The sequence below is a fragment of the Lontra canadensis genome, unplaced genomic scaffold (assembly GCF_010015895.1).
Source record: "Lontra canadensis isolate GAN:19392208 unplaced genomic scaffold, GSC_riverotter_1.0 scaffold4, whole genome shotgun sequence".
NCBI lineage: Eukaryota > Metazoa > Chordata > Mammalia > Carnivora > Mustelidae > Lontra > Lontra canadensis.
Window position 1 is genome coordinate 30932347 of NW_022630998.1, and position 72089 is coordinate 31004435.

At 39.0% G+C, this 72089-nt stretch overlaps 3 protein-coding genes across 9 annotated transcripts in view; 1 reads left to right on the plus strand and 2 right to left on the minus strand.

Annotated features, from left to right (window-relative positions):
• Positions 1-8927: 8927 nt before the first annotated feature.
• Positions 8928-31909, minus strand: ATP6AP1L (ATPase H+ transporting accessory protein 1 like). The gene is made up of 7 exons (XM_032847261.1): positions 31744-31909; positions 25013-25056; positions 24695-24756; positions 22912-23147; positions 16454-16504; positions 13823-14063; positions 8928-9317 (listed from the first exon to the last, which is right to left on the minus strand). Exons 1-7 carry the CDS (start codon positions 31836-31838, stop codon positions 9015-9017), a joined length of 1032 nt encoding a protein of 343 aa, XP_032703152.1. The 5' UTR covers positions 31839-31909; the 3' UTR covers positions 8928-9014.
• Positions 31910-50548: 18639 nt separating this feature from the next.
• RPS23 (ribosomal protein S23) lies at positions 50549-52293 on the plus strand. Its single transcript, XM_032847265.1, has 4 exons — positions 50549-50634; positions 51084-51243; positions 51870-51990; positions 52106-52293. The coding sequence occupies exons 1-4, from the start codon at positions 50631-50633 to the stop codon at positions 52250-52252; spliced, it is 432 nt and encodes a 143-aa protein (XP_032703156.1). The 5' UTR covers positions 50549-50630; the 3' UTR covers positions 52253-52293.
• Positions 52294-65395: 13102 nt separating this feature from the next.
• Positions 65396-72089, minus strand: part of ATG10 (autophagy related 10) — a 306219-nt gene continuing 299525 nt past the window's right edge. For 4 of the 7 annotated variants that reach the window (XM_032847317.1, XM_032847308.1, XM_032847299.1 and 1 more), the window contains 2 exons: positions 67056-67153; positions 65719-66427 (listed from right to left, as the gene is read on the minus strand). In XM_032847317.1, the coding sequence (XP_032703208.1) occupies positions 66328-66427; positions 67056-67153 (198 nt within the window). In that variant the 3' untranslated portion in view covers positions 65719-66327. Of the gene's footprint in view, positions 65517-65718; positions 66428-67055; positions 67154-72089 lie in introns of those variants that run through there. The other 3 variants (XM_032847333.1, XM_032847342.1, XM_032847326.1) reach the window with 3 other exon arrangements.

The following is a 72089-nucleotide window of genomic DNA, read 5'->3' on the forward strand; positions in this document are numbered from 1 at the left end:
CTAATCCCTGCCCTAGCCCATCAGGAAAGGAAACTGCTGATCATTCTCATTCATATTCCTCAATAGAAGGATGCAGAAGGGGTTCTTCCACTGGAAGGCAAAGGTAAAAAATGTGCCAGTGACTTGTAGAAAAGGAATTCCAGAAACTCAGGGTGGGGACTCCTGCCAACAGGAGACATTAAGAAGAGCAATCGAATCCTCTGTTTCTTACAAAAGATGCTTGCCCAATGTCAACAAAAGGGTATTTTTATTGGCCCTGCCAATGACCACTCAAGCATACCTAAGGGACCACAGAAGACCAACTAGATTCTCTCTGACTGGGAATTTAAATTTATGGAAAATGAGCTAGTAGGTCATGAAGACTTGAAGCCGAGGCTGTTTTGGAATAGGCATGCTGAAGCTGTGGGCACTGAGAGAACTGAGAAAAGAAAAAGTGAAGCAAGCAGGCAGAAGTGATACGAGATCTTACACCAAAGCAAAAGGCATGGAAAGACAACCAAGCAGAGAATGTCATTCCTTTGGTTCCGCATTATATGCCAGTTCCAGGTTTAGTCACTCAGGAAGACCCAGCTAGGTCTTAGGATCCAGACTCTTGGGAACCCATGAGATTCCCCTGAGACGAATTTTTTACTTAAGCCAGTGTGGGGAGTTTCTGAGTCTTGAAAACAAAAGATTCCTGCTGAACTGTAAGTGATTTAGTGGGAGAAGAAATTGGATTATAACCAGAATTGGCTGAGAATAATAGCATCCTGACTCTATATTTCTTCTTTTATATCTCTTCTCTTCCATATATGCTTCATCCTCTGCTCTTTCTCTCCTTTTATGTAGAAAATATGATAATTCAGATGTGGATATAACTCCTAACTTGAAAATGCTTCTAACCTTGATGACAAATAAGTAAGCTCTGGCTGCATAACAAACCACTCCAAGACCCAGTGACTGAAACAACCATTTTTAGCTCAAAATTCTGCAGGTGGGCAATTAGGCTGACTTCAGCTTGGCAGTTCTTCAGGTCTCAGCTGGGCTCACTTAGACAGCCATGGTCAGCTGCTGGGTCAGCTGGAGGCTTGCTAGTCTAGCATGGCCTCAGCTCAGATGGTTCATCTCTCTTCCAGGTGGTCTCTCATCCTCTAGCAGGCTCTGCCTCATAATTGTTTACTTGGCAGCTGAAGAGGATTCCAGAAGAACAAGTGGATGCTTAGGCTCAGAATCAGCCCTTTATCACTTCTGCTGCATTCTACTCGTCAAGGCAAATCATCAGGCCAGGCCAGATTCAAATGCCGGGGAAATACAGTCCATTTTTTAAGGAAGTGATATCACACAAGGGATAAAGATGGAGAGAGGGGAATACTAGTGGCCCCCTCTGCAAACAATCTACCACAGACTGTCTTCCCAGCCCCAGGGTAGGGCCTGTTAACAAAAGAGAGAGATGGAGCAGCAGCTTAGTCCTCTCTGCTCTAAGACCAGAGGAGGAGAGCTATTTTCCATTTCCCTACTGGCTCCCTTCTGCCATAGAGAGAGTCATAGGACGCAGAGAACCAAATCCAGGGCATAGATTTACAAGGCAGAACTGTGGACAGAGAAGGTTGCAAGATGGGAGGCTAGAAGCTAGAAAAACAGACACAGTTGGTTTTAACAGTTTAAGAGAAGACTTCATCCAAAGAACAGCAATGCAAACACTGTCAGGGTATGAGATGGTGCATTTTGACCCTGGCAACTGAAAATTATCTCTTTTAACTATAGACTTCTGGTTATAAGATGCATAAGATCTGGGGATCTAATGTACATACTTATTAAAGCTAATAATACTGTGTTATATACTGGAAAGTTCCTAAGTGATTACATTTTATTTGTTCTCACCACATAAAGAATGGTAATTATGTGACATGATGGAGGTGTCAGCTAATACTATGGTGATAATCATTTTATAGTATGAAAGAGTATCAAATCAACACAGTATATACTTTAAACTCAAGAAATGATGGGGTGCCTGGGTGGCTCAGTGGGTAAAGTGTCTGCCTTCAGCTCAGATCATGATCCTAGGGTCCTGAGATCGAGCCCCGCATCAGGCTCCCTGCTCACTGGAGAGCCTGCTTCTTCCTCTGTCTGCTGCTCCCCCTGTTTGTGTTCTGTCTTTGACAAATAAATAAAAATCTTTAAAAAAATATACAAACTCATGAAATGGTATATGTCAATTACATCTCCATAAAACGGGTGTAAAAAAAAAATCAAAGTACAAAATAAAAGTATCTCTTCTGTATGCTATTTTAACTAAAATTCCTTGGCTAGAAAGATGGACATGCATCTTCCATAAGTACCTCTCCCATTCCTGCACAGACTCACTGTCCCTATAGAGCCACTAACACAAATGACTTACTTTAGCTATGCAGTTCCGAGGACACCAGCAACACTGCTTTGAGTGATATAGAGGATGGAGAAGCAGGAAATGGGTCACTCTCACATCTGCAGACCTTCAGAGCAAAACAAACTAGACAAGAGAACTTAGTTATTTCAGTGGGTGGTCGATCCTAAATACAAGTTTGTATTTGAATGACATAAATCTTCGAGGATTTTATGATTTGCCAAACCCAACAACAGGACACATTCATTGATGGACATCAGGGATAAGCAGTAAGGAGTCAGAAAATGCCCTGCACATAGACTGGCATTTACCCAATGCAATTTGAGAGGCTCCAAAATTCCTAGGATTAGCCTGCCACAATACTGAAATTTCTACCAGTAATTTTTTATGTGTCTAAGACAGTCTGCAAAAAACTCTATGAAAATATAAGCGTTTCAAATATGTTTGAAAATGTAAGTTACCGCTTCATTAACAGCTTATCATTTTTCCACTAGAGCTCAAATCGTAAGCAAAAAAAAAAAAGAAATTAAAAAGGAAGCTTGCTGAAAAAATAAAATTGATGGGACAGGACACAGAAGAGGGGGTAGAAGGAAAGTCTTACAATGAGGACCCACTTGCATCCTTTGTAAGCTTGCCTGTAGCTAGTCTTGAGGAGAATGATGGAGAAAGGGAGGGGAGGAGGAATGCACAGGGAAGGAGGAAACTCTGCTCAGACACTTCATTTCCTCTTGGGACCAGTTTCACATCAGGTTTCCTATTGTCATTGTGACATACTGCCACCAACTCAGTGGCTCTGAACAACACAAATTTGTTATCTTATAGTTCTGGAGGTCGACGGTCCTAAATAGCTTTTGGTTTTTTGACTTTCTACTTGACCTTAGTAGAGACAGAACATCTGACCATGGGCCACCAAGTAATCATGTGCCCTGAGGTGCCCATCATGAAGTAGATATTGTCTGACTCACCAAGCCCACGAAGTTAGGCACGCACAGTAGCAACACTCCAGCTTCAAATAAGAGTTGTATCTAGAAAGCAGGTTCAAGTAAGTCTTGGAGGCAAAGTCAGTTGCGTGAGGAAGTAGCCTAGATGTCCATGCCTCCCACTCCTACTAACTGCCTTCTCTCAGCCTGTACCTATGGCCTAATGGGTGGTCCTTGGTGAGCAGTTCCTAAGGAAAACAAAACAAAACAAAACAAAACAAAACAAAACCTCAGACTTGGTTTACAGATGGCTCTACTTAATAGATGCAAGGCACAACCTGTATATTACCATTGTAAAGGGAAATCCTCCCTGTGAACAGGACTTTGAGCAATATACCTGGCCGTTCATTGTCCCTGGAAGGAAAATACAGCTAAGCTGAACTATGTTTCCCAGAATTAATTTCCCTGTATGTTTCTGGTTAAGGTAAGCCATATTAGAAAGACCTATTTGCATGAGATTTAGAAGGTGGAAATGAAGCAGCAGCTATATAATTTTTTAACCTTCACATGGTGAGGTCAGGGTACATTTGTAGCTCAAACAAATTAACATTTATCTGCTGGCTCACCTTGTTGGTAGAGGGCAGCACCCAAGCTAGCAGATGCTCTACCTTCTCCTGGATCTTTCTTCAACATCTTCAATCCCTGAGCCATTCCTTCCACTCTGGGCCATTTTAAACAAAGGGCACGACTTTATCAAAGTTGGAGGCAGTGAACACTGACACAGGCCCCAGTTCATTCTTACAGTCCCAGCTCTTCCTGGATTCTCACTCATCCTTCCTCTTCACTACCTTATGTCCTTTTTCCCTTCCCAATTGCCTGCTGTGCTAAACTTCAAATTTTAGTATCAAAGATGAAGATAACAATCACACAGAAACTACTTAACCAGTGTCCACCATTGTGTATAAAGTCAATGCTCTGCAAACACACACACACACACACACTCTCTCTCTCTCTCACTCACTCACCTATACAGCTTCTCTTCCAGGGCCCTGGAAGGGTACCTGGACATTATATTTTAATAACTCCATGTTTTTGTAAAAGCTGTAAAAATAAGCTATTTTTCAAATGCAGCCAACTAGTCAACTTTCCCTGCTTGTCTTAGTTTGGACTTCCTGAGAAGCAGATCCTGAGACAAGGATTTAAACACAAGCAGTTTATTTTGGAGGTAATGCCAACATCATTAGGAAACATTAGGGGAGCAAGGAAGACAAGAAAGAGAGGGAGTTAATAAAGTAAACATTATCAAGCAAGATACCACAAGGGCAAAAGAACAAAGTCCTGTTGGGAAGCTCCAGGAAATGGTGTACAGCACACTACAGAAATACTCTAGTTGAGGGACAAATAAGCTGGGTTATTTATTCACAACTCCTGAGAGTCGAGGCATGAGGGCTGCTCCTGGGAAGGCATTAAATCTTCAGCACTTCCAGCTTGCCATGAACACATGGAGGGCAGCCTTAGAGGGCACTAACTGGCAATGGACAGATGGGTCAGAATGCAGTTAAGGGGCAAAGAAGTATGGGTAGGATATGGACAGCACCTGCTGCATTTCTAAATGTCTAGTCCAGCTCTCCTTATTCTGACCCAGATTCGTAAACCAAACTACTTGGACCTCCATTATAGGATCTGCCTATAGGCATCTCCCATCTCAAACTCCGACCCTTTCCTCTTTCTCCCTGATTGCAGAATTGGTATCACTATCTACCTAGCACCCCAAATAAGATAGCTAACAGACATTTGTAACTTGACAGCTGGTTCCCAAAACTTATTGAACCAACTTCCTAAATACTTCTTCTTGCTCTTTCCTCTCACCCCACTGTCTAAGTTTATACCCTATTATTTTTCATCTGAACTATTCTAATAATCTCCAAATGGAGTATCTGTCCTGATTCTACTCACACTTAGCTGCCATCTAATCCCCTTGCTTAAAATCCTCCAAAATCTTATCAGGAATGTCTCCATTCCCTCAGGTCAAGATTCTAAGTCTTAGTTGAGCACAATGACCTGTTCCCTTGATTATTACCAAGTTAATATTTCACTCCTTTAAATACATTATATGTGACTGCCCAAAGACATATATTCAGAGTTCTCCTCACAGGGTAAAGTCCAGTCTTTGCATATGTGTTTCCTTCTGCTATATCTGTCCTTCTCCATATTACATGCCCAGTCAACTCCTACTTATATCAAACATCACTTTCATTGCCATATTGTTCCAGACCTCCCAGGATGCCAGACATCTCTTAGGCTATGCTCCTGTAGCACTAACAATTATGGGGCTGCAATCACATACCTGTTGGGTTAATAATAAAGGTATCCAAGGGAATAGCATAAGTTCTTCACCTAAAGATCAGAACACACCAGAAGTGATACAAAAATATACTTAATGGATAAACATAAAATCATTCATAGTAATGCTCAACATTAAATATGAAGACCACAGACCCTTTTTTAGGATGTCTCCTTTTCAGTCAAGAGCTCTCTTATTGAGTTATCAACACACTCAGCTCTGGGAATCTATCATGATGGTTCAAATAAGGTATTTTTATATGAGGACTAGATTTTATTAAGATTATGATTATTTAGACAAATGCGATTCTTTAGTGGGTTGCCCCCATACATCTGTCATAGATCACTTTACCATTAACAAACATGATCCAATCCGGTTAACATTCCTGCCCTATAGCCCCTTAACATTGTTATGCTATCTGACCTCTGCCACTCCAGGATCTAGGCATTCCCACTGACATTAAGGAATCAAGGATAGCATTCCCTGCCTTCATCCATAGCATACAGAGGACAGCCACTAGAGCACTTTTTTAAAATGTTGAAGCTATGTTTCCAACGTATTTTTCAGCTCAGTGCTATGACAACATAAGTGTTCACTGAGACTTCAAAGAGGAAAATAGTTTGGGGGATGGAGAGCAGGACATGCTTAAGTCCATTCCTATATTCCAATTCTCTAAGTTGTTAAATTTATTTTATTCCTCTATATCATACCAGTGAATTTCTGGTCTATTTCATTTAGTGCATGTCACTGTTGAGGCCATATCTTAATCAATTGAGTAAATAGTTAGAAACACTGCCAGCTGCTCAAACCAAAATATTTAACCCAAAATCTGGTAAGAGAACCTATTAAAAAATTCAGCCCAATATAAAATTATACACTTCTCTCTCTGAGCTAGTACCTCCAGAATCCATTCCTCCACATATCCCTCCGTCTTTTGTTGCATAAATTAGCAAAACCTTCCAATTTTTATTCTCCCATATTTGACTTTGCAGTTGCTTTCCTGGGATATGCTAGAATGTGATTCTAATTATTTAGAGACATGGAGGAAAACCGGCACCCCCTGGCAGTACTATCTTTGCTGAGGTCAGAATAGCTTCATCTCACAGGGCTGCTTCTGCTAGCAAGAAAAACTTGGTGGAATTTATGGGTTCAGTATCCTTAAAGCTGTCTAAATTATGCCCAAAGTTACTATTCTTATTTCAAGTTTCTTCTATTTTGTAATCAGTGTTCTCATATCCATTAAGAGATCCAGCAAGGCTGTGAATTTCACCTACCACAAATTTTACCAATTTGCAGGGTCAGACCTGTGTGTCTGATTTGCAACTATGTCAGTCCCTTGATAAGAGGTATGAGATCCTTGTAGAACAGTCATAGAAACTCCCTGGATTTTTTTTTTAACCATGACTTGAGCTGTGAATTTTAAATCTTAATCTATTATTTTCTTTCTGTAAGCCCTCCCGCACAGTTAGAAAGAGCCAGCTTACCTTATAGGGTATCACCCTATAGGGCAATCACCATACTTCTATGGTCTTCCCATATTAGGGTGACTATATATCCCAGCTTGTCTGGCATCATTCTGCTTATGTCTGTATCTAGGAATTGTTAATGACATTTTCACTTTCAGAAGTGTCCCAGTTGGACCATAAGCTATGTTTACACTTCAAGTACTTATAGTCTACCAACAACAACCACTTATACCACCAAAGGACACTCAAAACAACTACAGTGAAAATTTCATTATAGAATGATGTGAGCTATGTGTTTCCCACTCTCTAGTGCTAAGAGTCCTTCTTGGTTTTCAGCTAAACAAGGCCAAAAAAAACAATACTAGATTCCCATATTCTTCAGTGTATGTTCCCTATAACTATCTTTGGTACAAATAAGCACATGAATCAAGATTCTTATTACAGAATACAGAATCTACTCCAGGTATTGAAACAACAACAAAAAATTCACTATAGAGTATCAGGAGCTTATGGAATTCTGAGAGGGCTGGAACCAAACCTATAGTCACAGACAAGAGTAATGCAGCCAAAAGAAATGTCCAACGTAAGACTGTTTTATCAGAAACCCCAATCACTGTCATTCACACTTGGCATCAAAGATGGTACTAGATTGTAAACTCATTACCATAGCTGCCCAGAAGATTCAATTTCTATGTGCATGATCCTCTACCCCACATTGTTCCCATCTGCTTTCTAAGTTTTGTGCAGGTTATGTGTGGAATGCTAGTTAGGGAAATACAAGGTACTTTTTACACGTAAGATCTCTTTTGCACACAGGGCATATTAGAGAAGCTTCGGTGAAAATTCAGGGGAAGCCAATCTTTAGTATCTGTCAAGAACTGGAAAGGACTATGGAGAAATCCATCTGTAAGAAGAGCAATGGTGGGGGTCACCTGGGTGGCTCAGTGGGTTAAAGCCTCTGCCTTCGGCTCAGATCATAATCCCACGGTTCTGGGATCGAGCCCCGCATCAGGCTCTCTGCTCAGCAGGGAGCCTGCTTTCCTCTCTCTCTCTCTCTCTGCCTGCCTCTCCGGCTACCTGTGATCTCTGTCTGTCAAATAAATAAATAAAATCTTAAAAAAAAAAAAAGGAAGAGCAATGGTGGCATCAAAATTTCTACTAAAGAAGGGACATGATGGCACTGGAAAAGGTTTTAGGATATCTGTCATGAAGCTGTCTGTATAGCAAGGACACTGTTCTTAGCTCAGCTGCTTATTTCAACTGGTACCTAGGAGAGTTAATGGGGGTCTAGTCAGACAAATGAGACAAGCCTTGGCACTACAACCAGATAGGAAAGAAACTGCAAGACTGTTACCTGTTTCACAAATCGAACTGGGGTGCCTCTGAACAGCAAAGTAAATGACAAGAAAGCCCTTGAACGGAGTGTTCTACCATATTGACAAGAGTCTTCCCCAAACAGCTCCGGGAAAGACTACTTCTTAAAACAAATTTAAAAAATTGGGATACAATTTCTAAAAATGCAAATTCACAAAATAAATTCTGAACTTCCAGATAACCTTGGAATTATTTCCATATTATCACATCTGAACTGGAACAAGCAAGAAGGACCAAATATGTTTTCCCCTCTCTAAGTGGCATCACTGGTTTTTTTCTGTCTTCCTAACTTGAAATATGCTTTTGCTTTCAAAGTAGTTTTTGGGCAACAATCATATTTATCTCTGTGGGGTTCCTGGGACAACTTTTTCATTGTCTCAAGTCTCTCTAAGTAGGCCAGGGGATGCTCCAAAATGTGGTTTCTGCATTTTTTTTTTTTAAATCAAGCCATGAGGCAAACACTTTATATCACAAGTCAAAGAGGATGGACAGAAATAACTCCTTTCAGAGCCCATGGTGGACTTCATGAGGAAGAGGGGCCTGTGCCGTTACACATAAATTTTGCAGATCTGTGGGCTTCTCAGTTCATAGCACTCGACGCCCTGGCTCCTCAGCAACTCCTTCTCTTCTGCTGCATCTCGAGATTTCAGCTGGGGGAAGTGGGCCGGAGAGGTGAGGAAATCATAGTGCCGCTCCAGATAGCGCAGGTAGATGAGCATGTGCAGAGCGTAGGCCAACACCAGCAGCAGGATCAGGGACATGGCCAGGCCGATCAGAATGGCTGGCGAGAAGGAGGAGGCACAGTCTCGGGGCTTGGCAAACTGCCTCCCCTTGATGGTGAAGGCTTGGATCTGTCAGGACAAAGAGCTCAAGTGACATAATCTTTCTCTCCTAAGATCTACTTTGCACCTGTGCTGAGGGTTCTGGACTCCTAATTAACCAAATTTAAGACAATGGGTAGTAAGTTCTACTTACTGACTAATTTGAGCAAATGATCTAACAAATGTGAGTGTGCTTACGGGGACAATGAAACAATTTTCAATCAAGACTGACCCAGATACTCTGAGATATATGGTTATCATAATTAAGAGGCTCATGAAGTTCAAGTCTCTGAAGTAAAACCTCTCTTAATCTGATCCTTAGAAATATTCTAGTTCATCTAAAAAATAACTTTGTGGTGTCTCTAAAATTCAAAGTACACTCAAAATTTTATAAATGTTAGCATAAATTTCACAAAGAATAATTAAGTCTCACTTCCTCTGCCTTTGATTCTATTAACAGGAAGTGGACAGGAAGAGTCTCCTAAGAGAAGCTATCATAGTCCCCAATGAGGCAAAATACAGATAATAAAGGCTAACACCTACCAAAGATTTTTTGTGTAGTAGATACTGCTTTAACTCATTAAAAAATCACAAGAGCCTATGATTATGTTACTATTGAATGGGTGAGGAAATTGAGGCACAGAAAATTTAAGTAACTTCCCCAGAGTCCCGTAGCAGTAAGTACAGTTAAGATATTTTATATTTCAATTCATTTTACTTTTTCACTTATTTAAGTGCACTGAAATTATAATTCAAACCCAGGCAGTCTGGCTTCACTTATCAGTTTACAACTCTACAAGTCCGACACCACCACCCACTCTTTATCAGTTGTACCATACATACTTGTACTGCTTTTGGAAGAGCTGCATACCAGCCCCTATTTGCATCCTGCCCAGAGAATGGAAAGAAGAGCTTTCGTACATGTGTGAACGAAGTGGCTCAAATACTTGGAACTAGTAGAGGCTGAAAGGGACAACAGGCTCTGTATCCAAATACGGTCACAATGAAAGAAACTGAGCTACAGGGGAACTACTCTAAACGAGAGCAATCATTTGTAGAAGACAGTTCCCACACCTAGTTGGCTTTTAGAACTGAATGCTATACAACATCACCTCAGTCACCTGGTTGGTTTTACAGAGGTACATCAAAAAACTGAATTATCCATGAGTGCTTAGTGAGAACTCATTTTTATGACTTAAGTGGGTGCTTTGCCATTTTTTCATGCTAAAATGCCTGTAGCCATAGACTAGAGGCCTTGTCCATCCAATTGTCTGTGCACTAGACTGAATCCAAAACCAGCTCCAAAAGGAAACTCTTGACCTGGCTTCTGGCGTCCTTGGCCCATCCCTCTATGTTGGAGGCAAAGTGGCCTTCTCTTCAGACTAGTGCCTGCAGAGTCACGCTCTTGACAGAATGACAAAAGTTGGCCTCACCTGATGCTGCAACTCCAGCCAAAGAGAATGTCCTCACATTGACTGTTATTTCATTCTTAAAACTTGGTTGAGAAAAGTATCTGTGGAGAATGCCTAAAGGGTAACTTGTCCATCCATTTTCTGGACTAGTGGTTGTAAACACCCTGTACCTAGCCCATCGGCGAGTTTTGTTAGCCCCAAGGTTTTGGACATCCTGAGAATTTCCTATTAAAATCCAGACTTCTAGCTTCCATTGAAAAACTGAAGACCCAACAACACAGCCAACATTCTTAAGAAGTAAAAATTAAATAATTAGAGTCGAATAAACATACTCTTTGTGATGCTGGTTACACTTTACCAGTCCTCAGATGGCCCACCAAAGGCATCTCAGTTTGCCATGCATGTGACATCACACTACTTTCTTCTTAGAATAAATCAGATGGGCAAAGCCACCTACGTGGAATGCAGCCTTTGGTATATACACACCTGAATCACTATCACTACCACATCTTACGTGGACTGACCTTGCACTCCACTATGTGCTTATAGCAAAGGTGTTTTAATAAGGCCCACCTGTGACATCCATGGCTGTGTTCGCTGTAAGGCTGCTGTCACAGATACTGGCACAACCCTACCAGCGATGGATGTACTCCCCACAAGCATGCTTCCAACAGTCTTTTGAACCCCAAGCACATGTAGATGAGCAATTCTTTCTTATAGTGGATGTTCCAAAGCTTCACGGCCAAATCACTGTGCCACTTCCAGCCAGATCAGACAGAAGGTCTTGCAGTTTTGTGTACCAACCTCACTGGTGGCTCTAATTGATCTTTTCTTCCTTTGTTTTTCTTAAGCCACGTGTCTTTGCCCATTTTTAAAATATTTTTATTATAAAATATACATAACAAAAAAAATTGCCAACTTAACCATTTTTAGGTGTACAGTTTAGTGACATTAAGTACATTCATGTTATTGTGTAACCATCACCTTCATCCACCTCTAGAACTTTTCATCTTGTGAACTTTAAGTCCATTAAACACCAATTCCTCCTGCCCCTCTTCTCCCAGCTCCCTGACAACACCATTCCAATTTTTGTCTCCCAAATCTGACTACTGTAGATATTTCATATAAGTGAATTCATACAAATATTTGTCCTGTGGTGTCTGCTTTATTTCACTGAGCACAGTATCAAAGTTCATTCGTTCTGTTGCCTGTATCTGAATTTCCTCCCTTTTCAGGTCTGCATAATATTCCACTGCACATATACACTAGCCTTTTCCATGCATCCATCAATGAACATTTAGGTTGTTTTCATCTTTTGGTTATTGTCAATAATGCTGCTATTAACATGGGTATACAAATATCTATTCAAGTCCCTGCTTCCAAGTCTTTTAGGTATATACCCAGAATCACATGTTAAGTCTAGGTTTAATTTTTTGAGGACCTACCACCATACCATTTTCCATAACAGCTACACCATTTTCAATTCCCACCAGCAATGTACAAGGGTTCTAATTTCTCCACATCCTTGCCAACATTTGTTATTTTCTGTTCTGGGTTTGCTTGTTTTTATTTGTTTGTTTGTTTGTTTGTTTGTTTTTAATAATAACCATCCTAATGGGTGTGAAGTGGTTTGTGCATTTTTCAAAGTCTGTTTTCTTCCAGTGTTTCTCTAAATCACCCTAAATCATTTCTGAAAGAGATATAAATCAGTCAGTTCCTCTCAATCAGGCAAGATTTTGTGTGAATTATTCCTTGTTTTCAATATTACTTTGTGCCTGCTTCTCTTTTTAAAATGCAAGGGAGAGAAATATGTATGATAAAAATATGTATAATAATTATATATATAATATATATTATATATTATAATTTACATTATAATATATAATATATATATAAAATTATAATAATATGTACTTTTAAAATATTGATAAATATACATTATATACATTATAAAGTGCCTCTGAAGTCAGACAGTACAGAATTCAAAATCTGCTTCTACCATTTACCAGATATATCACTTTGAAAAATTATGTAATCATCAAAGCTTCAGTCATCCCATTTTTAAAACAGGGATAATGACAGCAATCCTGCAACATTATGATAACTTTTAAAGACAAAGTGTGTAAAATAACCACAAGAGTGTTGACACACAGGATGGAGGGGCACTCATAAGTAGTAGTTACTGGTAATCCATGCCTGACACAGTCCTGGCTGTTGCCACACAGTAAGGCCATGACTTTACCTCCATAAAAGAAAGGCCAGAAATCAAGAGGGTGAAGTAGTTTACCCAGGTAGCTGACAAGCAGTTTGAAACCAAGTCTTTCTTTCAAACTCCAAAATGCAAGCTCTTTCCCTACCCCAAGCTGCACACCTCTCCAAGCTGAAGGGAAGAGGAAGTAAATACATTTACATTTGGAAAAGATTGGGAAGTGCCCATAAGAGGGACATGCAAAACCATGCCTATTGCAGTGAGTTAGAAGAATGAGTGAAGCTCTCTTCACAGGTTAACAGGACAGAGGAAGTTGACCGACGTCTCTCTCTGCCTGAGATTCTGGTGGTGAAAAGAAATGTCTAATGCCCCCATGCCTTTCCTCAAATACTTTCAAGAGGATCTCTGGGATATTTTTACTTCTTGGCTGACAGTTCCATTCCTGTGCTGCCAAAGCTGTCACTCAGGCTACAGATGTACTGCTTATCTGTCCTGATAGGATCACTGCTCCACTCCCTGAAGGAAATAAAATAATTATCCAACAGTTCCTCTCCCCAGAAGGGCCTCTCACTCCAGGAAGTGTCAGTCACTGGGCTTCATGCCACAGCTTCCCTCCAGTTTAGATTGCTGGCATTCCTCATTGATAATTATTAGTGTCTACATAAATGTGAATGTAAAAGCAAGTCGGGGGGGGGTGGGAGGCAGTGCATAGAGTGTGGGTAGTGCACAGGGAGAGGAATATTCTATCCTATTCCATTTCATGACTTAAAAGATAAAGAAAAAATACCAATATTATTTTAAAGGTATCCATTCCTCTCTTTTCCTTAAACATCTATATTTCAGGTGTTTCCCAACACTGGATTTCTTTGGCACCAAACAGACAGGTACACTGAGCATATGTTTTAGTTTATTACCTGGAAATCAACAAATGTGACCTCCCACAGGCTTGACATATCATCTGTGTAGCTGGGCAACAAGAGGGCATCATACCGCTGCAGGCTGCTGACACGCTGGCAATGGTAGGAATAACTCGACGGAGCGTATATGCCAGTTGCATTAAAAGTTGCTTGGACTGAATTATTGAAAATAATCTCAACTTGCTGCAGACTAAACCAGCTCTGGAGGTACAACTTGTTGTAATTGGTAAGGGTGAATCTGAAAATGGTTACAAACAGTATTACTCCTAAAGCACTCTGATATTTGCAGACACAGGAAATCATCTATGAGCAGTGCAATAGCACCCTCTTTTGTCACGTAGGAGAACTGGCTCAGAGAGTTTACATCTAGTGCTAAACCTGTCTGATAATAGGTATGAAAGAAAGCAAATGATAGGGCAGACCCCAAAAGTGAATAGTACAAATTCCTTCGAAAAGAAAAACACAAAAAGCTTTTATATTTTAATTTTTAAAATCAAAACTTGATTTTATTATTGCAAAAAAAGTTGAAAAAAACTAAGTTCTAAACTAATATAGAATTAGCTAAATAAATAATGGTCAAAAATAACCCAAAGAAAGCTTTTACTGCATCAAGCACCCTTCTATGTTCTTTATGTGTATTTTTTTTTAACATGAAGTAGACACTATTATTATCCTCATTTCACAGGGGAGGAATCAAAACACAGAGGGGTTAAATAAATGGCTTGTGCAAGTCTACTTGGACATTGAGTATTGGACCTGGGCTCCGAATCCAATTTGAGACTACAGCCTTTACTCTTAGCCATTTTAGAATGGAATATTCCCCAGCAATAATAAAGTTACAATATGCCATGATCATTTTTTTTCATTAAAAAAACAAACAAATGTGTAATTGCATAGAAAAAAAAATCCAGGAAGGACAGAGATAAAATGTTAATAATGATTAAAATGCTGGTTAAATTATGAATGATTTTCAAGTTCTTTTTAAAGAGAAGTATTTTCTGATTTTTTGTTTTGTTTTGTTTTCTTTTCTGGTCATGTATCGGGCTCCAAGAGACCAGACCCTGAGACAATGATGTGAAGAGAAGGAAGTATTTGGGGGAGGTAGTCCCAAATTTATTTAGGAATTCAAAATATGTCAAATGGGGAAAAGAAAAATGACAGAAGAATGGAAGATACTCCAAAAGGACACATTATTAAGCAAGTTTCCACTGTGGGCAAGTGGGGTTTGACACTCATGGGGTATATTGGGAATGAGGGTAGTTCACATGCCTGTTATCTGACCCTTGGGTGAGGGATCTGGGGTATTTATACACTTCGTTCAGTCATTGGTTCAGAGTTGCTGGGGTGGGGATGGGAGGCAGTGTACCCCTTTGGCTAAAGAAAGCTTTTAGGCAAAGAAAAGCTGACAGTTCAAAGTTGAGCTGGTAGACTACAGTGCTCTCAAATGGAAAAGCTCAAAGTGATATAGATGGGGTACTGAGAGCATCTACCACATTCCTTTATCATCAGAAAAAAAATAATAAAGCCATTTTCCTTTTGAGGAAAAAAAGTGCTAGCTGAATAAAAACTACTCATTCCTATATCAAACAGATATGTATATTTTTGTTTGTATATGTTTCCTCACCTTGTGGGATTCTATTTTCCTTATAAATTTTATCTAAAAGATGAGGACATGTATTTTCTAAATTATGACCAGTGAAACAATAGTGGTTCCATGAAATATAGGCAAATATTCTGAGGAAAGAGCTTTCCAAAATAAACATAGGAAATGAGAGGCTCATTAAAGTCACCAAGTGCTGCAATCTTCCTTAAAAGCATGTCTTCACAGTTACTTTAATATACAAATTAATACTGTGAATCTCTAAGAGAAGAACATGGTATGAAGTTTTTCTCAAACACATTTGACCAGAGAACCCCTTCCCTGGGGAATCTTATAAATATTTTCACATAGCATAAGTGTTCCATAGAACACAGCTTAGGAAAGACTGTCCTAGCACATCCTGCTGCTTTTTCAAGTAATGTTAAAGACACAGCTGTTTATCTCCACTAAAAGGTTGGTCCTATAGGAACGGAAACATTTTATTTTTATAAGAAAAAAAATGTAATGCCTTGAAGTCATCCCCCACTCCTGGAGGAGTTCCCAACTACTTGAATAAACCACTGTTGGCAGATGCATTCTTCCAGACATAAACACAGCAAAATGGAGGCCTGGATTGTCTGCTGGGAAATTCAGCTACAGAGACTTTATTTGCTATTATGAAGTGATATGTGTGATTCATTGTAAGCCACGATATAGAAAATAACTTCAAACCAGAGATTCGGTTTTGGAGCTTTACATAATTCTTTGCTCAGAGGAAAAGAGTACCACACTTTCAGGTTCATGTGATTTCTAAGACCTAACTGAAGAAGAAAAAATCGATATAGATGCTTTGGTAGAAACTAAAGAAATCATTCCTATAGGATCCCACTATAATATTACTGACTCTGTGTAGTTAGTTATATGTGGCATTTCACACATCACTGCTTGGCACATAGTGGGCCCTTGATACTACATGTTGAATGAATAAATTACTTGGAGCCAATGTGAAGGGCTAACCTATGACACTTCAAAGTTGTATCCACACCTACCTTATATCAAGAACTTTGGGAATTTCAGCATCACCAAACTTCAGAGACAAACTAAGAAAACAGAAACAACACAGTCCATCAGAACAGAAATAACCTTTACTTCATAGTACACTAATAAATTACCTCAAAATATAACTGAAATAATAAAACTTACAGAATAAACATATAGCAATTTTACAATCTTGAACCAGCCAATAGTTTCTTGAAAAAATATAGAACCATAAGAGACTCTTAATCATAGGAAACAAACTGAGGGGTGCTAGAGGGGATGGGGGTGGACGGATGAGATAACTGGGTGATGGACGTTAAGGAGGACATGTGATGTAATAAGCACTGGGTGTCATATAAGACTAATGAATCACTGACCTCTGCCTCTGAAAACAATAATACATTATATGTTAATTTAAAAGAACTAAAAAATATAAAAGTATGAACTATAAAGGAAAAATTGATATACTGGACTTCCTTAAATTCAGAATTTTTACTCTTCAAAAGACAGTGTTAAGAAAACAAAAATCTTAGCCAAATAACAAGGGAAAATATTTCCACAATACATATAGACAAAGAACTAGTATCCAGAATATAATTAACTAACTACTGGTATCCAGAATATAATTAACTAACAACTCAATAATAAGAAAACAACTTAGCTTAAAAATAGTGAAAAGACAAGCACTCCACAAAGGGAGATATACATATAGCTAATAAATACATGAAAAAATGCTCAGCATCCTTAGTTATCAATAAAATATAAAATAAAACCACAATAAGATAAAAGCATCATGGTACAGTAATTGAAATAATTAAAACTTTTTTTTTTAAGAACCTACTCTTGGGGTGCCTGGGTGGCTGAGTCGGTTGAGCATCCAACTCTTGGTTTCCACTCAGGTGGGAATCTCAGGGTCGTGAGATCAAGCCCTGTGTCAGGCTCCGCAATGGGAAAGGGGCTTGCTTGGGATTCTCTCTCTCCCTCTGTCCTTTCCCCACATTCTTGCTCTCAAAAAAGAACCTATTCTTAAGCTATTAATATCCACATTATTCACACTTTTCTGAAAGTCAACACAAGATTTCCTGGATATGAGACAGGGTATTACCAATTCATAGCAATAACCACATTGATTCCCCTTTTAACCCAATTCTTGTGCCTGGGCAACATGATGAGAGTCAGATGTCATCCTGTTCATACTGCGATTTGTAATATAAGTGAGGAACACCAAAATTGTGAGTCTGGGAGTTTATGTAAGAGAGAGACAGTGGTTCCCTTTGAGAGAGGGAAACACTTGCTTCCTTAGTGTCAAAGATTTTCCTTGGCATGCCAAAAGAAAAGAGTACTAGGTACCTACCTCACAATGTAAGCTGATGAGTTTTATCAGCCTTTGGATGGGAATAAATAGTTTACCATAAAGGTGAATGTAAATTTGTCTCTAAGAAGAAAGCAAGTAGCCTCTGTATGTTTCCAAGCACTGGAATGTTTCCATGGTTCTGAGGTTCATTACTCTTTGACAGGTAAACACATTCATCTAAGGTGGTTAATCTCTTACTAACTCCAAGGCTTATTTTTTAACCCAAGTCCCAGTCAAATTTGTTCAGAAATTACTAACCATGAAGAAACAAAAATATTTCCCTTACAATCATTGACCATACCAAGTGTCAGCAAGAATGTAAAGCAAATCGAACCTCCTCATACAATGCTAGTGGAAAGGTAACTGATACAATGACTTTAAAAAAACAATTTGGCAGTTTCTTAAAAAGCTAAACATACACATACCATATGATCTAGCCATTCTACTCGCAGGTATTTAAGAAAAAGGAAAATATACACTCCTACAAAAACTTGTACATGAATGTTTAAAGCAACTTTCCTTAGAAAGCTATCTAAAATCGCAGGCAAAACCAAATTTCCAAGAGGTGGACGGATAGGCACTTGGGTGGGTGAGTTGGTTGGGTAACTGCCTTCGGCTCAGGTCAAGATCCTGGAGTCCCAGAACGGAGTCCCGCAATGGGCTCGCTGCTCAGTGGGGAGTCTGCTTTTCCCTTTGACCCTCCCCCCTCTCTCACTGTTTCACTCTCTCTCAAATAAATTAATTAAATTAAAAAAAAAGAGGTGGAGGGATAAATAAGTTGTAGTCTATCCATATAATTGAATACTTACTACTCAGCAGTTAAAAAGAAACATCACTTTGACTTTGATATGTGTAACAATGTAGAAGAATATCAAAATATCATGTTAAGTGAAAGAAGCCAGAATGAAAGAGTATACACCATATGACTATATTTATTTACTTATTTATTAAAGATTTTATTTATACATTTTGGAGAGAGTGTATGAGAGCAGGGAGGGGCAGAGGGAGAAGGAGAAAGAATCTGAAGCAGACTCTGCACTGAGCACAAGCAGGGCTCAGTCCCACAACCTCAAGATCACGACCTGAGCCAAAACCAAGAGTCAGACATTTAACCAACTGAGCCACCCAGGTGCCCCTATATGATTATATTTATATAAAATTCTAGAAAACGCACACTCACCTATAACTATACAAAGCAGACCAGTGGTTACCTGGAGGGGTGACCTGGGAGTGGCAGGAGGGAAAGATTACAAAGGGCACAAGGAAACTTCTTAGGGTGATGAAAATGCTTGTTGTTTTGATCGTAGTAATGGTTTTGTGGGTGTACAAATATGTCAAAACTGATCAAACTGTGTACTTTAAATATGTGCAGTTTAGTGTATTTTATTAATATTTCAGTAAGGTTGAAAAATAAGAATGAGAAAAAGCTAAAGAATTGAAATGAGAAAATGTGAAAATTTTAAATACAGAAAGGATATGCAGCTATGTGACATTATAATGTACAGAATTTATAACACCTCAACATACATTATAAAACCAAAAAAGCAAAAGTGTATAACCATAAATGCTCAATTACAAGCTTGGAAACAATATCACACAAATGTAATCTCATTAGTTTGGTCCTACCTATCAAGAAATAGAAATGTCAGTGATTGAGCTGAAATTAATTATCATACTATTTATGGGGAAAGGGGAATATTTTGTATATTTATAAAATAAACCAGATAAAGTTACTAAGAGAATTATCTCTATTTCCTAACACTGTAAGCTTAGATACATTAGAAGCATTCATTTATGAACTTTTTTTTTTAAAGATTTTATTTATTTATTTGATAGACAGAGGTCACAAGTAGGCAGAGAAGCAGGCAGAGAGAGAGAGGAGGAAGCAGGCTCCCTGCTGAGCAGAGAGCCCGATGTGGGGCTCGATCCCAGGACCCTGGGATCATGACCTGAGCCGAAGGCAGAGGCTTTAACCCACTGAGCCAACCAGATGCCCCCATTTATGAACATTTTATAAGCTGATTTATTCAGTAAAGCAAGTCTCCAAAAAGGCCTTTCTCTAAGAATATTCTCATAGTCTATTACAAAGTACTTAAAATACTTTAATGAAATAAAATTTCTTTCTTGAATAGTATTTTACAAATTTGACTGGTCACTAACTTTAACAGAAATTTCTCTACTTCTTCCAAAGAATAAGAATAGCTTGGCTATCCATAAAATGACTGTGTAGCTGACGAACTAAACCTCAAAGCAAGGCCATACTGAATCCACCTAACTGCTGTCCCCTTTTCCTGATGGAGCAGCTCCATGGCCTCTAAGCTTGTGGTACTCCAAGAGCTTTCTCCAGCAGTCATGATCTCCGTGAAAGCTGCTAACATGCTCTGCTGCAGAGTAAAGAACGTGCCTGATTTCAACACAGCAAATTCAACAACCATTCAGTGAGACTCTCCTAAGTGCCAGGCACTGCACCATAACCTGGGAACACGAAGGAGAAATACAATCTAGCAAGTCACTCAAAAGAGACCTGCTTTTACTCTTCCAAGTGTCCCAACCTCCCACGTTTAAAACAGACTGTGAATTATTCAGGCCATAATTGCCTAAGTTCAAAATACCCCCAGATGCTCGTATTATGCTCTGTTTGTAGGGCTTTCACTATTTAGAAAGATTTCCGTAGCAAATCAGTCTGCCAACACTTTGCCTTTCCCTGAACATTTTGTTTCCAAGCACTAAAACGAGGTCACCTTTTTTTAATCTATGCTTTTGACCTTACATGGTTATGTCTTTACTTGGGTTTATTCTTTCAGCAACTCCCTCCCTGGTTCTTGAGAATATAAGATTTCCTTGCCAGCAGAACAAAGGCATCTCACTAACATCCATGATTCACAGGAATGAGGGATGGTCTCAGTATCTGGTCCCTGCATGCCTCATGTACTGGAAAGCCTTCCATTCATCCCCATGGGTGGGCTGTCCAGGATGTCCGCACACTCGCCTGGACAGGACTCCAGGAGGTAGATGTTGCTCACTCAGGACGCATCCTAGTAGAATATGTAGATGCTAACCAAGCAGAAGATCAGGTCCCACCAATCATTCCTTTGTGCATCCTGAAAACCAAAGCTTCCCTAGGTCCCTTCACCAGGTAACAAGGCATAGGCACTATTTTACTCCAGTTATCATTAGTATGTTAGGAAGATAATATTATTACTTTGCATAGCACTTGAAGAGTTCTCAAAGTTCTCATGCATCCATTTCCCAATTTGATTTTCACAATGCAATGAGACAGAGCCAAGAAAGAGGATGTAAAACATCATTGTTAAAGACTAATTTTAGGGGCACCTGGGTGGTTCAGTGGGTTAAAGCCTCTGCCTTCAGCTCAGGTCATGATCCCAGGATCCTGGGATGAGCCCCGCATCGGGCTCTCTGCTCGGTGGGGAGCCTGCTTCCCCTCTCTCTCTGCCTGCCTCTCTGCCTACTTGTGATCTCTGTCAAATAAATAAATAAAATCTTAAAAGAAAAAAAAATATGAACTTTAGGTCCCAGCTCTATTACCAAATAAGTTGTATGATCTTATCAAATTCCTTAACCTCTACGTGCCTTGCTTTTGGATGGTAACAGTCTGTGACTCAATAGTATTGTGAGGAATAACAGATATTGTGCCCGGCCCAAGGCAAATGCTTCAGGCCTATTACAACTAATAAATGCCATCATCTCCATTCATAGATGATGATCCTATGGTGTCTCCTATCTGTAAAGTCACAAAGCTCACTGGCAGAACTGGCACTAGAAGCCAACTTTTCATTCTCTCGGTCTCTGAGTTCCCAGTGATCATTAAGATTTCTAAAGCCCAGCAAAAACAAAAACAAAAACAAAAAACTGTGGTGCTCTGATCTTCCCCACAAATATCCTGGGGTAAGAATAAATGGAATCAAGGCAGGCCAGTCAGCCACAGACAGGCAAGATGATCCCCAGGCAATCAGGCTCTCTCCAGGCAGCTGACCACAAATAAAGAGCCCTGTAGGGAATTAATTAGAGCCCAAGGATAAAGTCCTAAACGCTCAGGAGTGCTGGAGTCTCTGGTAGTCTGTGTTGCCACAGAATAAACAAATCTGGGAGGACTCCGGATTCTTATACTTATAATTTCCTAATTTCCTAATAAGAGATAATCATTCTGAAGAGCAAGATACTTACTAAAACTTGTAATATTAATACAATCCATTTTTACCCATCATCAAAAATTTTTAAATGAAAAGTAAAGTTCAGTAGTAAAAAAGTATTTCCAGCCAAAGTATATAAAATGAATACACACACACACACAGAGAATATACAAAGCATTCTGCCCATCTAAACCAGCCAGGACAAATGCAGACAATCTTCCAAAAGCTTTTATTATACCAGCAAATGTTGAAAGCAAGAGTTACAGAAAGCAAGTGGGATATGCCAGACTTACTCCTCGACCAAAACAAATATAAGCAAAAACTTTTGCTTGGATGACTAGAAAGCAGAGAAAGGTACTGGAAATTGATTTCCTCTTCAAAAGGGATATTTTTTAATCTGCTTATCTCAAATCAAAAGAAATTATTAAAATCATTTTGAACAAATGTCCTAAAGAATTCTCTGAAATACAGCCATTCAAAGGTACCCTTGTACATTTGCAAACTGGCAACGTTCCACTATTTCAGAACACTCCCTAGAAGCAGAAATCTGCCCTGGCTACAATCAGCCTTATCTTTTTTTACCCACTAGAAAATGTATGACTCTGCTGCATGATACATGAGTTCTTCCTGCTAGGACAAAAGTCATTGGACATCTCACATTTGGAGTTGATACCAAGCCTGGAATCCTGTTCATTTTTCAGAATGAATTTGGAAAACCTTCACTTTCACAACCCTGATTTTCCTCAAGGTATTTTAACAGGAGAATTGCTTGGGGAAAAGTTTTTTTAAATTAATTTCTGATTTTTTTCTTTCATTTTAGACATTAAACATTTCATCAGAGATGTGTTTCAAGTTCACTATAGAGGAACCTACTTCAGTTTTCTGAAATGTCAGAAAACTTGGCTTCCCAGTTAACAGACTACAATTGCTCTAAGGGTCTCCTCAAGCAAAGCAGTCAACTTACATGGCACTTTCTTCACTGCAGTTTGAGTTGCTAATGTCCACTGTTGTCTTCTGGCCAAAAGCTTCATCTGTAAGGTCCAGCCAGGTCTGATTCTTAAATTTTATTGTTATTCCTTTGGCCCAGAAAAGAATGCAGGGAATTCCATCCATGGAGACATTAACTGGGCTATGGTGGCTGAATGCATTCCAAGGTTCTTTTTCTAAATGTCCATGTCTGCTCAGAGTGTAGCTGAGAGTCTAGTTAACCAAACAAACAAAGTTTAAGAGACAGGTTTTTTTCCACGGCACAATACGCTTCTTGGAGCAAAAAGACTTATTTACAACCTGTTGAAACTTTTATCTCTCTCACTCCAGAGTCCATGCTACTGTGAGACAAAGGAGATGATAGGTGGGCCCATCTTAATCATTTAACAAGCCTAAACTGATAGGTATACCTGAAAGGTATACGAATCTACCTATACTACCTACACTTTGGGTGCTTCTACAAAGCACCCAAATTGGAAACGACTAAATTGTTAAAAAAAAAAAAAAAAAAGCCAACTTTACAAATAATAATAATAGCAATATAGACTTCAAAAAGTTACCAGGCTGGGAGAGATAATGGGGATGAATAGGTGGGACACAGATCTTTAAGGCCACAAAAGTATAATTCTGTAAAATACCATACTGGTAGGCAGATATCATCATACGTTTGTTAAAACCCACAAAATATACAACACGAAGAGTGAATCCGAATGTAAACCATGGTCCTTACTTAATAATATTGTATCAATATTTGTTCCTTGACTTTAAGAAATATACCACAATAACACAAGATGTTAAACAAAGGGGAAACTGGAGGGGGAGGGATTGAGGGACCATATGGGAATCTCCTATTTTGTTCAATTTCTTCTGTAAACCCTTTTAAGACTACTCAAAAAAAAAAAAAGTCTAGTAATTAAAAACAAAAATTCACCATGCCATGAACTAATGGCAGTAATTTATCTCTTCAGGAAATAAGTACCCAAATAAGGCAAGATTTTAAAATTAAGAAATTAACATGCAAACAAACATAACAAGAGGTTTCTAGATATCAAGCCTAATTCTCCAGACCACTAATATCCAACAGAACATTCTGCAAAATTAGATAGTCTGTATCTGCACTGTCCTGTGCAGCAGCCACTGACTTCTGTAGCTATTATGGTACTGGAAATGGAGGCAGTGCAACTCAGATTAATTTTTAATTTCACTTAACATTACTTCATTTGAATTTAAATTTAAATAGCCCCATGTGGCTAGTGGCTATTGCCTTGGACAGTGCAGCTCCAGATCATGGAATATATAAAAACTAGCAGGGTCTTCTAACATCATTCTTCGTCTTACGAAATCTGAGACAATGCACTTCATTATTGAAGTCACAGATATCTGAAAGAAAATCCACTTACCTAGATCAACTATTCCATACCAATTACTCCAATATAAGTACAGCTAAAAGAGAAATTAAAGGGGTAGTAGCAATCCAAGCTTACCAGTAACCAAAGATAAACTCTCACTATAGTGATCCTCTCTGGACAGCAACAAAAGCGAAACTGAATATTGTAATGAAAATACACAAGAGCAAGTAAAACTTTAGTTTTTTATTTACTAGAAGACTACCATAAACCATTCTCCCCCCAAAGCTTAAGCAAGAATGTTAGTTATTAAAAAATTATTATTTATATTTTCACATTTTTTCTGACCTAATTCAATTGTGTTTAAAAAAATTTTTTTTAAAGATACAACCTAGTTTTCTAATATATTCTTACCTGAGTGATTGGTACTGTTGTGAAATTCTGGATTGGGTTCACATCTCCATTACTCTGCTTATCTGTCAAATAAATGATATGAATACAAAGGCTAAATGTCACTGATTGATTAATGTACCTGAATGATACTAAAATGCAAGCACTATAAAATATACGAGGCTTGGGCCTCTTCTGGCTCATAACCTTAGAATACACCAGTTTAAGAGATTTTTACATGAAATACTCCTGCTCCAATCACCATATTCAGAGAAGCCCAACACAAACAACACCCTTTTCCTCAACCCTTCAAGGAATCATACCGGCAAATACAGTTCTTACCGTTTATAACCACTTCTTTATTTAAAGATGTTCGAGAGATGAAACTAGAAAAAACAAAAATAAAAAAAGATGCTGAACAAAGATCTATATTTCAGATTTCATAGGAAGTTTTAAGGAGGATATTTGTTTCTTACATCTCAAGAGAAGATAGAAACTTAAAAGAAATCAAAAACTGTCCACTTTTTCCTAGTGAATTTCTGATTTTAAAAAATAATACATGTTCTTCAAAGAAAATAAGGAAAAGTCAGAACTTCTTAAAATTTGTAAATATCAACCCTAATTTTATCCATTGAATACTATGGTTGAGGGCCTACCAAGTGCCAAGTAGTGTGCTAAACACTGAGGTCTAACCAAAATAAATAGTAAACAAATAATCAAATAATGAAGCATAATAAAATCTTTTACAATGAAATTTTATACTCACTGTACTGTTACTATATTAAAGCAAACATATTCAATCCTTTTTATTAAAAAAAAGACTCTCAATTACCACAAAGCTATTTCTGAAAATTATGGGGATTTAAATTATAATGTATATCCTTCCAGGTTTTTACTCTACACACACACAAACACAGAACTCTAAACACACAATGCACATAAATTTACTTTTTATAAAACTCAAAAACAGGTATATGTAAACATCCTGTTTTGGAGCCTGCAAAATTTTCTTCAACTTAAAAATAGATCACAAATATTTCCTTATGTAATTATAACTTAGACCCTAACTTAGAAGATCTATACATCTTTTATCATAGAGTATTGTGAACACATACAAATATAAATAGAAAAACATAAGCCCTCTTCCCACCCCCAGGTACTTGCACCCACCATCCAGCTTTAGTAATTATCACGTTATAAGCAATCTTGTTTCACCCATGATCTCACCCACTTCCCCTCTCTGGTATTACTTTGAAGGAAATATCAGATATTATATGATTTAAGTATGTATTTCTAAAAGATAAGGACTTTTTATAATAATAGCCCAATTACATCTAGAAAATATTAATAATTTCTTTAACATTAACTATCATATCAGGGCTTAAATCTCTAATTGTGTCATAAATATCATAAAAATTTTGTTTATTGTATATTTAAAAATTTTCAGAACTTGTACCTTGTAGTATATAAGAATGTAGATCAAATTCTATATTTAAGAGATTGCTATCCAAGACCTATATAAATAATTATTATATTAACTCAATATACTTACAATTAGAGAAATATATATACATATTACATAACATGGTCCATATGCAAAACATAATTTTAGCTCAAGAGTTACTAAATCTGTAACATAAAATGCTTTAAAATGAATTATGTGGAACCAATTACACAATGAATGCATCATTCTCTTGGCAATACAATCTCTATTATCTAATGAGAATTTCTGAAGATGACAAGTCGGTGACCATGATGTCTACTCATTGTTATTAATAAATTCCTGCATGTATGCAAACTTATTCTCACTTTATCAACTTTACTGAGATATAATTTAAGTACAATAAACTACACCCACTCAAATGTGTATAATCTGATTAGTCTTGGCATATGCATATATCCATGACATACCACCATAATAAAGATACGAATATCTTTACATACCACAAGTTTCCCCATGCACTCCTGCAGTAGAGAGATGTTCCCTCCACCTTCAGCCACAGGAAAACTAAAGAATTGCTTTCTGTCACTATAGTTCGCATTTTCTAGAATTATAAATGGAATCATATATATTCTTCAGTGCTTGGCTTCTTTCAGTCTAAACATAATGACTAGAATTCATTGGGGTTATTATATGGATCAATATTCCATTCCTTTTTATTGCTGAGAAATGTTTTCCTGTGTGGATATACCACATTTTGTTTATGTAGGCATTCACCGATGGACATTTATGATGTTTCTAGTTTGGGGCTACTACAAATAAAGATATAAATATATTTGTGTATACGGCTTATATGGAATATTTTTTTGTTTCTCTTGAATAGATACTGAGAGGAATGGCTGAGTCATATAGTAAAAGTTTAACTTTTAACAAAACTCCCAATCAATTTCACTCTATGAGCTTTTATGTGGCCCCACATTCTTGTAATGTATTTGTACTGTAAATCTGTTTGATTTCAGCCATTCTCATACATATGGGCTGCTATCACATTATAGTTTTTCATTCCTGATGACTAACGAGTGAGCATCTTTTCTCATGCCTATTCATCATTCATGTATTTTCTTATATGAACTATGTGTTTAAATCTTTTATCAAATTTTTAAATTATGTTAACTGTCCTCTTCTTATTGAATTGAAAGAGTTTTCTGCACGGGTACAAGTCCTGTGTCAGATATATGTACTGAAAACATTTTCTTCCATTCTGTCTTTCTTTTTCATTTTCTTAATGGTGACTTCCAAAATGGAAACATTTTAATTTTCATAATGTCTAATGTATTTGTTTTTCTTCTTTTATTGTCTGTGTTTCTGAGTCTAAACCATTTCCTTAACATAATGTCACAAAATTTTCTCCTGTGTTTTATCTGGAAGTTTTAAAGTTTTAGCTTATACATTGAACTCTGTTACCCATTTAAGTTGTACTTATGAGATGAGGTACTTGTAATATTTTAGAGCTTGGGATAAGGAAAGCATCCTATTAGTTTTCAGAAATTGAAAACCAAACCAAACAAAAAACAAGAATCATGCAAGGATTCAGAAAAGATATCTCTCACACCCTTTCACAGAAGCTAAAGGAGGATGTGCTCTAGTAAACTGAGAGGAAACCGAGAAAGAGGAAAGCACAGGCACTAACCAACAGAGGCTCTAACGTAGAAGAGTGAGGAAGAGAAACTTCAGGATGCCGACTAAACATCAGACCTAGAGAGCATCAATCCAGATCAAGAGGACAAAAGAGCTCCAAAGAGGAGACCTAGAAGGAGGGCTCTAGGTAAAAGGATTTGAGATGCTACACTACATGAGAGCTGAGGGGACTTGCAAAAAGAATTAAGGATACATATATTTTTTCCTCAGAGGTTCAGTTGGTTAAGCATCAGACTCTTGGCTTCATCTCAGTTCATGACCTCAGGGTTGGGAGATCAAGCCCCACATTAGACTCCACACTTGACATAGAGTCTGCTTGAGATTCTCTCTCTCCCTCTCTTTCTTCCCATTCCCCTTCTCTTTCTCTCTCTCTCAAATAAATAAATTAATCAAAAAAGAATACATATATTTTTAAATATTGCAAACAAAAAAGTGTAATCTTTAACTTAAGAGAAAAGGAAAGAGCTGTACAAAGGAAAAAGAAACAATTATAGTACGCTAACTGGCTTGTCAGTGAATAACATGTGCATAGTCACACTGATGCCAGCATAGATTTACCTGAAAGTAGTAATGTTACTATGTATTAGAGGGGTGTGTGGGGGGGTATGAAGAATAGGAAGGTGAGGGCAGTGTTGGAGGCAAAAACTTGTCACCAAGAATAGGAAGTTGTTAGACAATGTTGAAAAGGTATATATTGAGGGGCGCCTGGGTGGCTCAATAGATTAAGTGTCTGCCTTCAGCTCAGGTAGTGGTCCCAGGGTCCTGGGATCGAGCTCCACATCGGGCTCCCCACTCGTGCTCTCTCTCTCACTCATTCTCTCTCAAGTAAATAAATAAAAAAATCTTTAAAAAAAATAAGATAAAATGTACAAAGTGAGAAATCCCCTACATATATTTAAATAACGTGGCAGTGTTGTGGATTGTATGGTTGTCCCCAACTCCCTGGAAATAATCCGAGATGTATATATCCTTGCCCTTGGCCATTTGCTTTGCAGTACCTCCCTGTATGTAGAGAATATTTCCTGCCCCACAATAAGTCTCAGCTATGTTTCTTGGTCAAGTCATTGGAACATGAGTGGAAGCAACAGTGTACCAGCTCTGCAGAAACATTTCAAGGTGCTACATGTGTCTGTCACCTCCTTGTCCTCTTCTGTCTGCCATGGTAATGGTGGGCCCAAACCGGTACTGCTGTTTCAGTCTAGGCCTTGGAATGACAAGACATGGGAAACAGCTAGATCAGGCCTGCAACAGCCCACTGAACAGCTATCAACAGGTAACATGAGTGAGAAATAAATGTTTGCGATCATATGATTCTGGAAACCTGAAGTTGTTTGTTACTAGAGAAGCTGACTAAATGAGAGACACTTCTTTTTCGATAATTTATTATGTGTCTTGGTAACACTTGATTTTCCTAAAACCATGTACATGCATTACTTTGATGTTTTTTTCTAATTTCTTCTTTTTAAAAAGATGACTTCTGGGGCACTTGGGTGGCTCAGATGGTTAAGCATCTGCCTTCGGCTCAGGTCATATCTCCTCCAGGTCCTGGAATTGAGCCCTACATCAAGTTCCTGGCTCAGCACAGAGCCTGCTTCTCCCTCTGCTTGCTGTTCCCCACCCCTTGCCCCCACCCCGCTTATGCGCTCTCTCTGACAAATAAATGAATAAAATCTTTTATACACACACACACACACACACACACACACACACACATTTTCACATCACTACAAAATCTCTGAACTAAAGTAAGAATTGTAAAGAATTAACTGGTTAAAGTTATCCATGTGAATAAACTGAGGAACACTGGTTAAAAAAAATTTTTTAAAGAAAAAAATAAAGAAACAAAACCTATACTGTCTCTAAAATATTCCAGTCCTTGCTCAGTAAAAGGGATCTCTGCAATACCTTTGAAAAGTAATCAAGAGCCCGAAGCTTGTAGTGGCTGGTGCCATATTTTTTAAAATACGCGGTGGTCCCTCATGAGTCTGCAAAGTAATACCTTCATGAAGGTGAAGGTGAAACAGCTCTGTCATGGCTCTGTGCAGGATGAAGACCACATTCCCACCATTGGCTTCTGCGGCCCGGAAAGACAAGCTAACTATACTCACCTCAGCTGACATCTTACCCTGTCTGTTCTAGCTAAACCAGCCGTCTTTAGTTCAGCTCCTTGAAGGCTTCATGTTTCCTTCTTCTCTCATAAGAGTCAGCATTTGCTGTTCCCTCCACCTGGAATGTTCTCTATCCTCCCCTCCTCCTCCCCTTCTCCGCTTCCTCCCTTTGCTACAGATCACAGCTTAAATGTCACTTCCTTAAGAGCACTATTTCTACCATCTCAGACCAGTTAAGATCTGCCTGTTAGACGCGCTCATAGCCTCCCACACTTTTCTTTCACAGCATGATTCACTTTGACTAATAAGAGTACCTCCTCCACCAGACTTAAAGCTTCATGAAGGCAGGGACTAGATCTGTTTTGCTCACCATTGTAGACCCAGTACCTAGCACAGCACCTAGCTATTTAAAAGTACCAAGTATTAAAAACATATGTGCTACATGCATGAATGAATGAACAGATTTAAGAAACAAACAAAGTCTGAAAGAGAAGTAGAAAAGAGAGATCACAAAGGATGCTGTGTGAGAGACAAAAGATTTCCTTTTGTTAAAGGAATTGTTTAAACCCAGTTTGAGGAAGCAATATGTAAAAAAGAGTGCTGACCTCTACTCTCTCTAAGCTTAGGAAACAACTATTAATTTAAAATACAGTCATCCCTCCTAGAGACTTAAGAACCTTGAATTGACCCATAAAACTGAGATATTTTAAATTTCAGATCTATGATTTAGAAGACATTCACAAAATAGCAACTGTTGTTTCTTTCATAATAAATTAATATGCTACATTATTAGATTCAAATGATCATCAATTGATGTGATTTCTAGGGTCCCTTCTGAAGCTGAGATTATTTAAACCCATTAACCTTGCTTCAAAAACAGAATTGGGATTTTTATAGTATTTGGTGTACATTTTACCAGTGTAATACACAAATTAGTCATCTCTGTAAAAACAAAGTAAGGAAACCTTACTAAGCTTTAATAACCTAAGAAGTATAGGTCTCTTGTTATTTGAAAATGAACTTGAGGGAAAGCACTAACTGATTTAGAAACAATGGGAAAAACAAATAGGATATGCCTGTACTTATAGTTTTTATCAGCTGGTGACCTAAAGATTCTTTAACACAAGTTTTGGCAGACCATCCTACTTGGCGCTATCCTTTGTGTTTGCACTAAATTCCCTGATATTTATTGTAATGACACATGATGAGCAATTAGGAGACAGAACATAAGCTAACTGTTATTCAGATTCTGAATATCTTCCCTTATAGATAAATCTCTATAGACTCCCTCACACGGATGGAAAGAGCTAAAAGACAAAGGATACAGAAATAGAAGTTTTGCTTGTTAGTTTTCAACAGTATGTACTCCAAACAACTACTGTCTCCTACCAGTTAAAATGATTTGACACCTTTTCTTTGAAGAACAGGTTATGTATTTCTGAGGTTTTTAAATTTTTCCTTGTTCTCTTCTCTTGTAAAAATAGCAGGAGAAAACCATCAAATGAATATTTACTTGTAAGTATAAAAGAAACCTGAACACTGATTTGAGTCATTTTCTCACATATATACTTTGATACATAATACAAATGCTTCTTGTGCATTTTTAATAATTCTTGCCTCTTATAATAAATACTGTATTTTCATCTCTTATTTATAAACTCTAGTTCAATGATTTTATTAGCTACAGAATGATCTAATCTAACCAATTTGAATTATAAACAAATATAACTGTGCAACAATATAAAGAAATTACAGAACCATCTAATTTCACACTTGTGTTGAAGTTCACAGATGCACTGAATTAAAAAAAACGTGCAGTTACTCACCTTACATTCTTCCTGGCAAGTATCTGATCCAAAGTTAATGAAAATCCTATACATAAAAAGATAAGTGAAAAACTAAAGAAGATTTTTCTTCCCATCAAGAAATGAATCAATTTCTTCAAAGCAAGCACATCTGTTAATTCTTAAATGCAAAAAGAGCAGAGGCAGTATTTTCCATGTCTTGTGACTGACAACATATTCAACCAATAAAAAGACCATATTCCCAGGATGCATTATGCATGGGAGAGGGTGGAGGGAGGGGCCTGATACTGCTTAATTTAGAGTGTAGAGTGAAAGCAGTGGATCTATTTAGGATGTTTGCTTATTCATGAAAGATTATTAGGGAGCAGATTTTCAATTAACCTCTTTTTAGAAACTAGCATTGTTGGGTTTTTTTGAAGATTTTATTTATTTATTTGACAGACAGAGATCACAAGTAGGCAGAGAGGCAGGCAGAGAGAGAGGGGGAAGCAGGCTCCCTGCTGAGCAGAGAGCCCAACTTGGGACTCGGTCCCAGGACCCTGGGATCATGACCTGAGCCGAAGGCAGAGGCTCTAACCCACTGAGCCACCCAGGTGCCTGTAACTAGCACTGTTTTTGATACTCTTAACTCTTAGTAAGAATCTCATACTGCTTTTCAGGAAGCTATTATATTCTCCTCAAAAATCTACAAAATATATATCATTACATATATTTTTCAGGTGAATAAATGATAAAAATCTCTGAAACTTACTTAATTTTACATATGTGTCCTACTTCACATTTTCCTATTAAATTCATGACTCTCCATGTGCTAAGAGATCTGGAATATAATGGTAAAGAGCACTGACTTTGGAGTCAGACACCCCTCAAGTGCACTCACAGCTCTAGTTACCCCATCTGCAGAGTGGGGACAAAAGTATTTTACTCGAAGAACTGTTGCAAAGATATATCGAGGCCCTAAACAGCCAAATCTATCTTGAGAAAGGACAAAGCTGGAAGTGTCACACTTCCTGATTTAAAAATACATTGCAAAGCTACAGTAATTTAAACATAGTATTGTCAGGGGCACCTGGGTGGCTCAGACGGTTAAGGCTGTGCCTTCGGCTCAGGTCATGACCTCAGCACCCTGGGGTCAAGCCCCGCATTGGGCTCTCTGCTCAGTGGGGAGACTGCTTCCCCCTCTCTCTCTGTCTGCCTTTCTGCCTACTTGTGATCTCTGTCAAATAAATAAATAAAATCTTTTAAAAAAATAAAAAATAAAATAAATAAACATAGTATTGCCATTAAAAACTGATGTACAGGGGCACCCGGTGACTCGGTTTGTTAAGCATCTGCTTTCAGCTGAGGTCATGATCCCAGAGTCCTCAGATAGAGCCCTGCATCAGGCTCCCTGATCAGTGAGGAGCCTGCTTTTCCCTCTACCGCTCCCTGCTGTTCTCCCTGCTTGTGTGTGCGTGCACGCTCTCTCTCCTTCCATCTAGTAAATAAATAAATAAAATATTTTTTAAAAATGACATACAGGCGGACGCCTGGGTGGCTCAGTCAGTTAAGCTGCTGCCTTCGGCTCGGGCCTTGATCCCAGGGTCCTGGGATTGAGTCTTGCATTGGGCTCCTTGCTCGGCAGGGAGCCTACTTCTCTCTGCCTCTGCCTGCCATTCTGCATGCTTGTGTGCTCGCTCTCTCTCTCTCTCTCTGACAAATAAATAAATAAATAAATAAAATCTTAAAAAAAAAAAAAAGACATACAGATCAACAGAACACAGTACAGGCACCTAGAAATAAATTTACACATATACAGCTAACTGCTCTTCAGCAAGGTTGCCAAGAACACACAATGGGAAAAAGACAGTCTTTTCAACAAATGGTGCTGAGAAAACTAGATGTCCACAAGGAAAAAATGAAATTGGAGACTTATTTCACACCAGACAAAAAAATCAACTCAAAATAGATTAAAGACTTAAAACCTAGAAGAAAGCAAAGGGAGGGGCGCCTGGGTGGCTTAAGCATCTGCCTTCCACTCATGTCATGTTCATAGGGCCCTGGGATGGACCCCCACAGTTGGGGGGGGGGTCCTTGCTCAGTGGGGAGCCTGCTTCTCGCTCTCCTTCTGCAGCTTCTCCTACTTGTGCACTCACACTCAATCACTCTCTCTCTCTCTTTCTGTCAAATAAATAAATAAACTCTTTAAAAAGAAAAAAAGAAGAAGAAAGCATAGGGAAAAGTTTCATGACACTGTTCTTGGCAATGGTTTCATGGATATGACACCAAAGCACAGACAATAAAAGCAAAAATAATGGAACTACATCAGACTAAAAAGTTTCTGTAGAGCAAAGGAAACAATCAATAGTAAAAGGCAATCCACAGAATAAGAGAAAGTATTTGGAAAACATACATCTAACAAATCTTTAATTTCCAAAATATGTAAGGTACTCTTACAACTCAGTAGCAGACAGAACACAAATTACTTAAGTTAAAAATGAGCTAAAGATTTGAAAAGACATTTCTCCAAAGACGACACACACATGACCAACATATATATAAAAGGGTGCTCAGGGGCACCTGGGTGGCTCAGTCATTAAGCATCTGCCTTTGACTCAGGTCATGATCCCAGTGTCCTGGGATCGAGCCCCACATTGGGCTCCCTGCTTGATGGGAAGCCTGCTTTTCCCCCTCCCACTCCCCCTGCTTGTGCTCCCTCTCTCGCTGTGTCTCTCTGTCAAATAAATAAGTAAAATCTTTAAGAAAAAAAAGGGGGGATGCTCGATGTCACTCATCACCACAGCAATGTGAATCAAAACCATAAAGAGGTAACACCTAACACCTGTCAAGATGGCTATTATTAAAAAAAGAAAAAGAAGAGGAAGATGAAGACGAAGAAGAGGAGAAGGTAAGAAAGAAAGAAGGTAAGAAAGAACAAATGAACAGACAAGTGTTGGCAAAGATGTAAAGAAACTGGAATCCTTGTACACTGTTGGTAGGAATACAAAATAGTACAGTTGCTGTGGAAAACAATATGGAGATGCCTCAAAATATTAAAAATAGAGCTACCATATGATCCAGCAATTGCATGTATGGGTATTTACCCAAAATACTTGGAATCAAGATTTCAAAGAAGTATTAGTGCACTACAGCACTGATATTCACAACAGCCAAGATGTAAAAACAACCCAAGTGTCTGTAGATGGATGAATGGATAAAGAATATATGGTATATACACACGAAGGAATATTAGTCAGCCTTTAAAAAAAAAAAGGAAATTCTGCAATATGTGACAACATGGATGAACCCTGAGGACATTATTATTATTGAAATAAGCCAGTCACAAATGCCACATGATTCCATTTATATGAGGCATCTAGAATAGGCATAGCATAGAATCAAAGAGAGAAATGGTGGTTACCAGGGGTTGGGCAGCAGGGGAGGGAGGAGAAAATAGGAAGTTACCAATTAATGGGCATAAAGTTTCAGTTAGGCAAAACTAATAAATTCTAGAGATCAGCTGTACAAGAGCACACCTATGGTTAACAGTGCAGTATTATACACTTAAAAATTTGTTAAGAGGGTGGATCTCATGTTAAGTGTTCTTAACACAATAAAATAAAATTTTAAATAAATAAATATAATAGAGGAAAGCCTTTTCTTTCTTCAATGCCTAGCTAAATAAAGACTATCTATTGTTATTCCCTCCTTGCCAGCCTTCACTCTCACTCCCCTGCCACCTAAAATGTATGCAAAAACACAAACCAAACAACAAAATCCCAAAGAGTTATTTGACTTTAAAATATTCAATTAGGGGCGCCTGGGTGGCTCAGTGGGTTAGGCCTCTGCCTTCAACTCAGGTCATGATCTCAGGGTCCTGGGATCAAGGCCCGCATCAGGCTTTCTGCTTAGCAGGGAGCCTGCTTCCCTTTCTCTGCCTGCCTCTCTGCCCACTTGTGATCTCTCTCTCTGTCAAATAAATAAACAAAATCTTTAAAAATAAAATTAAATTTAAAATACAATTAAAGGGACATCTGGGTGGTTCAGTTGGTTAAGTGGCTGCCTTCGGCTCAGGTCATGATCCCAGCATCCTGGGATCAAGTCCCACATCAGGCTCCTTGCTCGGCAGGGAGCCTGCTTCTCCCTCTGCCTCTGCCTGCCATTCTGTCTGCCTGTGCTCACTCTCTCTTTCTCTCTCTGACAAATAAATAAATAAAATCTTTTTGAAAAATACAATTAAAATGCCACAATAAAGAAAATTCTCTAAAACAAAAGCATTAGCATTTTTGGCACTTAAGAACCTTGATCTCTTTAATGGCAAAGTACTGGTAGCTGAAAGGGGCTATCTGTAAGTGGCATTTCAGAGCTGATTGATTATAGGAAGTCTGGGGACTTTACCCTAAGGACATACTCCCCTTCCTTACTATCTACTTTGCACACACAGCATCTTCTAACATAGCTCTAAGGAACCCTACAGAAAATGAGAAGAGAAGATGAAAGCACAATGACTAGGAATTGGGGAGGGGGTGGAAATGGAGATGGAGAAATAACGAAGGAAGATGCTAAGAAATATTATAAAATAGAAAAGGTCACCACTATCAAGGCGGCCTTTCCATGCCTATCTTATTCCTACTTCCCATCATATTTCCTTTTCTTCTCTGTTCTTTCATTTTACTTCCACTTCTCATGTCTGTTGCCTTTCTGCCTTTTTCGTGATTATGTGGAATTTCAGGTAGCAAGACAGGTTTGGAATGGAGGAGTTTAGTCTTGGGTAGGTTTGCCAAATAAAATATAAGACACCCAGTAACATCTGAATTTCAAAAAAGCAAAAATTTCAATAATAAGTATGTTTCACGCAATATTTAGACACATTATACTAAAAAAAATCATTTGTTGCTTATCCGAAATTAAATTTAACTGGACATCTTATATTTTTATTTGCTAAATCTGGCAATCCCAGTCTTAGAGCTTTGTGCTACTCAAATTTTAACATGCATACACATCACAGGAGATTTTGTTAAAATGCAAATTCTGATCCAGTAGGTCTGGAGCAGGGCGAGAGCTTCTTTGTTTCTCGCAAGCTTTCACATGACAGCTGCAGCTGCTGGCCTGCCGACTGTTCTGTGAGTAGCAAGGATTTAGAATCTCACTGTTCACCAGAAAGATAATGACAGCCACATATGTAATTTAAAATTTTTCTAGTAGCCACCACACTGAGAGAAGTTCAAGTCAACAGGTGAAATTAGTTTTACTATTTTTTCTTTAACCTGACATCCTTAAATATTATTTCAAACATAATTACTAACGAGATATTCTACCTTCTTTTTCGGCTCTAAGTCTGAAATTTGGTATATAATTTACACTTACACACATCTCACGTCGATCTAACCAAAATTTCAAAGTGGTCAGTAACCACCTGTGGCTAGGGGTCATTGTACCGGACGGTGCATATATAAAACAAATCTTCCAGCCGCCAGAGCAGTACCTCATGGTGTCCCATGGCAGCAGCAGCAGCACTGCCTGACCCGTTGCTCCCCAAATTTCTGGTCGGGGAAGGTAGGAAGCCAAGCCCATGAAGATACTGCACTGTGATAATTATGATACTGTTAAGACTCAGAAGCCAGAGTGGAAGCTCCTCAGAGCTTACCATGTGACAATCCTTCCATGGACATATGCCTCAGTTATATTTTCAGGCATACAAATGGATACAAGATTTTTAATTTTAAATAATTTTCATTTTAATATATTTTATGACTCAATAATCCTAAAATTTCAACATAGCAATCTTTCTGTTGTTGACATTTTCTTCCACTTGGTTAAGAATATTTAAGGTAAAATAATTAGTAGCTAGTAGGTTTCACACATGTATTTTAAAATAGAAGTCACACTTAAGATGTGGTTGTCAGAGAATAGCTCATCTTGTGACTTTAGAGGAGAAAAACAGTGACAAAAATGTTAATGCGATAACTTGCAGGCTGCAAAGCGCTAGGATATCACCTGCCTGGCACTACACCTCCCTGCTTAGATGGCAGAAGAGTCCCTGTCCAGAACTGTGACGGGTCTGACATTTTACCTAACTGATAAGCTAACGAGGTAGCTGCCAGTTCCAAGGATGTTGGCAGAAGACACAAGACTTCAGGGTCAGAGACAAAGAACTTTATTCCTCACCACAGAAGCAAGCAGTATGAGCAACAGTATATTGTGTCAATTTCCCATGCTCACAGAGCAATCCCACTGGACTGACATGGATGCTTGTACACACAGTGGATTTCATTTCAGGAGAAACCTTGAGTTTCCAAGGCTATAAGTAAACCTGCCCTATGTAAGAGAAAGACACTATTTCTACCTTTCAAGGCCATTCACTATACATATATCCTAAAGATATTCCAAAACAAAAAGGTTAGTGACTCACGCATAAGATAGGCAGAAAATTCGAGGGGTGTGGAAAATATCCCAATAGTTTTCTTGAGAGAACAGGAGATTGTCCATCCATGCTGCCTTCTTTTCAACTGAAAATACCTTGTGTTTGCTTCATGTTTTGATTTACGATATATTACTGTTACCTGAAAATTTGACTATCACAGATCTATCTTCCCAATATCATATGTGACCATATAGAATTGTAATATCGTAAGGAAAAAAAATGGCTCTAACTTAATTATAATATTTGCCTGAAGGAATAACTAGCATTTGCCAGACTACAGTCTCTAATCATCTAAATGCTCTCAGACCCAAAGTTACTCTAGTCAAATGTTCATATCAATCACAATGGTCTTCGCGCACGGAGTCAAAATCCAAATCCATCCACCTCCTTCAAAGCCCTGCATGATCTGGCCCTTGCTGGTTTCTGTTACTTCATTTTATGTCAACCCTTCCCCATACCATGTTCCAGTACACTGGCTTGGATTTTGCTCAACACCCTCCAAATGCTAACTTTTTTGCACCTCAGTAACTACATATATTGTTCCATCTGTAGAGATCGCCTCATACTCTCCTAACCCTCCTTGCATTCTGTTCACCCTCATCATAACATAGATCACCTTTGTATGGGACATTTATTTTCTTGTTACCTATTTACAGTGTGTTTCTTCACTGGAAGGTCTGCTCCAAGGCAGCAGGGACTGCATCTAACTAGTGGTACACCTAGAGCCTTAGGTTCTGCTGGTCCTAGATGATGCTCAATAAAGTGTATAGGATAATGAATAAGCCTGTGAAAATTCTCACTTCATCTCACATGGTTGTGACTCCCAGGACTAAATATTTAGGACTAGAAAATCAACTAATACAGGTATTTCATCAAATTCCATATCTTGAAAACACAAATATACAAAATCCAAGTTACATCAGTTCATTAGCAAAATACCAGACTATGTACTTCTGGGTGTGTGACTCTGTTAATGCATGTCAACTTGACTGGGACACAAGGTGCCCAAGTATTTGGTTAAACACTATTCTGGCTGTGTCTCTGATTGTGTTCCTAAGTGAGATTAATATTTGTATCAGTAGACTGAATAAAACAGATCACCTTCCCTAATATGAGTGGGCCTCATCCAATCCTCTAAAGGTCTGAAAAGAATAAAAAAGTGCAGTAAGAGAGACTTCTCTTTCTCTACCTGTCTTGGAGCAGGGAAGCCTTCTCTGGCCTTCAGACACACTAAGACTGGAACTATACCATTGGCTCTCCTGGGTCTCCAGCTTGGTGACAACAGATACTAGAATTTCTCAGCCTCCATAACTGCAGAAGTCAATTTCTGTAATAAATCATATATAGGATTAATTAACATTAATTTCATACATCCATACATGAAAAATATATATATATATATATTTGGTTTTCTCTGGAGAATCCAGACTAATACAGATGCTTTATTAAGTTCAGAGCCTAATTGCTGCCATGATTTCTACTAATTTTCATCAAATCAACTTCTGAGTTGATTAGAATCGGGTTAGTAAATGAAATACTTATAAGTGCTTTTGATTTAAATGTTAATTTTTCTTACTTTAGATGCCCCTTTGGCTTTTTAGAACACAAATAATATACCAAATTAGTGGCATATATTTATGTTCTTGGTTCTCAAGCTAAGCTGAGATAAGAGTCCTACTCTTTCATAAATTGGTCCATTAGACAAATATTCATTGCCATATGCTACATGCCAGGAATACAAGATGGAAAAGACCCACTCCTCCCCCCGTGAGGCTCCTAGCCTCATGGTGTACAGAAATGTGAGCATAAACGGCCAGTGTAAACATCTTAGGGATGTTTCACATAGCAATCCTGTGACCTCCACTGATTCGGGTCACCCCTCTACTCCAAGCAATGGCTGAAAGGTAGAGGGAGGCAGGTACATAATAAAGAGACAAGAGATGGGCACCTGGGTGGCTCAGTGGGTTAAGCCTCTGCCTTCAGCTCAGGTCATGATCTCAGGGTCCTGGGATCGAGTCCCACATCGGGCTCTCTGCTCTGCGGGGAGCCTGCTTCCTCCTCTCTCTCTCTCTGCTTGCCTCTCTGCCCACTTGTGATCTCTGTCAAATAAATAAAATCTTTAAAAAAAAATTAAAAAAGAGACAAGAGATGAGACATGACTAACTCTGTGGAAGAGTATGGAGCTCTTTTCCAATTCCTGATTCTACTCTCTCATGAGGTCAGTATGTATCTCTTGCGGCTGAAGTCTGTCACTTATCCCAGTGTCCTTCCAGTAACTTGGCTTTTGTTCTTAAAACAGCCTGAAATGGGTTTCTGTTAGTTAGAGTGCAAAAGAAAGTTTATTAGAAGGGTTTGCTAAGTACCAAATTTAGTGTGATAATTAGAGGCATGGATTAGAAAGGAGGGTTTAAGTATTAGGGAAAACCTAACAGATCTGGGTCCTAAGGAAGAAAAGGCCTCCAACAATCTCAAAAATGCTCACTAGGAACATGCAGGTCCCACATTCCCCACCTCAAGAGAGACTGAGTTTTAACTCACTGAAGTAAAACTCATATTGAGGATATGTACTATTTTGATGCTGCCCTACAGATCAGGCCATCATTTATAGTAAGTGCAAAATTGATTCTTTGGACAAAAATTAATCAGCACACTTAGTTTCAAATACAGCACTGTATGTAGCTACTGGCTACAAATCCAAGATGTTGTCTGCTAAATAGTTAAAGTTAAGTTTGGAAATTTTAACTTAAAACCTGTCTAAGTGGGGCGCCTGGGTGGCTCAGTGGGTTAAAGCCTCTGCCTTCGGCTCAGGTCATGGTCTCAGGGTCCTGGGATTGAGCCCTGCATCGGGCTCTCTGCTCGGCAGGGAGCCTGCTTCCTTCCTCTCTGCCTGCCTCTCTGCCTACTTGTGATCTCTGTCTGTCAAATAAATAAATAAAATCTTAAAAAAAAAAAACTGAGTAAATTTTAATATCATTGGAAATTTTAACTTAAAAAAACCTGTCCAAGTAAATTTTAAACACTGGTTGGCAGATGCACATTCCATACTATGAAAAATGATACTCAGAGCAGGGTTCTGGTTTTAAAATGGTTATGTTCTAAGATCCTCAACTTGCAGACATGCTGAGTCCACAGACATGCTGAGTCTACCACTACACATGGAGCAAGTTCCTATTTAAAAAAAACGTAAAGGCTGGCTGAATGATGATTACACATCAGGCAAATTAGAAGAAAATCAAATCAAAGTGTGTAGTAGAGGCCGGGACACCACCCCAGGTGTGGCAACCCACAACTGTGGGGAACTCAAACCCAGAGCTTCTTCCTGAGCACTGGAGAGTTTGAATTCCACATTGGACACCTTAACCTTTAAGACATGTACTTGAGAGATGAGCTCCCAAAACATCCAATTTTGAAAACCAGCGGGGTTCATGTTCAAAACCCACAAGACAGTAGTGATCTAAGAAATGCCCCTAGAAGGGCTCTTTCTCTCAGATCACTATCCTAGGACCCAGCTCAGAGGCAGCTGATCACAGCCAGACTTATAGTAAGGGAAGCTCACCTGTTTATATTAAAACCTTGACCTAAGGAGCAGGCATCTAATTTACATCTATGTATGTTTCTATATATTTGTTGTTGGAATGTGATTAACTATGATGAATAAATGGATAAAGAAATTATATTTATATGGAATATTATACATAATGGAATATTATTTGGCCATAAAAAAGAATGAAATCTTTCAATTTGCATCAACAGGGATGGACCTCAAGGGCATTAAGCAAAGTGAAATATATAAGAGAAAGACAAATACCATATAATCTCTCTTATATATGGAATGTAAAAAACAAAACAAAACAACCAAGCTCATAGATACAGAGAACAGACTGGTGGTTACCAGGGGCACAGGATAGCGGAGGATGGGAAAAATGGGTAAACTGGGTTTTTCTGTTTTTGTTTTTTTGAGTTTAAATAAATTGAATAAACATTTCTTTAAAAATGAAAAATGAGGGTACCTGGGTGGCTCAGTCAGTTAAGTAGCTGCCTGCGGCTCAGGTCATGATCCCAGGGTCCTGGGATCGAGTTCCGCATCAGCCTCCCCTCTCAGCGGAGAGCCTGCTTCTCCTTCTCCCTCTGCCTGCTGCTCTACCTACTTGTGCTCTCTCTCTCTGTCAAATAAATAAATAAGTAAATAAAATCTAAAAAAAAAAAAAAAAGAAAGAAAGAAAAATGACCATATCTATTAAGTGGTTACAGATTCATTTGGGTTATCTTAATAATCAGTAATGACCGCTAGGACCAATAGTGAAATCAGTGGAAAAATTACTCCTGTCCTTTTTGTACCTATATAAACCCAGAACCCCTCATGTCTTTTCTTCCTCTCTTCCTCTAGTTCCTCACTCCTTTTCTCTTCTTATTTTTTCTTTTAAGGCAGGGAAATCCTATTTCACCCTGTTTAAAGTCCTTTAAGCAATAATGTTTTTGTGATATAAAAATGCATTTACTTTTATAGGATTTTTAATATTTATATTACAATAACTTACATATTCTCACATTTAAATAATCTAGAAATAGTCTTAGTGAAATTTCATTTTATCATGGAATGCAAAAGCTGAAAGACTGACCCTTGGCCACTCCTCATCACTGAAGATCAGCTCATTCTCAGTGAACTCACAGAGAACACTGACCTGGCCCATATACCAGGTTCTTTAAACCTCTCCAGGGAATGAGATTTTAAACCTAATATTCCATTGAGTGAAAGAAATTATCTTTCTTTTCCTAGTGAGAAAAATTATCATTTCTTATCATTTATTACAACTCAAAGATCCCTGAAGAAATAAAAGCCTATTTTCTTTTGTTTGGTTCTCAGCCAAGTTAGAGAATACCTGGAGAATAACTTTCAATACGCACATTAAAATGATAACTTCCTTCCAGGAACTTCACAAAGAGCATCAAAGAACAGTGTTGTCAATTCCCCCTAGATCCTACACAGAGGTTTAATTATAATAACAAGATTTTAAAGACCTGGCCTGAATATTGTTAAGTTTATATGGTAATACACACATATTTCTTTAGTTCCACCTTGGAACAGATATGAGAAGAAATATTCATTCTACCAAAAGTAGCTAGAATGAGAGGATAAGAAATCTCATTCATTTTTGATAAGGGAAAAATTGTGTTTAATAATTTAATCAGGTAAAATGAAGCACTCAACATTCATCACTAGTAGTTTTACAGAGCATGTAATCATCGGTCTTATTCTTACTGCTGCTTCTTTCTCACTTAAAGCTGTTATTTTAACTTGTCACATTTCCATAGCAACTAATACCTCAATTTTTATAGTTAAAACAGTTGGAGTAATTTCTAACTATTCTAAATGCTCCAATATAAATTGTCAACATTGTTAAAACCCTTGGCTGCTCTCGCCCAAAAGCTAACTTCTCTCTCATACAGTACAAAGAATCCGCATCATCTGTGACCTAAATCTCATTGACTGATCTAATTTATGAAGACCTTTCTTTTTTCTTCGGGGGGGTGGGGGGACTCTGAGATAAGTCAAACAATAATATCTCTCAGCCCCATCTGAGTGCTAAATCAACTGAGAAATAAAACAAGGGGTAAGACAAGTGGCAACCAAAACACCCCCCTCTTTACTGTGAAAGGCCAAGAAGGCAGACAAAGCTTAGCACAGGAACAAAATGTATTGTAACCAAACCCCCTCTCGCAAAAGATGGACATGACTGTCATCATGGCAGCATGGGCTCTCAAGAAGGAAGAAAGGCCTACCACAGAAGAAATGGGAAAGGTATACTCTATGGAGAGGCTGGGTCTCCAAAAGGGAAAAAAAGCTGAACATACTTAGACTATTTTTCCTAATTTACCACAGATGTTACCCTTAGCTGGCACAGAATAGGTACCTTGGCAGAGAAATAAGGAGTTATACTAATTTAACTCCTTCTACTCAGAAGGAAATACTAGAAAAGGGAAACGCTTGTTCTCTTATCCCTACTTCCCCAACATTTCAAGAACTACCAAACACAATTCTTTCATAACAAAGTGTCTATCAGTTTCACGTACCTCTAACAACCTACAGATATCGTGTTATAACTTATAATAAGAATAAGGTAATATGAAGAATGTATCCTTTACCTTTCCTGATACTTTGTTGGCTAGAAAATTATTTTCATTAATTTTGTGCCTTATTTACTTAACATTCATTACAATTTTTTCTAAATTCCTTAAAAATCAAGATTTTGCTTTTATAACTAATCTGGAAATGAACAAACATGTTCTGGTTAAGTAAGTTACCTTCTTTAAGTTTCAGTTTCCTCTCTGTAAAACAGCGCTAAAAATAGCACCTACCACACAGGTGTTGTTTTGAAGACTAAAAAAAAATTGGGCATGTGAAGTCCTATGCCTGGCACCGAAATAGCTTTTAAAACCTATTACAGATGGTGGTACTGGTGATGTCAATGATGTTGCTCTTTCCATCACGATCTACATCCAAATTATATTGGGAATTTTATGACATCTCTTCATCTCCGAAGACAGTGCTATTGTGTCAGTCCCCTCTTTGGATAAACCAAGTGTTCTCTTGCCCCTTCATAGTGCCCTTCCAGAGGAGGCACAGTGATATTCTAAAAATGTAGGTCAGATCAGGGCTCCCGGGTGGCTCAGTCACTTAAGCGTGTAACTGTTGATTTTGGTTCAGGTCATGAACTCAAGGTCATGAGCCCTTGCAATGGCTCATTACAAGCCCTGCAATGGGCTCCCAGCTCAGTGGGGAATATGTTTCTTTCCCACTCTCTCCCTGGTCCTTTGCCCTTTCGCCTGCTCCCTGCTGCAGGCTCTGTGCATGTGCTCCCTCTCTAAAATAAATAAATAAATCTTTAAAAAAAAAAAACGTAGATCAGATCTTGTCACTCACTTACTTGAAGCTCTCCAATGGCTAGCTTCTCATCATAGTCAGAATAAAGTGCAAACTCCTCATCCTGGCCTACAAATTGGACTCGAGCTGTCCTGTCCAAGTCTCTAACTTTACCTTCCTCTATTATCTTGTTGACTTACTATCCTTCAGCCACGACAGCCTTCTTTTCCCCCCTCTAATTCCTAAACCCAATTCTTGTTTAGGGCCCTTTTAAGAAATTTAAACTCAAGGTCAAAGAAAATTCCTTCTCTTTTCAGGCTTCAAATTAAGTAATAAATGCTTTATCAGGAAATGAAAAACTCAAAGGTCCAAAAACAAAAATGAGATCTTTTCTCTTTTTTTCCTTTTCTTAGCCAGAGTAATCAAAATCCTTCATTCATAACGCATTCTAACCATTGGTTTTTGCCTTGTTTTTTGTTTTTATAATAATGTAATAATTAAACTCACTACATAAAATAAACCATAACCCAACATCCAACTATGATCCTCACCTCCCCCCACCTCTCATCACTATTATCATCTTGAACACAGGACACAGAAGACCTGAATTGCACTATTAACCACTATGCGCTAATTAACACTTATAAAACATTCTTCCCGATATCAGCAGAAGATATTTTCTTTTCGAGTGTACATGGAACATACATCATGTATGACTATATTCTGGGGTATAAAGCAAACCTCAACAAAATTTTTTTAAAGTAAAAGAAAATATCTGTTATTAGATCATAATGGAATTAAACTAGAAATGAACAACACAAATATTTGGAAAGTCCCCAAATATTTGGAAATTAAGAAACACAATTTTAAATGATCCATTGCTCTAAGGAGTAGTTAGCAAATGTTTTGAATTAAATGAAAATTAGAATATAACAGGGGCACCTGGGTAGCTCAGTTGGTTAAGAATTTGACTTTGCTGAGGTCATGATCTCAGGATCCTAGGATCAGACATGTGCTGGGCTCCCTGCTCAGCAGGGAGTCTGCCTGTCCCTCTCATTCTGCCCCTCCTCTTGCTCCAGCTCCTCTCTCTCTTTCAAATGAATGAATAAAATCTACAAACAAAACAAAACAAAAAAAAAAAAAAAAAAAAAACTAGACTATAACATACCAAAACTCCTGGCGTGCAGTTCAAGCAGTGCTTAGATATTTATACCATTAAATACCCAGAAAAGAACAAAAGTCTCAAGTCAATGACCTAAGCTTTCACTTTGAAAACCTGGAGCAAAAAGAGCAAATTTAAATCCAAAGCAAGCAGAAGAAAGTAAATAATATACAAAAGACCAAAAATCAATAAAACTGAAAACTGAGAAATTGAGAAAATCAGTTAAGGCAAAAGCTGGTTCTTTGAACAGATCAACAAGATTAATAAATTTCTAGCTGACCAAGAAAAAGAGAGGGAAGACACAACTTACCAGTATCAGGAATGGAAGATGAGACATCACTATGAATCTACAGATACTAAAAGGATTATAAAGGAATATTAAAAATAACTTTATGGCCATATATTTGACAACTTAGACAAAATGGACACTTTCCTTGAAAGGTACATGTTACCAAAACTCACTCAGAATAAATAACCTGAATAGTATTACATTTCCTAATGAAACTGAATTCATAGTTAAAAACCTCCCAATAGCATATATAAGCATTCATATATTCACACATAACAGAAAGTCTGAACAATTTTATGAAGCAATTATTAAAACTCAGAAGAGGGGCACCTGGGTGGCTCAGCTGGTTAAGGATCCAACTCTTGATTTGGGCTCAAGTCATGATGTCACGGTTGTGAGATCAAGTCCTGTGTCAGGCTTTGTACCAGGTCTGGAGCCTTCTTAAGATTTTCTCTCTAAGTTAAATTTTAAAATCTTTTAAAAATACCTTCTAAAAAACACTATAGTAGCACAGTTACTCCAAATTCTGTCCCTAAGCAATACAGCTGAGTCCTTCCTTATCCCTTACTATAGGTAATCCAGTAATTCATTTCTCCCTATCCTGTTCAGAAATATCTTCCTTTCCCAAGTTCATGAAGATATTCATCTTTGTTTCTATCAAGAAATTAAAATTTTTGTTGTTGATATGTAGGTCCTCCATCTATCTGGAGTTGATTTTGTTTCTAGCTTGACATGGTGACCCAATTTCCTCTGAGTAACCAGATTTTGCACAGCTCCATCAGTCTTCCCTTTATACACTGATCTGACAATCTAACTCTGTTATTTAAGAATATTCTACATTCATGAATCTCTTGCAGGCCTCTCTGTTCTATTCGTTGGTCAACTGACCTACTTCTGTACTAAAACTATCTTATTTAGCTTCATAGAAATTTCTCCTATCTGGTAGGGCCAGGTCTTCAGAAGTGTTCTGACTATTCCTGGCTCTTTACTCCTCCAGCTTCAGTCTCATGGTTCACTGCAATCCTTCCCTTGCAATCACTCTCAACTCCCTTGCCCTTCCTCCATCACATTGACTTGACTAGATTCTACTGCCAGCTCTGTTAAAATCAACTCTCCACCTACTAAGTCATTATACTGGATGGATCTGAAGAATGCACAAAATCATACTGACTGACGTAACTTTCTAACTACAGTGTCAAATGGGCCCTCAGAACTGTTCAACATTCCTATATGGTCTTGTCAGACTATCCTCCCGCACTTTTAGATTAGGAGGCAAAGGTCATAAATTGAAACCTATTCCCCAGTGATGTTACTAGTAGTTGGAGCCTTTGGGAGATGATTAAATCAGAAGGGTGCAGTTCTCATGAATGGAATTAGGGCCCTTCTAAAAAGACCCCAATATGCTAGCTATATCTCAATAAAACTTGAAAAACAAACAAACGAACAAACAAATAAAAAAGAACCCCCAAAGAGCTGCCTTGGCCCTTCTACTTGAGGTGACAGCAAAGACAGATGTCAAAAAAACAAGAAGCAAGCACTTACCGGATACCAAATCTGCCAGAACCTTGATCTTGGACTTCCCAATCTCCAGAACCACAAGAAATAAATTTCTCTTATTTATATGCCACCCAGTCTACAGTATTTTGTTAGAGTAGCCTGAATGGACTAAAGCACTATCCCTCAGTAAAACAGGGATAATAAAAGTATCTGTCTTTTAGTGTTATTAAGAATTAAATGAGTTAATAAATGTAAGGCAGTATGTGGCATATAATAAGTATTAAATAACACTATTTAAATAGTGTTATTCTAGATCATTTCACACCATATCCTCTCTCTTCCAACATCTTTGCCCTTTCAGATGATGTTGCTGAACTCAAGGGAAGAACAATCAAAAGAGAAGCTCCACATCTCCCCATCAACAAACCTTCCAATTTACTTATAGTTGTACCCCATACTATGCCTTCTCTAGTACTACAGATAAACTGTTATTATTTCTAAAATCAATTCCTCTACTTGGGCACCCCTCTTAAGTCTCCTTAAGCACCTATTTATGCAATTATCCCCTTTTTCTAATGAACTACCCATCTTTTTCTTCTCTACCAGGAACAATCCCCTATAAAAATGTCATAAAATTGGCCATCTTAAACAAACTCATCCTGACTCCACAAACTAAGCCTCCTCCTGACAGAACCTCTTTTCTCTGCAGATTATAGATAATTCCTTTCAAAAGCATGTCTACAGTTGCTGTTTACACTTCCTTCTTTACCATATTCTCTTGGCTCCAATCCAATAAGGCTTTCATCTTTGCCACAGCACAGCCCCACTTGACAAAATCACCAATATCCTCCACATTGCCAAATGCAAGACAATTCTCAGTCCTCATCTTACCCCCTCTTCACACTTGCTCACTTCTATTTCTCCACTTGCTGTTGATTAGAGTACAGCATTGTCTACTTTGTAGACTATTTAGCTTCACTTGCCTCTCTCTTCTGTATCACTAAGTTTTGCCCAGGCTCAGGTCTCCAACCCTTCTCTCTTCTACATATAGTCAGCCCCTAAGTGATCTTACTTAGTTAGGGCTATGGCTATCAGTACTGTCTGTTCACTGATGAACAGATGTATATACCCAACTCCTAAGCTCCATATGTATATACCCAACTACTTACTTCCCCTTCCTACCCGGATGTCTAACAGGATCCCAAACTTAACATACACATTCATAACAGAACTCTAAATTTCCCTTTCTAAAACTGTCCCTCTCCCAGTATATCCCACTCAAAAAATAACACAAGTCACCCAGTTGCTCAGGCTGAAAACGATTACTCCAATCTCCCATCCTACAGTCCTCAGCAAATCCTACTGACTCAACCATTTATCTTATCTACCCACTTTTTTTCCACCTGACAATCTAAGCCATCATTATATCTCAACTGGAGTACTGTAACACCCTCTCAACTGGCCTCACAGATTCATCTCTTATTCTCCTCACAAAAGCCAGAGCGATTCTATAGAAGTACCCTGCTCAAAACTTCCCAATGGCATTCAATCACACAAAGAGTAAACAAAGCCTTTACCATGACGTTCCTTTCCCTGTGCACCTCTCAGACCTCATCTAGTGCCACACTGGTCCTCACTCAGCTCCTCCCTCCCTGATCTTTCAGTTCTGGAAAAGCGCCAGCCCATTCTACTTACTGAGAATCCTTCCTCCTGAAAGCTCTACCCCATATACTTGTCTAACTGGCTCCCTCTCTTTAAGATCTCCGCTCAAACGTAATCTCCACGGAGATGGCTTCTAAAACACCCTATTCCAGATTAGCCATGCCCATCCCCAAGTCGCTGCCACCTAACGAATTTTCTATTCTCTATAACCCTTATCAGTATTTAAAACTTTCCTGATTATCTTTAAATAACACATATTTTTTTTCTGCCGTCTTGCACCTAGAATATAAAAACAGACCTCTTTACTCTCCTTTAACTACTGTGACCCCAGAGCCTTGAACAACGCCTGGCACGAAGAAAACATTTTTTAAAAATAGTTGTATAATGACCCAATTCCCAGAAATCTCTCAAATCTATTTCATTCTACAGGGAAACCTCAGTTTAAAATTTTAAATGAATCGCCCAACTTCGCACAACCACCCGTAAGTGGAAGCTTTGTAAGTTTTAGGCTTGGTCTGTCTCCAATTACTACAACATATCCCCTCAGTAATTTTTTTTTTTCCATTTTACGATTCGGCTCGTAAGGTTTAAGGTTCAGAGGTGTAACTTTCCAAACTACAAGCAGAACTGCACCACTCTACCACACACACGCACTAGTCACCACTCTTCACTCCGACTTAGCGCCACTAAGCCCCGCCCCTGTGGGTTTGCCAAGAGCGCCTGCGCCTGGATCGAATCTCATGCAGAGAGTTCTGGGATTGGTAGTCCACATTCCTTCTGTCTCTAGTATTGACATAAAACGAAATAAACAACAATGCAAGTTAGGTAACACTGAGTTTCACACAAATTAAATAAGACGCAGTCTGGAAAGTGGCGCAAACTCGTCGTTTTCAAACAAGGGGGGGGCAGTTTCGGACCAGGCGCTGCGCAAACAGCTGCATGGGTCCTTGGCTGGGCGGAGCTTGTTCGCAGTGGCTTGTGGCTCCTTCCTGCTCTGCTTCTCTCTTTTGCTGAGGCCCGTGGTGCCGGCAGGATGGGTGAGCTGTTCGGGGTCGGGCTGAGGGGACCACAAGCCGAATTCGGGGGCTCGGAGACGGGAGGGCGGAAAGGAACAGAGCGGTGAGGAGGCTGCCCCCGGGAGACCCGATGGGGAAGGTCAGGGAAGCGCCCCTGTCGCAGGCACATGGCCGGGTGCGGAAGGGGCCCGTGCGGCGTAGAGGCCGCGGAGTTCGCCTTATCAGGGAGGTTGGGTGGCAGTGCTGACCGGGAGCGTTAATGAGGAGGCTCCTTCTTTTGGGAGAATGCACCCAGTGGTTCGCTTGTGTCAACGTCTCCTTTGGTTTGAGGGAAACTTGGAGGTTTGGGCCATGCGCTAAGGAGTGAAGAGCGAGCCTATCGGCTTGTAGTTCGGTGAGGCTAGGGTCTTAGAAGATGTAAAATAAGTCTGGGGTGTTTTTCGGAGGCACTAAGGAATTTTGACTTTCAGGCAAGTGTCGCGGTCTCCGTACTGCCAGGAAGCTCCGCAGCCACCGACGAGATCAGAAGTGGCATGATAAACAGTACAAGAAAGCCCATTTGGGCACAGCCCTGAAGGCCAACCCTTTTGGAGGCGCTTCCCATGCAAAAGGAATTGTGCTGGAAAAAGTGTAAGTGGAAGGCCACCGTTTGTTCTTCGAGGTTGATTTTACTATGGTAACTCAAAACACATTGGAAGAAGCGGTGATGTAAATTCTAGGTCTTTCTGTAGCAGTGTCTGAAAGGTGGTAACATGAGGGTTTGGGGGTTAGGTAACTAGGGTTTTTAATCTCTTAATGTGAGTTTGTAATGAATTTGGGGTTGCATTGAGGGCGGGAAAAATGACCGTAATGGATAAGGGACGTTATGAGCCTGAAAATGTGTGGGAACTGTTCTAAGCGATTGGCACCGTCAACCGTTTAACCTTTGAAATCAATTGCATCTTTCTACTTGGGAAAACTAAGAAGTTTCTTGCCCAAGGTTAGACATGTTTAAGGCTCCAGTCAGCAGTCAGGATTTGAATCCAAGCTTTCTAGCTCCATTTCTTGATACATATTTTCTTACAGCTGGTAAAGGGGCCAGGTGTTCTCCCTGTTGTGGCAGACTGAGGAAAAGCTTGGTTGATAACACGAGTTTGCCAATTTAGGATTAGACTGAAAAGGCTGAAACGGTATAATGTCTAATAAATTGTTCATGCTAACTAAAAGGTATCCCTTCTCAGGAACGCGGCTCACATGTTGTGCTTTTTGTGTTTTAGAGGGGTTGAAGCCAAGCAGCCAAATTCTGCCATCAGGAAGTGTGTCAGGGTCCAGCTGATCAAGAATGGCAAGAAAATCACAGCCTTTGTACCCAATGATGGTTGTTTGAATTTTATTGAGGTAAGTGTCTCTTGTTTCTGTTCCTGTGATGGTTTTTCCTAGTTTTTTATACAATGAACGGATATTTTTAGTGATTGCCAGTGACAGCAAAAGTAAATTGTTGATTTTATTCCAGGAAAATGATGAAGTTCTGGTTGCTGGATTTGGTCGCAAAGGTCATGCTGTCGGTGACATTCCTGGAGTTCGCTTTAAGGTTGTCAAAGTAGCCAATGTCTCTCTTTTGGCCTTGTACAAAGGCAAGAAGGAAAGACCAAGGTCATAAATTTTGATTGTAAAAACGTGATAATAAATTTTCATAAGCCACAAGTATGTTTTGTGTCTTATTTTCCTTACTGCAGAGATGCAGTATATGCCTTGACATTTTAGGAGATTGGGAATATCATGAATTCAGAATTCTCTAGAGTAAATGGGATTCATAGTTATTCTCTCTATGAAATAAAGAAAATGGTAAGTAATCTGGAATAAATGCAGGATAGTAGGCTTTAAATAAACTCACTGCACTTAAAGCAGGAATCATGTTGGGAAACCATGGTAACATACATCCTGGGATCAATTTCCCTGGGGACCCAGTATGACAGATACCACCCTCAAGTTGCTTCTGCTTTGGTATTTGAGTAAAGGTTCACGATCCATGTTCCAGTTCTGTGTTTATGACAGCAAGAAAGGCACTGGATGATTGAGCAGATAGGAGTTAATAGAAGTGTATAACCTGGCAAATTAAGACCCAGGAGAAAAACTTGTTTAGGAGGAAGGGTGTTAAGCTATAGAAAGATTACCTAAATGCTCTTTATCCTGACTTCATTAACTGATAAGTTTTGACCTTGAGGTTTATTTCAAGGCACAAAGTATCTATAATTAGAAACAGTGGAGAAGGGTTGTAGCTTGATAATTGTTGGAAGGTGGGTGTTAGGTACATGGGGTTTGTTCATAAATTATTTTTATTTTTTTTTCCCAGTAGTTAACATACAGTGTTACATTAGTTTGAGGTGTGCAACATAGTGGTTCAACAATTCCATATATCACCTTTTGCTCATGACAAGTGGACTCCTTAATTTCCACTTTATCCTTCCCCTGTCCATCTCCCCTTTGGTAGCCATCAGTTTGTTCTCTAAAGTTAAGAATCTTATTTGGGGGGCACCTGGGTGGTTCAGCGGGTTAAAGCCTCTGCCTTCAGCTCAGGTTATGATCCCAGGGTTCTGGGATCGAGCCCCACATCCGCTCTCTGCTCAGCGGAGAGCCTGCTTCCTCCTCTCTCTCTGCCTGCTTCTCTGCCTACTTGTGATCTCTGTCTGTCAAATAAATAAAATCTTTAAAAAACAAAAAGAATCTTATTTGGTATTGTCCGTAAATTGTTTCAAAATTTCCATAGGAGAAAAATGGTAAAATCTCATGTCCAAAATTTAGTGTCTTGAAAGTGATCAAAGGAACTGCTATTGGCAGCATTAAGGTGAGTTACTTTCTCTTTGATCAAAGCCTAGTGTTAGGTTATGTTTAGGATCTTGGAAAATGGAAATTTTTTGGCTTTCCATATCCCATAAGGTCAAGACCATGATCCTTTCCACAGCCCAGGAGATAATGTGTGTTCTATCTGGTACCTGGTCCAGCAATATTCTCCCCTTGCTCAAACTTGGATTCCCTGTGCAGTTTTAGGAGGTATCTCATGTCACTTGCTGCTTCCATCTCAGACTTCACTGATCCCCAAACATGACACACTTGTGCTTATGCTTCCCACAAATGATTATTGTGATTTGTCTTTCCACAAGGATGGAGAGTGGCTGTTTTTTTTTAACTGAAACACTAAAGTTTGACATAAAACATTGTATATATAAATTTAAGAAGTACATGTTAATTTGATACATTTATATGTGGTAATAAGATGGGCTGTTTCTGGTTTCTATTCCAGGGCTTACTAGTGTATGTAGTTGCACAGATACTGGTTAAGTCACTCTCAAAGGCTGACCAGACGCTTCTGGGTGGACATAACTGACCCAACACAGTAGATCTCTGGGTCTCGCACCACCCCCCAGGCCTGAACTGCAAGAAACCCCCAAGGGCCACAAGAGTCCATACTGGGCATCAGCACTGGGTCAGCTGCAGTGCGGAGAGCTAGGAGGTGCTGCCTGGCCATCCAGTGTGGAGAAGGCTTGGACAGGGCTAAAAGATGGGGTGGAACCGACACCCAACCCACCCCTCTCCAGTATGTCCTGTTTCCAGCTCTGCTGAAACCTCAGCCAAACCTGTAGAGAACAACACACCTAGGAATTAAGACATCCTGTGACAGTGGTTTGCACTTGTCTGCTGGGTGCACCCTGGATGTTTGTCCATTAGTTAAGTGACTGACAGACTGACACAAATCTACCTGCGACTGTTCTAACCCCAATGTTTTTAAGATTTTATTCGTTTGTCAGAGAGCAAGCACAAGCAGGCAGAGGGCTAAGCAGGCTCCCTGCTGAGCAGGGAGCCAGATGTGGGGCTTGATTCCATGACCCTGGGATCATAACTTGAGCCAAAGGCAGACGCTTAACCCGACTCAGCCACCCAGGTGTCCCTAACCCCAGTTTTTGAAACAAATCTGCCTTCTCATGGCTCATTCTGTCTCCTGTGTATTCCTCTCACCCATCCCCCACCACCTTTATGACAGATGTTGTCCCTTAGTTCCAGCATGAAGTGTGTGCCCAGTCCTAAGCTGTGCCTGACTACACATGGAGGCTGTAGGGTCAGAGAAAATAGACACCCAGATGCAAAATTTAAACAAAATCCCAGCAGATTTTTTTTCCCCCTATAGAAATAGAAAAACTGGGGTACCTGAGTAGTGTCCTGGGATCAGGCCCCATGTCCTCTGGCTCCCTGCTCAGCAGGGAGTCTGCTGCTCCCTCTCCCTCTAACCCTCTTCCCTGCTCATGTGCTCTCTCGCTCTCAAAAACTTTAAGAAAAAAAGAAATAGAAAAGCTAATTGTAAAATTTATATGGAAAGGCAAAGGAACTAGAATAGTTAATACTGAAAATGAATAAAGGGTGGAGGAATCACAAAACTTGGTTTTAAGACTTAATTTGTAGCTACAGTAATCAGGAGGGTGTGGTATTGAAGGGGGGCAGACACAGATCAATAAAATAGAATCCATAAATAGACTTTCCAGGTAAGACCAAGACCAAGTGATTTTTGACAGATAAAAAAGCAATTCAATGGAGGAAACATAGTTTTTACAATAAACAGTACCGGCTTTCATTTGCAAAAAAAGAACGGACCTCAACCTAAATCTCACATCTTAAACAGAAATTAATTCAAAATGGATCATAGTATCTGAATAAAATGTAAAGCTGTAAAACTTGTAGAAGAAAACAGAGTATCTTCATGACTTTCAGTTAGGTGAAGAGCTTTTAGGCAATACATCAAAAGTACCTTCCACAAAAAAAAAAAAGATACACTGGACTTTTTAAAAATTTTACTCTGAAAGATCTTATTAAGAGGATGAAAATACAAACCACAGACTAGACAAAAATATTTGCAAGTCACATATCCAACAACAGACTTGTACCAAAAGTACATAAAGAACTTTCTAATCTCTAAGGAAACAAATGATCCTCTTCCAAAATACATGACTTTCCTTCTTTCACTCTAGGAAGATGTATGGTGGTGGGATTTAGTGGTCATAATGGCCATGCTGTGGATAACACTCCTGGAGTCTGGTTCAAGGTTGTCCAAGTAGCTAACATTTCTTTATTGGCTTAGCACAGTCAAGAAAAGAGACCAAGATCGTAAATTACCATATCACTATAAAATTTTCACTAACAGTGGCTTGTATAATCTTTATTTTAGCCTATAAAATCTGTTTAAATGGATCATTCAAGTATTCGCTCACATTTCTTAAGACATTATATTTGGGGGATTGTCTTGGCAGGTTGTACTGAGCATTCTTAGTTTCTAGCACAATTCCAGCCATATTATTTGGTAAACTGAAGTTATTATGTTTGTTAGTATGTGAGGAATATAAGTGGGTTTTAAACCTTATTATCATGAAAACGTGACCACAGGGGTTCTAGACCAAAGCATTAAAACATTAAATTTTGTGAGCATAAAATGTCCCATAGGAGAAAGTCATCATTAGAATGTCACATTTGAAGGGAGCCCTGAGCCACAGATAAGTAATGTTCCCAAATTTGTACATGCACAGTCGTCCTCTCATTGAGGTTGTCACTCAAGCCTTTAATATATGGTGTGTATCTTCAAAAAAGAGGGGCCCCTCACACCCAGCATCTTGGACCTTTAGTCAGACATAATGAGCACCATCAAGATCCCTTCCTTTAACACATTCTGCTTCCCAGACAACCTGAAGCTTTCAAACAGCAATTCAAGTGCCAAGGAGAGTTGCTCTCCCAGGAGGGAGAGGAGGAAATCATGGCCTCAGATCACCCCTTCACAGCTTACAGAGAAGTACTTAACCAGTGACCTGCTTGATTACTTGTGGTAATAAGTTATTGACATGAATTCTCTTCTTTAATCTACTCACAATGAGTTGTTTTTGCTTCTTTTTTTTTTTTAAGTCTAGCTTTCTAAAATCTCTTTTACGGTGTTCCATTAGAAACGGAACAAGGGGTCAAGTTACTTGGCTGGGCTAAAAGAGTAGGTAGGACATATTGAACGTAACCAATTTTTTCAAGTAAGTTTAGATGCTAATGAAAATACTATTATGCTTCCTTACCCCTATTACCAATCAGCTAATGTTTAAATCTGTACAATAGTGGGCAAAGGAAGCCACATTTTAAATAATGTTTCGATCACAGCTGAGAACATTTGAGAGAAACATTACTTGTTGAAACATGTTTTGTCCATTAACACCTGCTTTGGAAACAGTGATACGAAATAGACTGTTTTGTCATATCATTTTCCCCCATCAGCTTTGTGAATGTATCCAGGCTTCTCATAAGTCTTTAAACTTTTTTTCTATATAGTTTGACAGCTTCAGGACCTGTTTTGTGCACATTTACAGGTAAGTAGGACCACTTTCTCCCTCTTCAAGTTCCCAGTAGGTTCCATTTTTTTCCCAACCCTTTTAATTCTATATGCAATAACTGATTTTGTCCCTCCAGTATTTTATACATTTTTAAATGTTTATAATTAGGTAGGGGTTTTTTTTCCTGTCACTATACTCTCCTTTTTCTTGCCCATGACATAGATGCATGCATGCGTGCCTGCATATTTGTGTGTGTGTGTGTGTGTGTGTGTGTGTGTGTATGTGTGTGTGTAATAGAAGAAAGCCATTGTGAATGCAATTTATTGACCAAGATTCTTGATCTAGGATTTGTCTCATAGATTTTAAAGGGTCTAGGTACCTCCTGCAACTATATGCAGAATTTCCGGCCTTTTTTTTTTTTTTTTTTTTTAAGAGAGAGAATATGTGCTTGTGGATGCATGGGTTGGGTGGGGAGGGACAGAGGGAGAAGGAGAGAGAGAATCTTTTTTTTTTTTTTTTAAGATTTTATTTATTTATTTGACAGACAGAGATCACAAGTAGGCAGAGAGTCAGGCAGAGAGCCTGATGCAGGGCTCAATCCCAGGACCCTGAGATCATAAGCTGAGCCAAAGGCTGAGACTTAACCCACTGAGCCACCCAGGTGCCCCAAGACAGAGAATATTAAGTAGGCTCCACTGTGAGATCAAAGCTGAGTCAAAATCAAGAGTAGGATGCTTAACCAGCTCAGCACCCAGATGCCCCATGTATGCAGAATTTTCTGATATATATCAGGGATGTTTGTGTGTATACATACACACACCCACATATATCACACACACAGTTTTCTGAAAATAGGTTCCATACATTTTCAGACTTATAAAGGCGTACCTTCACAAGAAACCAGCTATTGTTTAAATCTACACAGCAGTGAGCAGATTTAGTCACATATTACATTACTGTCTGTTTTAATCACAGTTGAGAACAGTCACAAGAAGTTGTCTATGGTTTGACATCATTTATGAAATGTCTCCAGTGTGGTGAAACTACATGGATCTAGGCTGCAGAATATACAGTTCACATTCTGTTTTGATGGTACCAGCTGACCTAATTATGCAACAGTGGACCATTTTTTTTTTTAGGTCTTCTTAAAACGCACTATTTTTTTATTTAAATTCCGTTAGTCAACATATAGTACCTCATTAGTTTTGGATGTAGTGTTCAATAATTTATTAGTTGGGTATATCATTCAGTGCTCATCACATCATGTGCCCTCTCTAATGCCCATCACCCAATTAACCCATCCCCCCACAAATCTCCCCTCCAGCAAACCTCGGTTTGTTTCCTAGAGTTAAGAGTCTCATGGTTTTTCTACCTTTCTGATGACTTTCCATTCAGTTTTCCCTCTCTTCCTATATGATCCTTTCTTATATTCCATTTATGAGTGAAACCATGATTTTCTCTTTCTCTGATTGACTTTTTCACTTAGCATGATACCCTCCAGTTCCATCCATGTCAATGTCAATCAATGGTAAGTATTCATTCTTTCTGATGGCTGAGTAATACTTCATTGTGTGTGTATATACATATACACCACATCTTCTTTATCCATTCTTCTTTTGATGGACATCTTGGCTGTTTCTACAGTTTGGCTATTGTGGACATTGCTGCTATGAACTTTGGGGTGCAAGTGCCCCTTCAGATCACTACATTTGGATCTTTGGGGTAGATACCTAGTAGTGCAATTGCTGGGTCATAGGGTAGTTCTATTTTTATCTTCTTGAGGAACCTCCATACTGTTTTCCAGAGTGGCTGCACCAGCTTGCATTCCTACTAACAGTATAAGAGGGTTCAACAGTGGGCCATTTTAGAGGGAAGTTCCCCAATGTTACTGGCAAAGGCAAAATCTGAAAGAGGGTGCAAAGCTCTACCGCAGGAGAAGAGCAGAGGACAAGAACCCAAAGATGTTTTAAGATCTAAGACTGATGTAAAACTTGTCAGAATAGATCAAATGAAAAATATTTAGTATACACATATAAAAACAGATGACATAATGTCTGCAATTTTCTTTAAAATACTTATGCAAATATAAAGTTAAGGTTAAATGAAGCAAATATGTCAAAAATCTTGGTAATTACAGATTCTGAATCTGATGTATGCGAGGGTTCATTATATTATTTACTTTTGAGTACACATAAAATTTTCCATAATATTTTTTAAAAATTACATACAAATCCTAATTGTTTAACTCTGCTTTCTGGTTGTAATAGAGCCAATAGATGGACAGTCAGCTCTGATAGTAAAAAAACAAGGATTTGGGGCAATAAAATGGACAATAAAGAAGCTGGAAAACTCACGGTAGCAGCACTGAGAAATGCATAGATACTGGGAAGAAACAAAGCTGAACATCCATGCAAATTTTACCAAGACATGAAGAGAAAAATGATTGATTCCATAAAAAAGCAAAGGAAAATAAAACTATTTTCAAAGATTTTAGGAAATGGTAAGATACAGACTACTGCTGTGAATGTAAATCCCTATAGTCTTACTGACGAACAATTTAGCGACAAGAATCAGAAGTCTAAAGACACTCCATATCCTTTGATCTGTTCATTCCCTTTGTAATAGTATAACCTAAAGAAACCAAATGTGAGCAACTGTTTCTGCACACATTTCTCATTGCATTACATTCGGAAGCTCTCTGAGAGGGGGACTATGTCTACCTTATGGACCACTATCTCCCTAGCACAGGTCCTGACCATGTACGAGGTTGAGTGCTCAATGAGTGTATACTAACTAAACAGTGAAGAATTAGAAACACCCTAAAAGTCCAACAATAGGAGAACTAGTTGGGACATTTTGATATAGAAGATTACTAGTCATTTTAAGTTGTTCTTCAACATGACATGGGAAAATGCTGCCAATATAATGTTAAATGGGAAAAATCGTAATGTAAAACCATATACGGAATGATCCTAATTAAATATGTTTAAACTAGTATAAAGAAATACATCAAAAATTTAACTGCAGTTACCCATGGGTGATTTACTCCTAGGCACATTTAAAATGTTCTCCTTCAAATGTTTCTGTGGCTTCCAAGTTATCTATGAGGACTAAAATCTTTTCTAAAAATGAATTTTAGTTTCACAGTCTACAGCTAGATAAGGGTAGCATTATAAAAAGAGCCAACATCTTTGATTTCTTTCAATCCAAGTTCTCACTCTCCACTCTGAGGTAACCTCTCTTACAAATTTGGTGTGTCCTTCTAGATCACTTTTAATGTTTTCAGATACATATACGGTAATAGGTACTATAGAAAATGTGTGGTACTGCTATATTTTTTATATAAATAGTATTAAGTTGCATGCATATTTATCATCTAGTTTCTGTTTTAATTCAACTAACTATTTATGAGAACTGCCTATGTGGAGATTGAATTCATTCCTCTTAACTGCCATACGGCATCACGTTTAATTTAGCCATTTCCCTATTAATAAGCAGGTAAGGGCCTGGCTATTCTCTAGGAATCTATTGAAGAAATGGGGGGAGGAGAAACATCCCATGCCACTGCTGTGCCAGGGAAAAGAAATCTTCTCAAAGAAGAGTGGGTCATGGTTCTCAAAAGAGGAAAACAGGTCCAATTCCTGGTGCCTGCAGGAAGATCACCAGATCTTTCCCTGCGCTTAATATTCAGCTACATATACAAACATTCCACAAAGATTTACTGAGTATTACCACGTGCCAGGCATCATGCTAAACTCTGAAGATCTGGCATGCAACGTGTATTGTAATTTACAATGCACAAAAGGCTGGACATATACTGACCTATGATTTCCAGGTTAACCTATCGGGGTATGCTTAGTTAATTTTTTGCCTCAGCTTTAACAGTGATTTCTGAAAAGCTTCAAAGAAATACAAGAAATCATAATGCAACTATAGGTCTTATTTATTCTCAATGAAAGTGTATTTCATTGTAGGAAAAAAATTTGAGTTTCCAGTTTGTTCTTAATAATTTACAAATGGGACTTGGTGATATCTAAAATCACTTTCAGTTTTAAGTCTAGAATACAGGATACTTGCAATTGGGCTCTTTTACCAGTAGGTGTTGCTATTGACAACACAAAGTTAAAAGCAAGGACTTCGCATTACAGTACAGCTTGAAGGAACACTACAGCATTTAAGAATAAAAATGTGAAAGAACTTTTACAGACAAGCCCTATAAAAGGACCTATGTGCATATTTAAGTATCTCAGTGCCATGGGCACAATAGTAGTTAAGTACTGCCTATATCCTTCTAGAACAACCCTAAGCAACTTACTGGCCAGCAGTATAAGGGAGGAATCAAAGGGTCTTAGAATTGGGAGGGATCTTATTTGTCCCTCAGTTTTCAAATCCCCATTCCCTGGAGTTAGAAATATATTTACATTACCACCTAGTATGCACGTGTGCAAATACTCACATACCCATATAAACAGATGTGTAAATATATCTGAAACCAAAGGTTCAGAAAACAATAATATCTTTACCATGCGCTTTTCCCCCATGTATTTGTAAAATAATAGAAAATACACATACTGGTGTCTGCCCTCTGCCTCCAGTTCCTGGTACAGAGCTCCTAAAAACCTTATCATTTCCTAAATGATGAGAGCACAAGGAGCAGCTCTTCTAATATCTGGCCTTTGATTCTGGTTCCTGACACAGAGCTCCTAAATCCCTTGAAATTTCCTGGGTGATGGGAGTATCTTTTACTCTAAGCAGGTACTCTTGGTGGGCTCTTGAATAGCTTCAGGATGGGGGCTGGTCACCAGAAAGACCTAGCTCTGATTAGAAGCTTCGGACTTTCAGCCCTGTCCCTCATCCTCCAGGAAGAGTTAATGAGCATTCATGCCTATGTGATGACACTTCCATAGAATCCCCAAAGTCTGGGGTTCCTGGGTGCCTCAGTGGGTTAAAGCCTCTGCCTTCGGCTTCGGTCCTGATCCCAGGGTCCTAGGATCCAGCCCCTCATTGCATCGGGCTCTCTGCTCAGCAGGGAGCCCGCTTCCTCCTCTCTCTCTGCCTGCCTCTCTGCCTACTTGTGATCTCTCTCTCTGTCAAATAAATAAATAAAATCTTAAAAAAAAAAAATCCCCAAAGTCTGAGGTTCAGAGAGCTTCCAGGCTGGTGAACACATGTATATGCCAGGAGGGTAGTGGATCCCAACTCCATGGGGACAGAAGCTCCTGTACTTGGGACCCTCTGGATCTTGCCCTATGTAGCTTTTCATCCGGGTATCCATTCATCTGTGTTCTTTGCATATCCTTTGTTATATAAGAAACTGGTAAACATAAGTGTTTCCCTAAATGCTATGAGTCATTCTAGCAAATTACTGAACCCAAGGAGGGGTCATGGTAATGCTGGTTTATAACTGGTTGGTTAGAAATACAGCTCACAACCTGGGACTTGTGACTGGAGTCTTAAAGTGGGCCAGTCTTGTGGGACTTAAGTCTTAACTTACAGGATTTGATCCTACCTTCAGATTGATAGTGTCAGAACTGAACTGAATTGTAGGACCCCAGCTGGTACTGCAGAATTGTTTGTTGTATCAAAAACCCACACACACATCTAGAGTCAGAAATGTTGTGAGTGTAGTGTGAGAATAAAGAAGACATACAGGGAGTGTTTCCCAGACATATCCTATTTCATAAAAACATATGTAGGTCATAAAGTAGTAACTGGATTTTACATGATCTAATACACTTCCTTCCATTTAATACATTCAGAAAGAGAGGCTCAGAGAGGTGGAGTGACTTGCCCCAGGTAACATAGCCAAGACTCAGGCTTTTCAGGACACTGGCAGTTTTGTTTTGGAAGACCCTGGGCAAAAATTGAAAAATGTCCTTGGCATACTCCCAGCACTTCCCCAACTCCTACCTTCTAAAGCCTGTGGGCCAGAAACTGCTGGTGAAAAAACTGACAAAGTACATGTGTGGTTAGTTATATGCAATTGTCATTTTAAAGATACAGGATCTTTCTAAAATGCAAATGTGATTACTTCACCTCCTCTACTTGAATTCTCAGTGGCTCTTTCTGGTTTTCAGACCAAATACAAATTTGCAGCGTGGCAATCGATCTCCTCCAGACTGCTAGCCAATCTCACTAGTTCTGCTAGCCAACCTCACTCCTGACCATTTCCCCATGCATTTTCAAGGGCTTTCCTGCATTCTTGACCTAGCTAAATCCTAAGCTTGTCACGACTCCACTCACATTTCTCTTCTACGAATCTTCCCACGTGCTTGCTTTGCACACCTTTGCCACAGCACACAACCTTCTGTCCCTGAATCTTCTTGTCTGTCTTTTTCAGTGGACTAGGGGCATTCTTAGGAGCCAGGGTCATGTGTTTCTGCTTATCATCCCTGGCAGCTAGCCTAGAACTCAGTATATAAGAGGAACTCAATAGGTATCTGCTGGAGTGAGTATTTGTATATTCTTACTCTCACCTTTTAATCGTAAAAAAATAAAAACCCCAACACACTGGAATATCAGCTCTCTGAATTATGTAGGAGCTGGTTGTGACAATGCAGACCTCCATTTTCTCATATCTTCAAAGTATGAAGAAGAACTATACCTATCTTAGGAAAAATGGATGCAAAAACCCAGTTTTAGCGTCTTTTTTTTTTTCTCTTTATCTAATACATCTGTGTTAGGAGGATGGTTAGTTTTGTTTTTTAACTCCCAGTCTGTAAGCTAGTACTGAATGGTTAACACAGCTTCTGGCCCACCCAGTCGAATCCCTGGACTGACAGCCTTTCCCAGATCACTTACGAGGGGCAGGAAGCAACTCTTCTCTGCATGCCACCTCACAACATACCAAAAAAAAAAAAAAAGAAGAAGAAGAAGTGGGTAAGTTACTTATTATCCATCATTAAGGTGTGGGAAAGAAATCAGAGTGAAAGGGAGACAATTAAATGTTGATATGACTAAGTATAGTAAGTAACGAAGGGGCAGGTTGACCAGTGGTGGCTGTGGTAGTCAGAGATGGCTTTGTAAGAGTGCATTTTATAGAGTAGGTTGGGAATCGAGTAGAGAGATGGAGAAGAAAGCACTTCCAGGTGAGAACCAGCATGAACAACTGTCAGATTAGGATGTGGGGCCCATGTGTGTCGGGAGGAATCAAGCCTGAAATGAGCTCGGAGGGTATGCTGACGCTAAAAAGGAGCAAGGGGCCAATTATCCCTCATCCCTCTTCCTCCATGTGCCATTGTGCTGGTTATGAAGTGCATTCAGGTTGACTTTCCATTTTGGTCTCCTCCTTGTTCTTTTTAGGTGGGTGGGATGGGTATTAAGGGACCCTTTAAACATAGAAATGGTAAAAGACAAAGATGAAGACAATTAGCCCAAGTCACACAGCTGGCAGCTAACCAAACTCACAGTCTAATCTCTACACTTATATTTCACAGACCCGAGAATTGCAGTTGTTCTCACGGATCACACGGCTGAGGACCAAAGAGGTGAAGGAAGTTTTCCAATGCTACACAAAAGCAGAGTTTAGGATATTGGCTGGAAGCAGTTTTAACCAGCCTTATTTCTGCTTGAAGGGGTTTTGCATTATATTAACTGGAGAAGAAACCCAGAGGCAAAAGCCTTATATTGCAGAGTAAGAACTGTTACTTTGAGAAAACAAAATATTTTCTAATGTTTTATAACTGTTGGGATAACAGTCTGTTATATAGCTGCATTCTTAAAAATGGAAATTTTTATCAACCAAAAATTAAAATTTTTTGTTAAGTGGAAATATTCTGAAAAGGAAGAGAGTAGCCTGAGGAAAGGGATCTCTCTGGGGAGGGAGGTCTCTAGAATCTAGAAGAGCTTTTCAGAACTTTTTCTTGCTACTGATGAGTTTTAAGGTCTTCATCAATCAGATGGGGGAAAAATTAACTTAAAAACAACACCAACACCAACAAAAAACCTACACACTGTCCCTACAGTGACTGACTACTATCATCTCAGAATCTGTTAGCAAAGGATAACTATTATTTCCAGACAAGTACACCATCCAGACAACATATTATTATAATTTATTTAGTGTGTGTGTGTGTGTGTGTGTGTGTGTGTGTGGTTTTTTTTTTTACCCTAGGAATGACATGGTCTGAGAAATGACTTGCTGAGAGATCTGTGTTTACGTTAGGGAGAGTGGGGGTGGGGGTGGAAATCCCTGAAGAAGTTGAAAAGATGTTAAGTGGTAAATACCAAAATGCCCAGCAAGCATGTAAGCAGGCTCTCATCCCAGCATGAATATGTGCAGCTCAGCATTTTAAAATTTACTTTTAGCTTTTCTAGCAGTTTGAATTAACCCATTCTCTACTTCGGCTCCCTGTGTGAGAGATCAGCCCCGAACCTACAGACTAAAAGCACAAGCACAGTCTTCTGCAATTGGCCAGCAGATAATCCCCTCTCCCCGACCGACCGCTTGCTCTGAGCAGGCTGCCTTGCAGACACATCTCCTGAATATTCCTACCGACCAGGAGGTTCAGGGCAATGCCCAGTGTTAGGAAGTAAGTCCAGCTTGTTGGAGCTATACACAGAATTAGAAAAGGCCTGTTGGGAGACCCAAACAATACGAATAAATACCACACCAACGGTACATCCAGACCAGAGGTTCTCCAAAAGCAGGTGTGTCATAATCACTCCAGACAGGCTGTTCCAGGAGGTTGACTCCAGCATTTGCAGTCATAAAAGATTCTCAGGTGACCCTGAAGTATATCCTGCATCAATAGAGATGAATCTAGATTCTCTAAAGCGACAATTATATTTATGTCTTAGTTTCAGCCCATGGCAAGATAAAATGAAAAACAAAGCAAGCAACTCCAAACCAACAGTTCTTCTAGATGAGGGACACAGCCTGTCGGTTACTGCAGAATTTGCTTCCAGTGGAAAAATAAATCCATGTCAAAATCTTGGTGAGTTGAACTACTGCACGGTATTTGTCCTATTAAAACCAAGGCTGGCCAGGTACGCTTTTGGTGTTCTTCATGCTGCAATTTCTAGGTTCTCTAGCTCAATGGAAGAAAGTGAAGAACAAGAACAAAACAAAAGCTAAGAGAATAAAAGAAGGTTAACTGAACAGTAAAGACTTATTTCAAGAATAACAATTCTGAAATAAAATCATCCACTCCTGTAGTTGGGTGAGTGTTATTATAGCAAAGTCCAATGCTTCCTAAATGCTTGGGCACAGGTTGGTCAGGAACCTAAACAAACAGTTCAGATTCAGCCGTAATTATTAAAGATGAAAGAAGACTTAATATTTGATGGGGCCAGTAGTGACCCCAAGTGCAACAGAGACAACAGGATCTTTATAATAGCAAAACATTCAGCTCAGGCTTTCCTTTTTACCTTGTCAAGTGACACTTCATTCATCCTGAGAGGCGGTTCTGGCATAACTCAGAGGTAGATTTAGCCCAACAACTGGCCCTACAACGCTCAGCCATGATGTGATATAGTTGACACTCCTAGGAAACAAGTGAAAACACACGCAATTCTAATGTTGGATGAGTGGTGGAAAATCACCACCAACAGAAAAGACAAGCTGACTTCGAAGGTGTGTGCCCACCATGTGGAATCCCAGTCATTTCCAAATGTTAGCTCCATCACCTGTCAAGGACTTGAGATCCAAAGAGACTGAGGTAGTTAAAGGAGGAGTCAAGGCATTGAGGCTCCTGACTCCTCTTGGTGATTCCAATTTGACAGTTAAAATTTACCACATTTGCTAAGGTAGCAGAGGGAGTGGTTAAGAACATGGCTCTGAGGCGAAAATGCCTGGGCTCAAATCCCAGTTCTACCCCTTAACAAGCTGTGTGAACTTGGCCAAGTCATTTAACCTCTCTGTGCTTTAGCTTTCTCCTCTGTAAACTGGGTAAAATAATGGAACTTAGCTCAGGGGTATTATAAAAATCCAACATATTAATATATCTAAAATACTAGAATAGTGCCTAGCACACAGTGAAAATCAATAGCTGTTAGCCATTACTATTATTACAAAAAATATTTCTTTTTTAGCTTAGCTTTTAGAGTCACATAAAAAGATTTACACTTTTAAAATAAGAGTAAAAGCCAATGTATCTTGATGGTGTTTCTTACCTATTGATTTTTCGAGAATTCTCTAACACAGGAGTCATGAATTCATTCGTCTTACAGGGATGAAGTACAAAGAAGGGTTGTCCAAGCACTGGGTGCTCCTGTAGGAATCAGAGTTGGTCCGGGATAGCCGGTGTGAGTTACTTTGAAAAAGTTAAAACGCACAATCTGGTTTGTTAAAATAAACGTGTGTTTTAAATTCCAAGTTACTAAATTAAGATACAGATCAATTTCAGTTTTGAAATGTAATTCATAATCCAAACATGAGAAGAAGCTGGAGAGAAGGAGCTAGGAATTGATAAAGTAGTATAGTCAAGGACAGGAGGCCACACGGCTTTGTTTTACACAATACGAACTGTAGATCAATTTTATCCGTTCCCTTGAACTCTTTGTCAACTGGTGTTTCTCTTTGGCTTATAATTATTCTCCAGTTTTCCCTCAAGGATGTCTGCGAAGCCCAGAAGCCTGACCATTTGAACCATGCATTTCATTCGCCTCTTTGCAAGGGGACCAAAATCTTCCACTTTTTTTTTTTTTCCAGAAACTAGGCCAACATGTTGATTGTTTTGAGCCTGACTGTACTGCAACAGGCATACTTTCGATGGGTAAATTGGCAGGGGACGAGGCAGGAGAATGGCCTGCATTATTTAAATTGCTATACTTCTGTTTGTCTGTCTGTCTGTCTCTCTTCCTGAGTCCCTCTGTTTATGTTTCTATCCTTCTGTCTTTTCCAAGCTTATAGGGCAGTTTCTGGAAGTCAAAAGCCCATTCGATGGAATTCCACTGCCTTTGTAAGAGAACGACTAGATAGAAGTACAGGTCAGATGCAGCCAAGGTCGGGGAATGCACATCATTTGGCAAACAACGGGGAGCCCTAGGAGGTTTCCATGTAGCGAGTTACTTCGAACAAATTGTACTGACGCTAAAGCAACCATTGACAATAAATTTATTGGTTGTTTACATTGTAGATTCACCATTATGCCAAAGACTGCAACCACAAATACTACTATGGTCTAAATGTTTGCATTTCTCCAAATTCATATATTGAAATCCTAATGCCCAGGGTGACGGTCTTACAGGAGGTGGGGCTTTGGGAGGTGATTAGGTCAGGAGGGTAGAGCCCTCTGGAGTGAGATTTAGGACCTTATAAAAGAGACCCTCTAGGGGCACCTGGGTGGCTCAGTGAGTTAAGCCTCTGCCTTCGGCTCAGGTCATGATCCCAGGGTCCTGGGATCGAGCCCCACATCGGGCTCTCTGCTCAGCAGGGATCCTGCTTCCCTTCCTCTCTCTCTGCCTGCCTCTCTGCCTACTTGTGATATCTGTCTGTCAAATAAATAAATAAAATCTTTAAAAATAAATAAATAAAATAAAATAAAATAAAAGAGACTCTCTAAACGCTAGCTCACCCCTTTCTGCCACGTGAGGACACAACAAGAAGTGTGCGACCTGAAAGAAGGCCTTCATGAGAACAGACTGGCACCCTGAGCTCAGACTTCAGAATTGTGAGGAATACATTTCTGTTGTTTATAAACTACCCAGTCAATGGTATTTTGTTATAGCTGCCCAAGCAGTCTAAGACAAATACCTATAGAGACTGCACAGGTGACCTGAAGGAGCGAGGTCAGTTGACTACACCAGCTGGTGACAGGGACTGTGGGGGCCTGGAGGGTGCTCCCAGCCAAGACTAGGCTTGCTACTCTGCTCCAGCCAATTGTGCCATGTGGGAATGCAGGTTCTGTGTGCCAGGTCTTCCCGTTTGTCAAAATAGCCTAGGAATCCAGATTTTTATGTAAAGCCTCCTAAATTTAAATTTTGGCACTTAAAAAAAAAAAAAAACCAACATAGACTGGGCCAAATAAAACAAGCCTGTTGGCTGGATTTGGACTAGAGGCCTAACTTCTTCTCTTGGCTTCTTCTCCTCTTCTCAGCCAGTCCAAGGAGGAGCTGAACTCAGAGCATCCCTGGAAAGAATTACGTGTGGTTGTTGCTGCTAACTCTGGCCTTGAACTCCAAAACACTCACGTCTGTGTGCATGTGCACAAACCTACTCACAGGAAATTGGAGGCACCTCCACTGTATATTGGAGACACTGGGTGTGAAGGTTTGGGGGTGCATGAGGATTGAGGACTAGGTATGGGTCGGTGTAGGTCTCCCAAGTGCCACCACCTCCAGAGTCTGTCCAGTGGCCTGACTCTTACAGCAGAGCCTGGGCTCCCTCTTTTCTGCTCTTTCACTACCCCTCCCTCCCATCACTGAGCAGACCCTGAGGTCACACCCCAAATGTGTGATGCCTATAGCAAGTCCTTCTGTCCAGCTTGATTCTGGCTCCCCTTACCTGCCTTAAACTAGTATTTATTAATTCAACACACCTCTACTGATCATCTCTTACGTGTCTGCCAGGAACAGTTCTGGATATGGTGACAGAGATCACTGTATCTCAGAGATAAACGAAGTTCCTGATCCCATGGAACTTACATGCCAGTGCAAGAGACAGCCAATAAATACATAGAACAAATAAAGAAACAAGATAATCCAAATAATAGTAAGTGCCATGATCAAAATAAAAAGGGTCCCTTGATTTTGAGAGCACTTGGAACCCAAAATCTCCTTCTTGTTGTTAAATAAATCTTTTTAAGTATGTTGTTCATCATGACCACTCTTCTAGCAATGTGTCAAAAACATCCATAATCACTTCCATGGTTAAACTGTATATGGCCAACACCCAACACTTTCTCAAATGCAACAGCTTCTCTTAGTTATGGCAAATTAACCAAACCATTAATTGCTTTTCAAATACTGGTGGAAAATTAATTTTAAAAGTACCCCCAAATCCTTGTTTCTAAATATGTAAGACTACTGAATACCTTAAGACATAATCACCTTAGTGATTATGAATGTAATAATCATTATATAATGTAGAAAAATAGTTTCCCTGATGTGATTAGAATTCATATATTCCCTTATTCACTTAGCAAATATTGTCTTCTTGCCTAATAATTTTATAATGACTTAACCCTAACTCAAGGCAAAAGGATCCATAGTTTAAAAATGTGATTAATCTTAGAGATATCCTAATGCTGCAGAAGTGAGAGAATTCAAAGTTAGCCTTATGGCCTGAGCCAATACTCTGCTTTCAGTCACATTCAATCCGCTACTTCTGCAAGTCAGGCAATTTGTATTCGAGGCAAGGCAGAGAATTTACAAATAATTCAAGCCATCTGATCAGCGTAGACAATCAATCTGGATAATATTCTCCAAAAGCCATTTTTCTACAATGGAGATTGTTTAAGGCTCATGCTATCTGGAAAGATTATCCGTATTTTCTACTTTCTCCCTCAGACAGCCAGAATCAGAGACGAAAGCCGTCTTTCATTTGTAGTTTGGGAATTATGTGCAGGAGTTAAAAAAAAAAAAACTCTAAAATCCTACACCTTATTTGTTTAACATACCATTTTCAGAAATGGAAGAACATCAAAACTGTCAGGATCTTTTTAGTGACATTTCTTAGATCAATTCAGAAGGTAAATTTGTGTGAAAGTGCTACCATCTGCTGTCAGTACTAATGAACTGATGCAAATCTGCACCGAGAAAAATGTCAGCGTGGAAATACATGCAGCCAATGAACTGTGTTAGGCTTACAACTCAATAAACACTTCTACTGGAACAAAGTTCTGCGAAATGGTTTTCCGTGAAAATAGAAATGATGGGTCAGATTTCTATCTCTGGAGCTCCAGAGGAGTTATATAGGCACATTCTCCTATGAGATTTAATTTAGCAATGGTTAAATGTCTCATAAAATAAGTCTGACATGAATACTGTGAATTGGTTTCAGAACTATTAGATATGACTATCACAGGGAAATGATAATACTGCACCTTCATTCTTACATCTAATAAAGGGGATGAATTTCTTGGTTTGTTTCTTAATTTTCCTGGCTCTCCAGGAGGGCACAAACATAATTTCACATACTGAGCTTTCATCCAGTTTCATATTCCAGACTGATCAAATTTGCCTTCCACTCAGGGTACATTCCTTAGAAATGGAGAGGGAGATTTCCTAAGCCCGCTTCCTCTAGTAGGGAAAGGAACACAGCTATTGAACAGTTACAGAAGGAGACGCTGTACTAAATGCTTTGCATGGGGTCACCTATCCGAGTAATTCTTTGAGGAAGGCTTTCTTTTTGCCACTTTGGGGAATGGGTTCAAAGGGATTACGTTTAAAGTCACCCATGGAGTGAGAGGTGAAGCACTTTCAAAGTCCAGTCTTACATGGCACCCCTCCCCCCACTGATCGGAGGGGGGCAGCAAGGATGTTTAATCCTCTCTAGTCCACCTCCTCCAAAATCTATTTGTTTTTATTTTAAAATAATGTGCTTTCATAAAATTATAAGAGCAATACATTTTCTGAGAGAGCTCAGAAAATACAGAAAACAGCAGAGTAAAAGCAAGATAACCTAAAACTGCCCAACTCAGATTTAACCACTATCTGGTGAATTTCAAACTTTATCATGTGCCCACATGTAGTTTTCTATTGCTTTTTATTCATTGAACAGATAGATGTTTCTTGAGAGCCAACTACACGCCACTCCCTGCCGTACGTTTTTTTGTTGGTGTTTGTGAAATCTCTTTGTCTTCTGTTTTACAGATTTCTGTACTTATTTCTATTTTTTGCCCTACATATATTTTGTTTGGATTTATTTTGTTGTTCTTAATTTTTAAATGTTCCATGGGTGCTTAAGAATTACATATGAAGAATATGGAACCTTGAGTTGTTGCCTACAGTGCTCTCCATGTATTACTAGATCAAGCTGGGTTATTGTGTTATCCACGTTTTCTAGACTCCGATCCACTTGATCTATGAATTTTCAAGGAAGTTCAGATCTCCCCTGTAATAGCGGATCTGTCCACTTCTGCTTGTGGTTTGTCAATTTTTGCTTTATATATCCTGAAGCTGCTTTATTTAAATGCATATATTTTCCTAGGGAATGAAGCTTTAATACAAAGTGATCATACTTATCTCTGATTATGCGTTCTGCCC

Bases quoted from the DNA above. Each gene is read 5' to 3' on its own strand.
- RPS23 (XM_032847265.1), top strand. The intron at 51,244-51,869 runs GTAAGTGGAAGG...TTTGTGTTTTAG, and splicing joins GGAATTGTGCTGGAAAAAGT to AGGGGTTGAAGCCAAGCAGC. The intron at 51,991-52,105 runs GTAAGTGTCTCT...ATTTTATTCCAG, and splicing joins GTTGTTTGAATTTTATTGAG to GAAAATGATGAAGTTCTGGT.
- ATP6AP1L (XM_032847261.1), bottom strand. From the start codon at position 31,838: ATGGGAAGAAAAATCTTCTTTAGTTTTTCACTTATCTTTTTATGTATA. The intron at 24,757-25,012 runs GTAAGAACTGTA...TTTATTTGACAG, and splicing joins TAAAGAAGTGGTTATAAACG to ATAAGCAGAGTAATGGAGAT. The intron at 16,505-22,911 runs GTAAGTTGACTG...CTGTTTTCTTAG, and splicing joins TGCAGTGAAGAAAGTGCCAT to TTTGTCTCTGAAGTTTGGTG.